General features: G+C 35.5%; 1 protein-coding gene across 1 annotated transcript; it reads left to right on the top strand.

The window, feature by feature from the left end:
* Nucleotides 1-2767: 2767 nt before the first annotated feature.
* On the top strand, nt 2768-44994 carry LOC132274807 (DNA repair protein RAD50). The gene is made up of 27 exons (XM_059776142.1): nt 2768-3159; nt 3247-3333; nt 3439-3606; nt 7967-8142; nt 10219-10333; nt 12023-12251; nt 12443-12621; nt 12718-12888; nt 22758-22862; nt 22950-23057; nt 23171-23382; nt 23528-23620; nt 24147-24274; nt 30408-30519; nt 30667-30796; nt 30912-31121; nt 34080-34288; nt 34505-34706; nt 37879-38048; nt 38163-38487; nt 42242-42367; nt 42454-42506; nt 43851-44001; nt 44088-44150; nt 44326-44459; nt 44541-44669; nt 44791-44994. The coding sequence occupies exons 1-27, from the start codon at nt 3037-3039 to the stop codon at nt 44828-44830; spliced, it is 3948 nt and encodes a 1315-aa protein (XP_059632125.1). The 5' UTR covers nt 2768-3036; the 3' UTR covers nt 44831-44994.
* The last annotated feature ends 11520 nt before the right edge of the window (nt 44995-56514 follow it).

Below are 56514 nucleotides of genomic sequence, written 5' to 3'. Positions count from 1 at the left end.
AAGCGTGAAGACGATATTTTTTAAGAAGAATTATGTGACTTAGGTTACGAAGCTCAAATTTCTCAATTCGAAAATCCGAAGTGAACTAATTTATAAAGTGTCAATAATTTAAGACTATCTAATATTTGTCGAGAAAGAATGACTATAACATTGGATTAATAAATGACCCATTGATTAAGTATGAAAATTATATATGTATGTGTAAAATATAAAATTTATATATATAAATAGGAGAGTATGAAACAAAATATAGTAGGTTGTAAAGCATCTGTGAGGTACCAAGTTGCACATGATTATGTAATGTCAAAAAATGGTATTTTCATATAGAAATACAAATAAAAATTAGAGAGTTTGTCATAAAGTATTGCCATGCAATTTAGGTGGTCCAGAATTCGTTTGATTTCTCTTTAATTGTTCGACCCCTCTCCACGTTGTTTTTTTGTTTTTGAAGACATGTACATGCATGCATATATATATAGAGAGAGAGAGAGATATACATGGGTGCGTATAATATACACGTGTATTGGTCCCGGATACAATCTCATTAATTAATATGTATTGAGTATTTCTTTTACCTATTAATTAGTCGGCTTTAAAAAATATTTTCCTATGTACATTTGTGTGTGAATGGATAGGCTAGGGTTCTTGGACAATGGTGGACGAGTCAAGTGAAGTGCATGCTAATTGCTAATGTGTCTTTTAAATTTTCAAAAATAGTGTAAAGCGGAAAGGAAAAAAAAATTGCCATATAAAAAATATGAAAAAAAAACAATTTTGCTATTTAATATGTGCATATAAATTCCTAACATTAAAAATGTGTACAAATTGCCCATTGATAATTAATTTTGACCAATTTTTTTAATTAAAAATCCAAAATACAGTTAATAATTAGTGTTTTATGAAATTAGTATTTTTTTTTTTATATTTTGTCTTAAAGGTATTTTAGGTAGTTTAGTCTTTAAATTTATAATATTCCTTATTTGTTCACATGAAGACCACACGGCCCAGACCTATGCTCAAATTGTCCACAAGAAGACCACACGGCCCGGACCTATGCTCAAATTGTCCACAGACCTATGCTCGAGAACGGGCCTTACTTCTGTTCTCAGATTTGGGTTAGCCCATCCGATTAAGAAGCCAGTCCAGTCCGATATACAGCCCCATTCCACTGGGACGTGTGGTCTTCGTGTGGACAATTGCCCTAGCCAAATTGTCCACATGAAAACCACATGGCCCAGACCTAAGTGGATTAAGATCATTGGGTCATTCCAGTGGAATGGGGGTGTATATCGGACTGGAGTGGCCTGTCTTAATGGATTGGCTAACCCAAATCTGAGAACAGAAGTCAGGCCCATTCTTGGGCCCGGTACCCCTAATATTAGGGCAGTAGGGCTTAACCAGAGTCGTGGTTCTGTCTGGAATTGCTATGAGCCATTTAAAATCGTTTTTATTTTATTTTATTTTTAACTATATTTTGGTAATAAAAATAAAATAAAGCTTTTTAATTGTAGAGATTTTAGTTCACTAAAGCTTTTGAAGAAACTAAAAGCTTTTTGAAAGTAGAACTGATTAGAGGTTCTGAATTTAGGAAATGTTTTTCTTTAGACGATTTTTTGTTTAGTGCACATGTTTGTTGGTTTATGAGCTGAAAGACGGATATTCAGTGCTCATTATCAGACAATCACTTATTCATAAACCTCGTATGGGGCTAATAGTTTTCATTTCCCGTCTCATGGAAACCCTTTTCACTCCGCTTAGCCTTATCCCCCTCTAGGGCTATTTTAGTGATAAGTTCTATAGGAACTGGACGATCCTATTTGGTCAAATCCCTAGCGACAATCTCTTATGTTCCTTTCATTACAGTATCTCTGAATAAGTTCCTGGATAACAAAGCTAAAGGTTTTCTTATTGATGATATCAATATTGAGGATAGTGACGATATTGATGTTGGTAACGATATTGATGATATTGATCATGACCTTGATACGGAGCTAGAGTCGCTAACTATGATGAATGTACTAACTATGGATATGAGGCCAGAAATAGACCGATTTTATGTCATCCTTCACTTCGAATTAGCAAAACACACTATTAAAGTGCAATATTGTAAAATTAGAAACAGAAAAGTCAATTATTGTTATTAAAAAATTTTAAAATTAATTTAGCCGTGGAGTGTGTACAGTATTTTATACAATTTATTACCAAGTTACCGCCTAATATATTTTCTACACAGTATATAATATATTAACTACTGTAAATCTATTTTTGCTTGATTTATTATTGATCATGACATGGAAGCATTACAGATAACAATTTTTAAGAAATGTACAAAAAAAAAAAAAAAGGGAAAAAAAAGAAAAGAAAAGAAAAGAAAAGAAATATAATTTAATTAGGATATTATATGGAAGCATGATTTATTCTTTTATTCTAAATGGAAAGTCATGCAAAATTATACTACTATTTATTACTTACTGTTGGCCAGTTTGATAACCGTTTTTGCTTTGACTTGAAGTAAAAATACTGTTTTTGCTTTAAATTACGTATAAATAGTATTATAAAACTTATTTGATAACACAAATTTGCTATAATATTTTTGAAAGCAAAAATTTGAAAGCAAGGTAAAAAAGTGTTGCAAGTTTGAAAAAATCCATATTCCAATCTCGCCTTGTTAGCGAAAAAAAAAAAAAAAAAAAGTATGCTATTTATAGATGTAAAAAAAAAAAATGCATATAAATTAATTAAGATATTATTATATGTATTTTAAAAAGAAAAGAAAAAAAGAGAGAAGAAATTAGTGAAAATAACCCAAAAACAATAACAAACCCACTTATACGCGCCTTTTTCCCCCTTACACCCTCCTCACTCATCTGAAAGTCCCGGCTCCTAAAACCCTTCCCTCTTCTTCCCTAGTTCCCTGGGTCCATACATTTCTCATGTAAACTGTATGAACTATGGAGCCTTCATAGTTCATATGCATGTATATATGCAATCCAATCAAAGAAACTATTGAATTTAATCTCCATAAAATCAGACAAGATGAGCACAGTCGATAAGATGCTGATAAAGGGCATCCGGAGTTTCGACCCGGAAAACAAGAACGTCATCACATTCTTCAAGCCCTTAACCCTAATCGTTGGCCCCAATGGCGCTGGCAAAACGGTATGCTCAATTTCTTCAATTCTCTCTCTCTAGTATGATTGTCGCAAAACCCTCCTCATAAACTGATACAATCGTTTTGATTTTCAGACCATAATCGAGTGCTTGAAGGTCGCCTGCACTGGGGAGTTACCTCCAAATGCTAGGTCAGGCCACAGTTTCGTTCATGATCCCAAGGTCCGTACATTCACTCTATCTCTCTCAATACATATATATATATGTATATGAATTTATTGCATGTATGTAATTTGTTGTAAAGGAGGTGGGTTTTTGTGGGTGTAGGTTGCAGGGGAAACGGAGACAAAAGGGCAGATAAAACTCCGATTCAAGACCGCGGCAAGTAAGGATGTGGTGTGTATCAGGTCATTTCAGCTGACCCAGAAAGCATCGAAGATGGAGTATAAGGCAATCGAGAGTGTTCTTCAGACAATTAATCCTCACACTGGAGAGGTATTATTGCTTTAGTGTGTGTCTTGTGTGTATTTCATTGGTTGTAATATGAGCATGTTACTATACTTTGTTGATCTTTTGTTTTCATTACATGCTTCATGTAGCTTATAGAATCAAGAATCATCTTGTGTACCAGGGGACTTGGTTGTGAAGCATTTAATTCATGGTAATTGTTTGGCCCACTTTCCCGTTTAGGGCAGTTGCAGATAAAACTGTGCAATTAGATGTAAATGGCAGATTTATTTATTATAACCTACATTTATAGGTATATATCTTGATTCTATATCCGTAATTTATACTGACCATCAACAAGTAATTGGTACAACGCAGTGAATTGGTGCGTTTGATTTTATTAGAAGTTTGATATCAAATTGGATGTTAATATTGTGCTTTTCATTGATTATTTCCGAATACATAGACTGATGTTTGCAGTGGTTGCTAGTAAGTAAATCTGTAAGTCCTGGGCTTGTATACAATTACCAAAGGAATTGGCAAAAGTTTGAAATGATTCCGACATACGTTGCTGTTCCAAAATAATCATTTCTGGCTGGTGAGATTGTAGAGCATGGTTGAGTTTCATGTGGATCAGGAGCTTCACTTAGTGGATTAACATATAGTCATTAACTTTTTTAGTGACAGAGTCTGAAACTTGTGTCTTTTCTAATATCGATTTATATATATACATTCAAGATTCTCTCGATTTTTCATGTTCCATAAGCCAGATTTAAGTGCGTTTTATAGAAAATTCACCTTTTTAAAAGCTCAGTAGTTCTGCTCTAGCAGCAGAAGTGAGTTCAGTGTATATGTTTCTTCATCACTTAGATTTTTATTTTTTGTTCACATGGTCACTAAGAATTATTGACCGTAAATTTCTCTTAACAAGACTTAGCAGTATTTCCCTGTACAACTTTCTTGATGAAATTCTTTGCAACATCAGTGATGCTTTCATATCTTCCAATAGTAGACTTTGTAAATAAAAAGTGAAGCCATGGCCTCCATCTGATTAGTCATCATAGATTCTTATCCACTTTAAATCTAAAGAGGTCCATAAAGTCTACCTTCAAGGCCGCATTCCTAAATTACACACTGTAATTGAATCCTCTATGTCTTGCGCCATTTCTTTTCACAAACCATTGCTCTCAGAAACTGTTCCCACTCGTTCCTAAGCCATCCTCCCATCTTGCCAACTGTCACCCTCCATAAGCTATCCCTTTACAATTCAAGTTCCCATAACTATTTGCTCAATAATGTTTTTTGTTAGGTCAATAGGACTTAGGTTGACAAATTTCATAGATCAAACTATGAGTTTGTACTTTTGTTTTTATCAAAAGATGAGTTTGTACTTTTGTTTTAGTTTCTAACTTAGTTTAGAAATTGTTCAAAAGTTAGTGTTAGTTACCTCTCAAGTAGATAACTAGGGGTTCGAGGGTTACTAAATTATTAACCTATGTTGTAAACCTTCTTTCTTGATAGTGGATTGGACTAGGTCCTGGGGTTTTTCTTTTTCTAGATAAATCTGGTGTCTACTATAGACTGCTTTATTGCTTTAAAATTCTGTTGGTTGCATGATTTAATTGTCTGCTAGTTAATTGTAATTTTTTTTTTTTATTTCCGTTTTAATTTAAAAATTAGTTAAAACAATTAATTTGTTCCACAAGACCTATTCATCCCCTCCAGGTCTAGAGCGCCTACACTGTGTGCGATTCTCTATCAGAGCTTCGGGTTTTGGTTGTCAGTACCATCATCCTTTATTAAACTAACCAAGCTCACACAAGCCCAAACCCTTTTCCCAGAGAGGAAGACATATGGAGTCTCAGTGAACTAAATAATACTTGATTTCATACTTTATACCCTCCAGAAAGGAAATCCCTTGCAACTTCCCCAAGTCTGTCTGCTAGTCCGTAGGATAGTAAAGGGAGGCAGAGAATATGTTGAGGCTGGAGAAGGTACTCTTGATGAGTGTTAGCCTTCCTCCTATGGAGAAGTACCTCTTCTTCCATTTTGTAACCTCCTCTTGAACCTCTTTAGAAAAAATCTCAAGTAGCCTTAATTTTAGTAAGTCTGAATATGAAGTGGTAGGCCCTGAACACCGCACCATAAGTTGGCTGCTAAACCTGCGACATCTCCTCCTCCCCTACTTGTCACTTTTGTTGTATTTACCTTCAAACCTGATTTAGCCTCAAAACATGAAAGTATCACGAAGGCATTGGATTGATCCTTCTTGGCATACAAAAATAAGATTGCTACAAATAATCAGTAAGACACATGTATTTAAGTCCACAAATGTGCCTACCTCATAACATTACAACATGCCATCATTCATCATACTAGTCATTAGTCTACTAAAAGCTTTCATCACAATGATAAGGATCAATGGGGTTAGGGTGCTCCTATCTAAGCCACCTAGAGCAACCAAAAAGTTCCGATGAATAAGTATTCAACAAGACAATAAATTTAATTAAGAATGCTGAGTCGGGTTCTTCTCCTACCCGTATCGAATAGAGCATGCTGAGCCAAATCTTCTTCATGTAAAACCTGCTTGATTCACAAATTCACCTAATTGAGCACCTCTAGCATATTTTTTCACAGTAGCAGACGCCCATATCCAATCTATCTATTATTAGCCAAAGTCCATTCAATTCTTCGCATACACTTGAAAGGTTTAATTCAAATGAATATGCCCTTCTTATTCTAGCACATAAATCTCTTTAGGGCTTGTGGTCCCTAATATTCTAGTTCTGACATTCTTTTGCAGTCAATATTGCATCCATTATATGCCAAATGGCATTTTGTGACTCACATACAACTGTACAACTCCATTCGAAACCCTTTTCGATCTTGTTGACAACAATTCAGCCATCAAATTGTCCACACTCCCAATAAGGCTGGTAGGTCTACAGTTTTTAATATCTATTGCTCCTGTTTTATATATCAACACGATGAAGCTGCACTAAGACCACTTGAATTTTTGGTCTCATGGAAGTGCAACATCACCCTTAGCACATCTTCCCAAACACACTCAATAGTGTTGGAAGAAAGCATTATCCCCTCTGACCATAGTCACTGTTGACAACCATCTTGACCATCCTACCATTGTGATTAGATTGATACAACACGTGTTTCAATTTTAATTGTTAGGGTGATGGTGAGGTTTGAATTCATGACCTTACCTGCTCTGATACCATTTTAAGAACCATATACTCTAAAAGCTTATGGTATTTGAGAGGATGTAACTTTAATATTTTAATCTTTCAATAGTCACCATATAGCCTCATAACCAACATGACTTTTCAGCTTCTATAAATCATCTTGATCACTATTTGTCTGCTTATTGAAAGCCTTGGACTCCAACTGTCCAGCCTTGGTCTCCTATCACAAGACTCCAAGGAATAAAACTGTAACACAGTCGAATATTACTATTCCTAGCCTCATCTTCTCTACCCAATTCATTTCCATGAATGACCATCCTACCATTGTGATTAGATTGATACACATTAGCTAGTGTGTGAAAAAATTAGTTTATTGTCTCTCTTATTCAATGAAGGCGCATTGAACTTTTGTCTTCGACTGGTTTCATCTGTCAAAGGTAGTTTGCCAAGCTCTCTCTTCTCTTCCTCTTTGGCTGCCAACTTTGCGTCAAACACCGTCTCCCTTGTTCACGTCCAACTCCCTTCTCTCCCCAAGAAGTCCAGCTTTCCTCAACTCAAGGTTGCCAAACACCTCCTTATACTGTCTCTTCAAACCTACCTTCAACAACTTAAGCTTCTTGGTGAATATAAACTCAGGGTTTGGGTATTTATGCATACCCAAACATCCGCAAATCCATCTCTACAGAATTGAATTGTAAAGGTTGGTGGAAAGGTGATGGTTGGTGGAGAGGTGATGGTTGATGGCTGAGCCAATACATATTCATCTTCCAGAACAAATCAAATACATATCTTTATATAGAGGCTTATAACTAAGAGACCAAGAAAACGTGGTGGCCAAGGAAGTCTTAAAGACTTGGACCTTTTCTAAAACCTAGTAGACTCACTGAACTTTTCCTGAAGTCTACAATGAAAAGCGCGCCATGGCTGCTCACTCTGCTGGCCAAAACTGAAACTTACAATAAACTCCTAACCCCAAAAAAGAAAAAAAGAAAAAAAAAACATAATGGAACTTAAATACAATCAATTTCTTAGGCAAGTTCTAAATTAAAATCCAACCAAATAACTCAATTTGCTCTTGAATTGTGTTTTTCCCTTTGTAATAATTTTGGAATTTTCTGGAATATCTTTGCATCATTGTGAGTATAGCATTTTCCTCTGCTGATATTTTATGTTGTGATCATGAAATTTTGTCAATTGTTTTGGAATTGCAGAAAGTTTGCCTCAGTTACCGATGTGCTGACATGGATCGGGAGATCCCTGCTCTTATGGGTGTCTCAAAGGCGGTCCTTGAAAATGTTATATTTGTACACCAAGATGAGGCTAACTGGCCTTTGCAAGATCCTTCTACATTGAAAAAAAAGTTTGATGATATCTTCTCTGCAACTAGGTATTCTTTAATCTCATTTGGAAACATGCACTTGTTCATTTGGTATATTCCTGAGAATTTTAGTATCGCATCCATTTATCATGTAGACTATTTGATGCGCTTAGTCACGCCTGTACTGCTCAAATATATATATATATATATATATATATATATATATATATATATAAACCCTAGGAAATTTCTACCAGGAAACCTAGAAAAACAATTTTCCACATTAAAAAAACTCCAGAAACAACATACTTTATCTAAATATCCGTTTTCTCTTTTCTCTAATCACTTTAAGTTTCCTCTGGAAATGCCTACTATATATATATATATATATATATTTTCCTAGTTGTACTATATATATTTATGGATTATACTTAGGTTACTCACCTAGCCTGTAATAGGTTTTTCATTTTTATTTTATGTTTTTAAAATCAGTTCCTTGATCTGGTATGCCTCATTTATTAGTTTATTTTCACAAAAATAAAGAGAGCGCAAAATAATGATTTTAATGGTGCTATAATGTTTGATATCTTTATGTGACACAAAAACTTCCACTATTGCTTTGAGAAAAAACATGCTAATACCTTTATGTTAGAGGTTGAACTCTTTTTTTCTAGAAATAGGTGATACAGTAGCTAAAGGTTTTGCCTCAATGTTTTACTAGGTGGCCATTTCTCTTGTTGGAAAAAAATGGAAGTAAATTATACATAGGATTTTGATTTGGTTGTCTTGGTTCTATCATTAGTAAACAGGAATATCTGGTAAAATTTGCGCACCAAAACCTCTTTAAGCACCTTGTACTAGATGTACATGGCTTGTGAATTACTCCCTCTGTCCCAAAAAGAATGTCCCTTTTTGGGATTCTAACTTTTTAAGAGGATGATTTAATTTTTTTTTGGGTATTGGTAGTGAATGAATTACCAAATTATCCATGGTGGGTCCACAAGGATGTGATAGTTTACTTTTTATAAGTTCAATGTAAGATGGCTAATTTGGTAATGTTACAAAAAGTAGTACTTGACTTTTCAATTGGGATAATGGAAAGGTGGACATATGTTTTTGGGACAGAGGGAGTAATAATTAGGGCTGCCAATAACTTCTACCTGGGTAGAAATTATTACGTGTGGTTGTTGCACCTCTTCACCATGTTGATGTGGTTTAGCCATCCAATAAAATCTCGATATTTGCATGCCTTGGTTGGTTGATCCCATAGCTGCAATGAAATGCATTTTGTTAGCTTGAGTGTTGTCTTGAAGCACATGTACTTATGTTGACACACGCACACTTTCTTGGGTTAGTAGTAGACAATTATACCATGTTAGCATAACGATGCAGTATAGCATGTTAAAAAAGAGGGGGTCAGTCCATGTGTTCCCTTCCCTTTGGCCACATTTCATAATTTTTGGTCTGTATTTGGCTCCATGTATTTTCTTTTGTTAGTGGCTGGTTATAGTTGTTTTAGTTGCCTATGTGTTACTAATAATCAAAGGGGCCACTGCTCTGTGTAATGGTAAAAAGCTCACCTGTCGAGCGTGAAATGCTTGTTTGAGTTCGAGGGTAGCCATTTTGCGCTACTCATGCCAAATGTTAGGTTTGTACCTCGTATACCTCAGCCAACACCCGACATGGTGGGATGATTACTAAGTAGTGGCCTTTTTTGGACCTGTAACTTGTTGTCACTCAGAGGCCCTAATAACTTAATTTCTCGAATTCTCCTTGGGGTGATCTCGCCATTCCGATCGGGTCAGTCCATGTGTTCCTTCCCTTTGGCCACATTTTGCTGAAACGGTTGGAGGTGGGGTTTGATAATTATTATCTTCAAGTAATTGTAAGCTTTGAAGGTAGTCGTAACAGCTTAATTACCTTAATATCTTGATGCCCAAGCAAAATGATTTATTGCATTTAGATCCTTTTGGAACCTTTTTATAATAATACTATTTGGTTAAACCAGGTAATTGCAATTCAGTTCTCACTGTACTTGCATTTTCTTGAATGTGATATTTATTATAAGTTGAGACTTCAAATACATTGTTTTGAACAATTCTATTTATTTCTTAATTTTTTATTTTTTATTTTTTTTTGAATTAGATACACAAAGGCCTTGGAGGTTATTAAAAAACTTCATAAGGATCAGGCTCAAGAGATAAAGACGTATAAGCTGAAGTTGGAGAATCTTCAAATCTTGAAAGATGCTGCATACAAGGTATATATATATATTTTAATTTTAAATATTTTATTTTATTTTATACATTTCTTTTAGTAGGTGTCAAAAAATATAAGATTGAAGAGAGAAATTAAGCATGAACGACACAAGAATATAATGTGTTTCGGCCACTACGGCCTACATCCACGGCACACAAAGCCCAAAGGGCTACATCCTTTTCATTATATTCTAGACTAAGTTCATATCAAACCTTCATATCCTCACGTCTTTTAGCCTTTACTATTTTTCAGACTGGTTTCATGAACTTGTTGATGGGTGGCTTGTGATATCAATGACCTGTACATTTATGTCCAATAAAAATTGAATTTTCTCAGAAGCAAAGAAAGCTTAAACTGAACCTGTGGTGAGCTTCTGTTGCTGACCGTGAGCACCACCAAATGTTCTGTTAAAACAAGTATAAATGTCACACCACCACCCCAAACCTAGTTTTGGTGCAAACATGTCTTAAATTGAACCCATGGCGTGCTTCAGTTCTGACCAGCTACACCAGTAAATGTTCCATCAAAACAAGTATAAAATGTCTTTTTTTTTGATAAGTCAAAACAAGTATAAAATGTCACCACTATGATGACAGCTGCCACCACCACAACCCTAGTTTTTATGCAAATATCCCTACTATTGATGCCTCTGTCATGATTCCCCCTCTGCTGATATTGGCGCTTCAGTTTATACAAAAGAATAATTCACTGCCACCATCTCCATTGTTTGATAACCCAATTCAGTACTTAATTCTAAACAAATTAAGTGCTTATCCAATAAAAATGTTTGACAATGCAATTTGAATATCACTTCAAAATTTAAGCGCCACTTAAAATGGGGTAAAAATTTACGTGTTCACTTATTTTTTTTTTTGATAAGTAGGTGTTCACTTATTACTGAATTTACTGAATGCAGAACACTTCAATTCAAAAAGATATTTAAAAAATCTCAAATTTTATTACCACTTAAAAATTGAATGAGCAACTAGGTGAAGTAGTAAGTCCTTTTATACTCTAGCTTTCCTAAAGTGATGCTTCCCTCCTGGCACGCAAAAAAAAAAGAAGAGAAAAAAGATAAAAAAGAAAAGGGGCAAAAGTAAAAGCAAAATGATTCTTCTGAAAGTTACTGCTTTTGTCTTATCTAGAGAAAAGTTATTGTTTTTGAAGACAATAATTTTACTTTTTTTATAGCTACCACTATCCCGCCATCACTAAGTCGCAACAACTATGTTAACTGCAACTGCCTCCATGCTCATATGTACTTTTCTTAACCACAAGTTATTTAAATTTTTTTCTTAGAGTTATCTCATTGTTCAGTTTCCTATGCTTCCGGCTACCTCCACAACCCAATCAGGGGGGGGGGGGGGGGAAGGAAAAAGTGAGAAAAAGATAAAGAAGAAGAAAAAAGAAAGTAAAAGAATTTGAAGTCTGAAGTCTCCTATGTTTCCTCTACACAGCTGTCTCGCCAATGTACTTATATCAGTTGCAATCCTTCTTACAATTTGTTCTTTCCTGCAACTGGCACGTAATAGTGAGATTTTTTATGCTAGGTTCCACTGAATAAAAATTTGGTTGTGATAGTGAGATTTTCTTTCATTATGGATGGAAATGCAAGAAATTTTTTTGCTTGTGACTTCAGGTGATTACATGTCAAGGACACATTCTTATTTATTTGAGTTTGTTCATACAGCTTCGGGAAAGCATCTCTCAAGATCAAGAGAAAACAGAGACATTAAAAAGTCAAATGCAGGAACTTGAAAAAAACATTCAAAATGTGGATTCTAGGATCCATCATACTGAAGCAACACTAAAAGATTTGCGGAAACTACAGGACCAGATATCTACCAAGTCTGCTGAAAGAAGCACTTTGTTCAAGGAGCAGCAGAAACAGTATGCAGCTCTTGCTGAGGAAAATGAAGGTATGTCATTGAATTACAGAAGCAAGATGGCCATTGTCTCAATTAATATGTTATATTCTCCGTACTTGTCTCTCTTTATTGTGCTGGTGCTCATTATCAAGTCTGCATTTTTATTTCTATAGGGCACCATGCAGATGCTGCATTGATGCAAGAACTTCTTGTGTTTATTTATTTGTTTTTGTATTGTGCAGACACTGATGAGGAATTGAAGGAATGGAAAACCAAATTTGAAGAAAGAATTGCACTTTCGGAATCTAAAATTAATAAGCTGCAGAGAGAAAAAAATGACACGGAGACAACCAGTTCCATCCTTAAGAATACAATTACTGATTATATCCGTGAGATCAGCAAGCTTCAAACGGAGGCTGAAGTAATATTTACAAATTTATGCACAAGTTGATATTCCACAATGCACCTGCTTGGTGTGGCATTTGTTACTAATTGATTTATTTATCTTTGGAATCAGGCTCATATGTCCCTGAAGAATGAAAGAGATTTAACAATTCAAAAGCTTTTTAAAAGGCACAATTTAGGGTCTGTTCCAAATACACCATTCGACAATGAAGTTGCTGTGAACCTAACAAATCGCATAAAATCAAGGTTAATGGATCTTGAGAACGACTTGCAAGATAAAAAGGTGATTTTAGTTGTCTTTTTAATTGTATATTTCTTTTACCAATATGTATACAAATCCTCATATTTTTTTCTCTGGAGTTGTAGTTAACCACTTTAAAACTACTTTTCAGTGTTAAGTGTTTTATTCTTTTTTCTTTACTGTTCTTGATATTTACAATACTTGTATCCAATGTGTTTTTTTTTTTGGTTAGATTTAGTTTAGACCTTATGTACAAGCTTTTTTTTCTGCTCTCTTGTTGTCCAGCTGAAAAAAATTCCTTAGGATCCTTCTCTGTGAGAAATTATTTGTCATTATCTCTTTTTAGTGAGGAGTTGTAGTACATGGGGTCAAGACCAATAAGAACAAAAGGTTAATTTGGGCGATTTCAATTGAAAATTGGCATCTGAGCTTAGTAGCTTGAATTCGGTTGAGTTCATGGATTTTCTTGTATTTGGTGGTTGCAAAGCGTACTTGGTGCTGGTTTCTCTTCTCTTTTTTGGTTTTATTATACCCAATTTTATTTCCCTACTTTGTTTAAACGGCCTTTGGCCATGATTTCCATCTGTAGTCTATGTCCAACTTATCCACCAAGTGTAATCTTATAAATCTCTCCCTTGATGCCTTGCAGTTATACTAGTGATATTATTCTTCTGAGTCATGAGAAATAGTGATGCCCCAAAATAACTATGAGTTAGTTATTCATCTTTGCTGCTTTTGATGTGGACCTCTCATTAGCTCTCTTAAATGTTGTTATACTCGTAACTATAGTGTCTAACACGTTCGACTATAATCCATCAGGAAATGCTGCAGTTAAGTTGTTCTGTTATCCTGACCGATTTCTGACAACAAATGGCCACTTTTAATTAAAAGTTTGGCTTCTAATGGAGATTGTGTCTGTTACCTGTAAGAATATGAGCACTTCCTTGACTTGTTTGGTCAAATGTCCTTTGTTTTTACATTTCTTTTCCGAGCTGTTGCAAAAAATTCATTTTATCTGTTGCTTCATGGTTAGTTATCTGCATCTTTAGTACTTATCAAAAAAAAAGTTATCTGCATCTTTAGTAATTACTAGTAAAGACGCATGTGAACAAAAATCATTGTTAATGTAATACAATATAAGTATATAATAATACTATCTAAGATATATATAACTCTATTATTAACATTTATTTTGACAATTTCAAAATATACAAAGACAAATTATAAAAAGAAGTTCAAGTAATTTATTTATTACAATAACAATAAAAATTATATAAATTCTACTTACATTTATATAAGAATATTGATATAATATACTATATATAGAATTATAGATATAGATATGTCCGAGAGAATTGAAAGAAATAGGAGTTTGTGGTCAACTGGTGAATCCTAAGAAAATGGTCAATTAACCTAACATTTGTCCCTTATCTATATCTTTTGAATTAAATTAAATAATATCATATGAAATAAATTTTAGTAGGAATTAAAAATACATTATAAAAATTTATAAATGATCAATAATTTCATGTAAATTAATTGTCACAGAACCTAACCTATTTTCAATCCCTATTTAACATGAATATATGTGTCAATTGAGGCATAAGTAACACTTATACATATAGAAAATGTATATATGTATAAAATTAATATTTCAATATAAAAAATAATGCTCCAGACTTTCATCCTCTATAGGAGTCTAAAAATCACAAATACTTATTTCTAGTTAAATCGTGTACAAGTAATTTTTTCCTTTTCTATTTGTACAAGTAATTAATATTTTTTAATTTTTTATAATTAATATATACTAATAAGGGACATGAGTCATTTTTTTTTTTTTTGATAAGTAAAAATATATTAGAAAAACCTTCAAAAGGGGAACGCGTCCCTAATAAAAGAAGAAAAAAGATCTAAGGACCAAAAGAATCCAAGAGATCAAAGAAATCATCAATTGAACAACATGCATTTCCTCTTACATAACAGAACAAAGAACGAAGAATATGAATTTTTAAATTAGCTAAAGACGATTCTTTTCCTTCAAAGGATCTGTTATTTCTCACACACTACAAACACTACCAGACACAATGTGGAACAATCCTCCAATAATCACGAGCTTGTTCTTTAACAAGATACCTTCTCCAAGCGTTAATCAATTGTGAGGAGTGCTCAGGCATTACCCAAAAAATGCCAAACATGCAAAAAATAAAGCTCCAACAATGCAAAAGAATATGATCCACGGATTCACTATCAGCTTTACATAAACAACACCAATTAACAATGATGTTGCCTCTCTTTCTCAAGTTCTCCAATGTCTAAATCTTTCCCAATGTGGCAGTCCAAAGGAAGAATGCGATTCGAAGAGGAGCTTTAGAACGCCAAACAGACTTCCAAGGAAACTCGTGACCAACGAAATTGGACAAACACAAGAACATGGATCGAACACCATACCTACCATGAGCTAAAGGAACCCACAAAATATCATCACCCCTTTTGCCAATATCCTTCTGCCTTTCCCAATCGTGAAAGGGGCGCCTAAACCGCACATCCCAAGTAACTCCATTGTTATCAAGTTGAACAATCAATCACGTAGACATGCTTATTAGCTGCAATACTGTAAAGTCTAGGAAAAGAGTAAGACAGCAACTGATCTCTGCACCAAAGGTCCTCCCAAAAACGGACATGTCTGCCATCACGAACTTTGAATCTAATGTGTGTGGAGAAAACTTCCTAGCCCTTCCGAATGAATTTCCACACACCAACGCCTCCCATAATATTGACTGGAAGAGATGACTAGGCCCCACTCTCCTCACCAAAACAACACGAGACAACTCTTCTCCACTGACGATGGTGTTCCTTTCCAAATCTCCATAACCGCTTTCCCAAGAGAGCACGATTAAAAGGAACGATTTTTCGAACGCCTAACCCGCCTAACCTCAACGGTTGGCAGACATGATCCCAATTAATAAGATGATACTTAAACTCCTCTCCCCTTCCACCACAAAGAAAATCCTTTTGAATTTTTTCAATCCTTTCAGCAACTGAGGATGGAATTTGAAACAAAGATAAAAAGTAGGTAGGAAGGGATGAGAGAGTACTCTTAATAAGTGTGACTCTCCCCTCCTTAGATAGATACTGCTTTTTCCATCCTGGATCCCAATTCCTAACTCGTGTAGAAGAAACTCCCAAAGGCAATCCTAAGTAAGGAAGAGGAAAAGCACCAACTCCACACCCTAGGTTAGCAGCTAAGGAGGAAATATCTGGAACATCCCCCACTGGGACAAGCACACTTTTTCCAACATTAATCTTTAACCCAGAAACCGCTTGGAAGCAAGCAAGAATGCACCTCCGATATCTGAGTTGAGAAACTTAAGCATCACAAAAAACCAAAGTATCATCCGCGAACAACAAATGGGAGATCTGCACTTGATGTTCAACATCTCTGCCAACACTGAACCCCCCGATGTAACCCAAATCTTCCGCTTTTCTCATTAATTTGCTCAGACCTTCCATGACAATAAGGAAAAGAAAAGACGATAATGGGTCTCCTTGTCGCAGACTATGCGAGCTAGCAAAAAAACCTGTAGGTGAACCATTCACGAGCACAGAAAACATAACTGACGAGATACAAGTTTCAATCCATTTTATCCACCTGTCACCAAACCCCATCCTCCTAAGCAGATACAGAACAAATTTCCAATTAACATGATCATAAGCTTTCTCGATATCAAGCTTACATAAAACGCTAGGAACCCCACTTTTTACTCTAGAGTCAACACATTCCCCTGCAATAAGAACAAAATCCAAAATCTGCCTCCCACCAACAAAAGTATTCTGTGATTCTGAAATAAGACCATCCAAAACATTACTCATCCTGGAGACAAGAACCTTGGCAATAAGCTTATACAAACATCCAATTGAGCTAATTGGTAGAAAGTCCTTAATATCAGAGGCACCACCCTTCTTGGGAATGAGAGCAATGAAAGATGCGTTCAGTGATTTCTCAAATGTGCCATGAGAATAAAAATCCTGAAAGGTGCCCATCACCTTAGCTTGCACCACCTCCCAACTCTCAAGAAACCGCACAATAAATGTCCCTAATAAGCTCAATCATAAGAATAAATAAACTAATTATTTTTGTTTTTACTAATTATCTATAGTGTGTTTAAATTATTATTGTACCGTGATCATGATTTAGCCTCTAAAAATATTTATATTATAGATAAATAATTCGTTCAAAAGAAAGTGAAAATCATAGATACTTTTATTTTATTTTATTTTTCTCTACTTTTGGATCTTTCTTATATGAATTAAAAAACTGAAGTTTATTATATGGTCCCACTAATATATTAATTAACATAAACTGATTACAATATTAAATAATGCTAACAATTTAAAAAATTCTTACAATAATAAATTATGCATTTAACTTTGGCTGGAACATCATATTGTGATCAATGAAAATAATGATTAGACAGAATCTCAACAGAAAAATAGATCTTATAAACAACATTGTGATTGAGAGATGTTTTTTTTTTTTTTGATAAGTAAAATTGTATTAGAAAGCGTTTAAAAGGGGAATGCATTCCAAGAGCTATATAAGAACCAAAAGCAAAAAAAGAAAGCCTAAGGATCCAAAGACCCAAAAAGTCCAAAAACTCCTCAACGGAAGAACAATCTCTCACCATACCCCAACTAAAAAGGGAAGAAAAAATAGAATATTTAATAGCCCCAATGGGTAGCTCCTCCCCAACAAAGGATCTTCTATTGCGTTCTTTCCAAAGACACTACCAAATGCAGAAGGGAGTCGCCCTCCAAAAGTCGCGAACTTGAGCCCCTACCCTTTGTCCCCTCCAAATATCAATAAGACTCCGTGAGGTCCGAGGCATAACCCACTGAACTCCAAAAAGACCCAACATAAGGCTCCAACAATCATGGGCCACTAGGCAGTACAAGAGAAGGTGGTCCATAGACTCTCCATCGGTCATACACAGACAACACCGATTAATAATGACATGTCTCCTTTTCCTCAAATTGTCCAGAGTCAGGATCTTGCCCCAAGTAGCAGTCCAAGCAAAAAAAGCCACCCTAAGAGGAGCCTTCGAACGCCAAACCTTTTTCCATGGATAAGAGGGGGCCTGAAAATTGGAAAGACAGAAGAAGAAAGACCGGACCTGAAAAGTCCCCTGCGAAGAAGGCACCCAAGTCAAAAGGTCCGCCCCAGTGCCATCCACCTCCTGTCGATACAAAAGGTCCAAAGACATCATCTAGCTCCCAATCCTAGAAAGCTCGTCGGAACTGAACATCCCAAGATAACCTACCGCTATCAAGGTGATAGCAGTCAGCAACCAAAGCATGGCAATCCATAGCAATCCTGAACAACCTTGGAAACTGTTGACGCAAAGGACGTTTCTCGCACCAAGGATCCTCCCAAAACCGGACACTCCGACCTTCTCGGACTCTGAATCTAATATGCTTAGAAAACTCATCCCAACCCTTCCCAATAGACTGCCATACACCCACGCCGATAGCAGATCTAGACTGTCTAGCAGACCAACCCCCTCTATCCTCCCCAAACCGTCAAGTAACGATCTTCCTCCAAAGTTTATGTCTTTCACTGCCAAACCTCCAAAGCCATTTGCCAAGAAGGGCCCTATTGAAGGGGACCAACCTCCGAATCCGAAGACATCCTGACTTAAGAGGCTTGCAGACCTCTTCCCACCGAACAAGATGATACTTAAACTCCTCCCCCCTACCACCCCAAAGGAAGTTACGTTGAATCATCTTAAGTCTCCTGACAACAGAAGAGGGAATCTGGAACAGAGAAAGAAAATATGTTGGGAGGATGGACAGGACACTCTTCACCAGCGTAACTTTTTCTCCCTTCGAAAGATATTGTTTTTTCTATCTAGCCAACCTTCTCTCGAAGCGCTCAACAACTAGGTCCCAGCAACCCACCCTTCTTGAGGAGACCCCCAAAGGCAAACCCAGATAAGAAATAGGGAAGGAACCCGTCTTACATCCAAGAACAGCTGCCAGGGAATTCACCTCCTGAACCTCCCCCACAGGAACAAGCACACTCTTGCCCACGTTGATTCTCAAACCAGAAACGGCCTGAAAACAAACCAGGACACATCTCAGGTATCTCAATTGGGACACCTCTACCTCTCAAAAAACCAACGTATCATCCGCGAACAGCAGGTGAGAAATCTCCAATTGATGAACTGCCTCAGGACCAATCTTGAAGCCCCGAAAAAGCCCCAAGGTAACAGCCCTCCTCGTTAGCCTGCTAAGAGCCTCCATAACAATAATGAATAAGAAAGGGGAGAGAGGGTCCCCTTGCCTCAAACCACGAGAATTGCTAAAAAACCCGGAAGGGGAACCATTAACCAGCACCGAGAATCTGACAGATGAAATGCAAGAAACAATCTATTTCCTCCATCTCTCACCGAAACCCATCTTCTCAAGCAAATAAAACAAGAAGTTCCAGCAAACATGATCATAGGCTTTCTCGATGTCCAACTTACACAAAACTCCGGGAACGGCGCAACGAAGCCTAAAATCCACACATTCACTGGCAATAAGAGTGGAATCCAGAATCTGTCTGCCCCAATAAACGCATTTTGAGACTCTGAAATGACTCCGTCTAAAACCCCCCTCAATCTTGAGGCCAGGACTTTGGCGATAAGCTTATACAAACACCCAATCAAACTGATAGGTCGATAGTCCTTAATATCAGAAGCTACCCCCTTCTTGGGAATCAAAGCAATAAAAGAAGCATTCAACGACTTTTCAAACTTCCCAGTGGAATGAAACTCATGAAATGTGCCCATAATCTCCTGAGAGATGTTTTGGACAATATCATTTCGAATTCTCAAAATGCTTTTGTAGGCGGTCTTTCCTAATTGCCGGTGAGTGTGTGGATTCCAGACTAAGTGGTGGGATGCCTTGTGGTGTTTGCAAATTGGAAATCGAAAAGGCTTATGATCATGTTAATTGGAGTTTCCTCGTATACCTCTTGGAAAGGAACGGGTTTGGAGAGAGATGGAGGAAATGGATTGAATGTTGCATCTCTAGTGTTCGGTTCTTTGTACTTGAATGGAGCCTCGACAGGATTCTTTGGTAGTTCGAGAGGGTATAGATAGGGGGATTCGTTGTCTCCTTTCCTTTTCCTTATTGTGATGGAGGCTTTCAGCACAATGATGATAAGGGCAGTTGACATGGGTTGCTTGAATGGCTTCAGGGTGGGTAGGGATGTTGCTAGTCAGCTGGAGATCTCTCATTTGATGTTTGTGGACGACACGTTGGTTTTTTGTGATGCGGATGTGTCTCAGATGAGATGCTTGATATGTGTTCTGATTTGGTTTCAAGTTTGTATCCGACTTGAAAGTCAATGTTGGAAAAAGTTTGCCGGTGCCGGTTGGGGAGGTTCCTGATATCTCTACTTTAGCTCTTGTTTTGGGATGCATAATTGGTTCTTTACCCATTTCGTATCTGGGTCCGCCTCTTGGGGATTCATCCAGGAGGGTGGGCAGTTGGGATCCAGTGGTGGAGAGATTTGAGAAGAGGTTGGCTGGTTGGAAGAAACAGTACCTCTCCAAAGGGGGGAGGGTCACTCTCTTGAAGAACACTTTGCCGAGTCTTCCTACGTACTTCCTTTCTATCTTTCAGATTCCATCTTCAATGGCTGAAATTATTGAGAGGTTGTAGAGAAATTTTCTGTGGGGTGGTAAAGGGGAGGAGTTCAAGTGTCACTTGGTGCTGTGGGAGAGGGTTTGCACCCCAATTCGGATAGGAGGCTTGGGTATTAGAAGATTAGTGCCTTTTAAGAAGGTCTTATTAAGTAAATGGCTTTGGAGGTTTGGAGTTGAGAGGCACAGACTATGGAGGAGGGTGATTGTGAGCAGACATGGAGAAGCGAGGGGAGGTTGGTACTCCCATGAGGTGAGAATCCCATTTGGGGTTGGGGTTTGGAAACATATTCGGAAGGGGTGGGACGATTTTTCCAAGCACAATAGATTTCGTGTCAGAAATGGTAGGAGGATACATTTTTGGGATGATACTTGGTGTGGGGATTGCTCACTTGCTATCACTTTTCCTAAACTTTTTCGGATTGCTACTGATATAGATGCCATGGTGGTCGACTACTATCGTCTTAATAGCGGAAGAACAGTATGGGATGTACGTTTCTTGAGACAGTTTCAGGATTGGGAGATGGAAGATATTTTTGGCTTTTTAGAGTTGTTGTATCGTCAGGAGATAGCAGAGGAGATTTCTGACTTTTGCGTTTGAACACCTTCTTCTTATGGCGGTTTGATGTTCGGTCGTTCTACTGCTGTCTTGTGGATGCTGCTGGACCGTCCTTTCCATGGAGGGCCGTTTGGCGAACAAAGGCGCCTCTTAAAGTAGCGTTCTTTGCTTGGACATCCATTTTGGGAAAGATTTAAACTCAGGACAATCTTGAGATAGGAAGACAGATTGTGGTCAACTGGTGTTTTATGTGCAATAATGATGAGAAGGCGGTTGGCCATCTTCTCTTACATTGCCCATTGGCTCGAGATTGTTGGTTTTTGTTTAGGATTCACTGGGTTATGCTACGGTCTACCGGAGGCTTGGAGAGGGTGTATAATGGCAGCCCAAGCTTGGGACTCTTGGAGGGTTACTTTTTTATGCGTTTGGTGGTGTTTGTGGCTTGAAAGGAATTGGAGATCATTTGAAAGAAAGGAAAATCATATTGGGTCGTTGAAGTTCTCTATTCTTAGCACTTTTTTTGTTAGGTTCTAGGGAGAAATTGTAAATCCTTGGATGAGCTTTGTAGAGTTTTTGGATTTGTTGAGGGTTTAGAGGCTATGTTACATGGACTCTTCAAAAGTAGTGAAGTACCCATTTCGGACACATAGTGATTGGACATGGGTATGGGATATGTGTCCGACACTTTTGGGTACACATGTAGGTAAAAACCATATGCAATCATTCAATTATATTATATTATTAATTTAAAATGAGTTAAATGCCTACATTGACCACTATGTTAAGAAAAAACATTACTTTACTCTAGAAAATAAAATTAATATTTAGTGGTGTCCTTCTATTTAGAGATCTGACACGTCCGACGCATGGATACATATTCATGTCCGACACACATACCTAAGTCCAGCTAACATAGTTTAGAGGCCCTATTTGGCCTTCTGTTGTTTATGAGGGATGCGTTCCTCTTTTGAGCGCTTTTTATGAATTCTTACTAATAAAAAAAAAAAAAAATCTGCTCATCCTTGCGGGGAAGCTTGCTTTAAGAAATCCCGATGTTTCCGTATAATTATTATTATAGAGATTAAGAATTGAGAAAGAGTTTGAAATTATATATAATTAAAAGAAAAGTAAATTGCTATTTAGGGAAGAAGTAAATTGCCGTGGTAAATTATTATAATTATTTATTTATAATGCATGTTGAATAATAAACATTTACTCTTTTTAACATATAAAAATTTACTCTTTCTAACCTATTCCTTAATTTTATTGTATTCTAACTCTTCCCTAAATAGCAAATTTACTTTTTCTTTAAATTATATTCTATTTCAAACTCTTTAATAATAGTATGGATAAATAAACACTCACTCTTTTGAAAAGGTAAATTATTGAGAAAGAGTTAAATTAAGAAAAGGTAATATGTGATAGAAACTCTTTATTGAGAGAAAGGTAAATTACGAAAAGGTAATATATGATAGGAACTCTTTTAAATGAATAAATAAATAACTATATGATAGAAACTTAAAATATGATATAAACTCAAAATATGATGGAAAGTCTTTGTACTTTTAATAATAGTATAGATGGGAAAATCTGCCTTTATTTGTTAGGGGAGACATAAACAAATTGTCATCTGCAGTAATGGACATTGACTGTTACTATTTCAGAAATCAAACAAGACAGAACTTGAGGTGGCATGGGATTGTTACATGCATGCAAATGACCGTTGGAAAGATGTTGAGGCTCAAACACAGGCTAAAGTGGAGATCAAGGTTTGTGTATAAGGAGCATTCTGTATATCTTTTCTAGTGCCGAGTCCTTAATTTTACATGTCGGATATAATTTGTAATTCCTTGCAGGGTCGTATTTTGACACGTATAGAAGAGAAGAAAAACGAGCGTGATTCATTTGAACTCCAGATTTCTAATGTTAATCTGGCTCGCATGGATGAGAGAGAAAAGAACATGGTAAATGATGGCACCATTCAATTTTCTTGCCTTGGGATTTCATGAACTTTGTTTTGAGTCTTTTGCCTGACCGCATTAAATTATGTAACTCGTGCTTCTGTCTATCTTTGCAGCATATTGAGGTTGAGAGGAAGACAAATCAACTTGCTGAAAGAGAATTTGAATCAAATATACGCCAAAAGCAGAGTGAAATATTTTCCATAGAACAACAAATTAAATCTCTTAACCGCGAAAGAGACAACATGGCTGGTGATTCGGACGACAGAGTGAAACTGTCTCTTACGAAAGCAGAGTTGGAAAACCACAGGAAGAAACACAAAAAGATGCAAGTCCAATCTTTCTTTCTTTTCTTTTCCTTTCCAACAACCCCCCCCCCCCCAAGTTCTGTCGTGTTTTCCATTTCTTCTGTATGTTTCTGTTCTATCTATTTTCATTTTTCTTTGAAGCTCATATATTTTCCTACTTTCCAGAATGGATGAATACAAGGATAGAATTAGAGGAGTGCTAAAAGGAAGGCTTCCTCCTGACAAGGATTTAAAGAAAGAAATTACCCAAGCCCTAAGGTTGTTTGCTTTTGGTTGTTTCACTCTACGATGATCTCTCTGAAAGCAGTTCTTTTTCATTTTACTGATATTTTGTGAATCAGTGAATTGGTGGCAAATCAATTATCATGATGCGAATGCTTTCTCTAGTTTTTAGTTTTTGGAATTTAATATGTGAGCATGCTGTGTTAGGTTTCATTTTTCATTTCCTTATCTGTTGTTGTAGCTGTGTAGAGTATAAATATGCATTGGTTGTCTTCATTAGACTTGCATTATAGTAAGTGTATAGGTATTAAACACTTATCAAATTCTTCAGAGTGTCAACTGGACTGAGTGTTCGAACCCTTTGTTTTGCTTGACTTGCCAAGATAGTAAGTTTGTAGTTAATGCATGTTATAGTTCTGGTTGATGGTATTATATGATGCAGTTTTAATTTGAATTCTTTCCTTTTTATGATGGGATGTTTAGGGGGTGATTGGCTTCTAAATCATGGATCTTGATAAGCTTCACTGGTGTTCTTTAAATTTTTTCATGTATACTTTCTCAGGCCTCTTGGGATGGAGTTTGATGACTTGAACTCAAAATCTCGTGAAGCTGAGAAGGAGGTGAATGTGTTGCAGTTGAAAATACAAGAAGTTAATAATAACCTGTCCAAACTTCACAAGGATATGGACTGTAAGCCTCATACATAGCTTGAGTAAAGTAATTTATCAATACTGTATCATCTCTTGGCTCATTAAATTTTTAATTTTTTTTTTATGTAACATCAGTCTTGTTATATTGAAGAATCTGACAAGGAACAGTACTTGTCGGTAACAGATCTATGTCTGCCTGTGCATGCATTTATTTTGTGGTTAAGTTGGTAACATTTTACAATTCCATTGCCCTTGTCAAGGGATATTTTTCATTTTTATTTCATCAGAGGATGCTCAATTATTAGTTCTGCTTTCCTATGCTATATGTAATGGCAAATGAGTGGAGATTTTTAACAAAATCAAGATGAGCTTTGAAGGAGTAGGGAAGGGTACTCTCAGAATTCAGATTATGGCAGGGTCAAAAGAGATGGCAAATTGTTCCCAAAAGTTATTGGATATCGCATTATATGAGATTTGTTAACGTGATTAATTTGGGTGTACCTTGCATCTATTAGCATAATTAGCGGAGTTGATTAGAGCTGACTTTGTAAACTTAATACTTACCTTATATGTATAATATGTGTGTATATATACCTCCTTGTGAGAAGAATAAAAGTATCGTAAGATTTTTCTCCCTATTTTTCTCTAGTTTTGACATGGTGTCAGAGCATACACGATTGGGGTTTTTCTGATTTACCTTAGCAGTCACAAATTTGTCTAAACTCTACCCATACCCATACTTACCATCACTCTAAGTACATATAATCATACCTGCTGCTGGCTTTACTCTGCTTACCAGTGGCTTATCTTTCTCTTCGACCGATCGGTTCTTGTTGTCGGCCTTATCTTTGCTTCCAATCGGCTTGGTTTGTTGATTTCTTGCCAATTAACTACTGATTTCCGATGCGGCTTATCTGCAAATCATCGATTTGACTTACTCAGACCCTCTCGGCTTGATCTGAAGGTAGTGGACAATCTGTTTTCAGGTTGACTCGTCGCTGACTTCGTTCTTCTCCTTTTGTGCTGTGAGTTTTTTGGGTTTTCTCTACTGCAACTATTCTTCTTATTGAATTTGCAATCTGTATTGCTATAATTTTTGGGATTTACAATCTGAGTTGCTGTGTTCTTTAGTCAATATATTTGTTTTTTTAAGTGCTACAAGCAATGGGTGACTCGAGAGATAAAAGAGATTCAACTTTTGTCTCTCCAGTGTCTGCCTTGGTTACTGATCATCAGGACCACTTGTCCTTACAAATTACTTGGGTGGAGGAGAATGCCAAGGTTAAGCCTAATGAAAAAGATATTGTTGCTTATGCTACTTGGGTGGAGGAGAATGCCATGGTTAAGTCATGGTTACTCAATTCGATGGCTACCGGGATTAGGGCTGTATTTCTCCGCTTGCCCACTACCTATGATGTTTGGGATTCAGTTGCTCAAACATTTTCTATTGGCAAAGATGTTTCACAGATGTATGAACTCCGTTGCCGAGCACATGAACCTGTTAGAATGGTAAGACTTTAACTGAGTATTACGCTGCACTTCAAATTATTTGGCAAGAATTGGATTATCTTCATCCTTGTTCCATGGAATGTGCAAAAGATGCAGTTACAATGAAAAAACAGATTGAGGAGGATCGTTTATATGATTTTTTGGCTGGTTTAGATCCCAGTCTAGACCAAATTAGAAGCCAAGTATTGGCTCAGGATCCGCTTCCAAGTATTCAGAGTGCTTATGCTTTTGTGCGCCGTGAGGAATTTCGTTAACTAACTATGATGGCGGGAAAATTCAGTGATGGCTCAGCTATAAAAGTGGGATCTTCTCCTAAGATTGTATCGGTGAATCCTTCTACTGGTACCACTATTCCTCTAGGCAGGTCCTCTTCCGGTTCATCTGATTCCAAATCCTCTGATACTAGGAGATGTACCTATTGTAATGGTACTAAACATGTTCGAGAAACATGCTTTAAGCTACATGGCTATCCAGACTGGTATGTTCAGAAGAAGAATGCCCAGATAATGGGAGACAACTCTGGGTCTCAGGCTCATCATACTTTTGGTGACACTCAAATAGCACCACAACTTTCTTTGCCTTCCTCGGTAACCTAACCTTCTGAGCAGGTTTCCCAGGTTGATGCTTCTACCTCTTTGGCCAATACAGGTAATTTGGGATATGCCTTGAGTATTTCTTCGGTTCCTTGTGCTCAATCTTGGATCATTGATTTAGGGGCTTCTGATCATATGACTAATAACCCAACTCGGTTTGTTTAAAAATTAATCCTTCTAGGAATAGTGTTAAAGTTGCTAATGGTTTGTCCACACCAATTTTAGGAGGTAGTTATGTTCCTTTGTCTTCTTCTATGTCTCTTTCTTCTGTTTTACACTTTCCTTCCCTTTCTAATAATTTACTCTCCATAAGTCAAATTACTAAGAATCTAAATTGTTGTGTAACATTTTTCCCTACCTATTGTATTTTTTAGGATATTCTTACAAAGGAAACGATTGGTCTTGGTAGGGAGAGAGGGGGCCTGTACTACTTGGATTTGAGTGCTTCACCTGGTTCCAATTTTGCCCAAGTGTACCAAGTTGGAGTAGAGGAATTCAAGGCTAGAGAAGAGATTTGGTTATGGCATCGAAGACTGGGACATCCATCTTTTCCTTATTTGTAACGTTTATTTCCTTCGTTATTCTCTGAAGTTTCTCTTTTAGATTTTCCGTGTGAACATTGCGTTTTAGCAAAACACCATCGTGTATCATTTCCTTTAAATTTTAATAAAAGTGATGTTCCTGTTGCACTCATTTATACTAATGTTTGGGGTCCTTTCTCGGTTCCTTCTCACAGTGGTGCACAATGGTTTATTTCTTTTATTGATGATTGCACACGAGTGTCTTGGGTTTATTTGATGAAGAATAAAAAGTGATGTGGCTTCTATTTTTCCAAATTTCCACCAAATGCTTTGTACACAATTTAATGCTTCCATACAGGTGATCGGATTTGATAATGGACGAGAGTATCTCAAACATACTTTTGGTGCCTACTTCCAGCAACATGGCCTTGTTCATCAGACCTCATATGTCTCTACCCCTCAACAGAATGGTATAGCTGAGCGTAAAAATCGCCATCTCCTAGAGGTCGCTCAATCTTTATGCTTTGCTATGTGTGTTCCCAAAATTTTTTGGGGTGACGCAGTACTTACGGCTGCATTTCTTATAAATCGCATGCCATCTAGCATTCTCCAGTTTTAAACACCTCTCCAAGCCTTGTCCCGGTATCATTCTCTTCCTTCCCGTCTTAGCGTTCCTCTTAAGGTCTTTAGATGTGTTAGTTTTGTCCATGTTCACCCGCATCAACGAGGTAAGATGGATCCCTGTGCCTTGAAGTGTATCTTTGTGGGTTATTCTGCCACCTAGAAAGGATATCGTTGTTTCATCCTCCTACCTGTAAACTCTTTGTTTCTATGGATGTCACCTTCTGTGAGAAAGAAGCCTATTTTTAAGGGGGAGTTATTGATACTTCTCTTCAGGGGGAGATTAGGAGTCAGGTGGAAGAGAAGTATTTTTTGGATGAAACACTAATTGTGCAAAGGACAAAGATAGTACCTGAAAAGAAGGAGAAAGAGTTAAGGGTGTATGTGAAAAGGAAAAAGGTACATATGGATAATCAAAAAGATAATCAGGAAGGCACTCAAACAAGTTCGGCAAAGTCCCCTCTTGAACTATTGGACCAAACGGCTCCTTATGAGGATATTCTTGAAGATCATCTGGAGGTAATTCATACTCTTCCATCTTCTCTCGAGCCTAACATTTCCTTTGAGTCTAACCTTGATATCCCAACAATCTCAGCAGGTTATTATGAGATACAGAATGAATCTTAAGGTCCTCGTTATCCTGTTTGTCCTAATCGGAGTAAACCTCCTCAACGGTTTACTTTTTTATCTGGTAATGTTGTCCAATACCCTATATTCAATTATGTATCATCTCACCGTTTGTCTAATTCATAGAATGCTTTTACAAATCAATTGTCCTCTGTGTCCATTCCTAATAGTGTACAGGAAGCTCTTGGCAATCCTAAATGGAGAAGTGCTATGATTGAGGAGATGAAAGCTCTTCAGAAAAACTCTACTTGGGATATGGTTTAACTACCGGAGGGTAAGAAAACTGTAGGTTGCAAATGGGTGTTCATCGTGAAACATAAGGCAGATGGCTCCATTGACATATATAAGGCCCGACTAGTGGCTAAAGGTTATACACAAATGATGGGATTGATTACCAAAAACCTTTGCACCAGTGGCCAAAATGAACACCATCCGGGTCCTCTTGTCCTTGGTTGCAAATCTAGTTGGCCTTTACGTCAGTTTGATGTGAAAAATGCTTTCCAACATGGAGAGTTGGATGAGGAAGTCTACATGGACCCTCCTCCAGGGTTTACTACTTCTTGTGATGTGGATAAGGTTTGCAAGTTGCGAAAGTCCTTGTATGGACTTAAACAATCTCCAAGGGCATGGTTTGATAGGTTCACATAATCAATGAAAAACTATGGATTCAAACAGACCCAAGCTAATCATACTCTATTCCTCAAGAGAAATAAGGACAAGATTACTGCCTTAATAGTTTGTGGATGATATGGCGGTTACCGGTAATGATGACGAAGAGGTTAAAAAACTCCAGAATTATTTAGCCAAGAAATTTGAGATGAAGGATCTGGGTACTCTGAATTATTTTTTGGGTATTGAGGTGGCCAGATCAAAGCATGGTATTTTCTTGTCCTAAAGGAAGTATGTCTTGGATTTGTTGACTGAAACTAGGATGCTAGCTTGCAAACCAGCAGATACTCCAATTGAGCAAAACCACGAGTTGGGGGAATATCTAGACCAAGTTCCTACAAATAAGGAAAGGTACCAACCAAAGGCTAGTTGGGAAACTAATATACTTATCTCATACACGCTCTGACATCGCCTATGCGGTTAGTGTGGTGAGTCAGTTTATGCATGGACCTAGTGAAGCTCACATGGATGTTGTATATCGGATTCTCAGGTATCTAAAATATGCTCCTGGTAAAGGTCTAATGTTTTCTAAACATAGACATCTAGAGGTTGAGGGTTACGTCGATGCTGATTGGGCTGGATCAATAACTGATAGAAGATCAACTTCTGGATACATTACTTTCGTAGGTGGAAACCTAGTAACTTGGCGGAGTAAGAAGCAACATGTGGTGGCTAGATCAAGTGCAGAAGCAAAATTCAGAGCTATGGCCCATGGGGTTCAAGAACTGTTATGGATGAAGATCTTGATGGGTGAATTGGGTTTCTGTCCCTTGAAACCTATGAGTCTTTATTGTGATAACAAGGCTTCCATTAGCATCGCACATAACTCAGTTCAACATGATCATACCAAGCATGTTGAGGTAGATATACACTATATCAAAGAGAAACTAACAGTTGGAATAATTAGCTTGCCATTTGTAAAGACCAAGGACCAGCTAGCAAATATTTTGACAAAGGCAGTATCAAGTAGAAGTTTCAATACTTAAATCGACAAGTTGGGCATGCGAGACATCTATGCACCAACTTGACGGGGAGTGTTAAAGTGATCGATTAGGGTTTACCTTGCATCTATTAGCATAATTAGCGTAGTTGATTAGAGCTGACTTTGTAAACTTAATACTTACCTTATATGTAAATATGTGTATAGTATATATACCTCATTGTGAGAAGAATAAAAGTATCGTAAGATTTTTCTCCCTAATTTTCTCTAGTTTTGACATGATTATATGCCATTAACTATTATCTATGCTTTACTTCTTCTTGGTGCAGTTGGGATATCTGCACAGATAAAATCCTAGGTCACCCAATGCTAGAAACTACTAATATGAGAAATTTTCTTCCAACTGATACAAACAAAATATAAAGGCAAAAAGTAAAGTATTAACCTTTAGAATCAGCACTGTGAAAAAATACTGCACGAGTATTCAACCCATATATGATGTCAATCTATTATAACAAGAAGATGTTGCGTAGCAGCTTGAGAAATGAACAAATTATTGGCAGAAATATTTTATGTAGCTGTTCTCTCTCTCTCTCTCTCTCTCTTAATACTCTTCTGCAGACAATTGCAATGGATAAAATTGGCCTGCTGAGATTTACTATTCTTTTTTTTTTGTCTTATGATTGAATGCAGCAAGGAAGAGATTTATTGAATCAAAACTCCAGTCATTGGATCAGCAGTCTCTTATTGACTCATATCTTAAAGTCTTGGATGTGGCTAAAGATAAAAGAGACGTCCAGAAAAGGTTCTTGGTTGAATCCATTTTAAATGCAGCATAGACTCACAAACACAAACTTATGTGTGTACACATATATTCATGCATCATCTATTAATATTTAAGTTAGTAATTTGTTTCTTTGATTTTTTTCATTTTTTGATATGCTTCATGCAGCAAATACAACATCGCTGATGGTATGAGGCAAATGTTTGATCCATTTGAAAGGGTAGCTCGTGCTCATCATGTTTGCCCTTGCTGTGAACGTCCTTTCTCTGCTGAAGAGGAAGATGAATTTGTTAAAAAGGTTGTTATATTAGTTTTATTTCTCGGATGTTGTGCACTATCTTGAAACACACTCGGCCTTTCTTCGCTTCCGCTGGTTCTCACTAAATTGGTTTATATTGTCTTGTACATTACAGCAAAGAGTGAAGGCCGCAAGTTCTGCGGAGCGCCTGAAAGTTTTGGCTGTGGATTCTTCAAACGCCGATTCCCACTTTCAGCAGTTAGACAAGCTTCGTATGGTATACGAAGAATATGCTAAAATTGGCAAAGAAACAATTCCTCTTGCGGAGAAAAATTTGAACGAGCTAAACGAAGACTTGGATAGAAAATCACAGGCTCTTGATGATGTAAATATCAAGTCTGCTATATTTTGTTTAAGGGATTCTGGTGCAGTAAGCTTGTTTTGTTGCGGCGCTATCTGTTCTTTGTCTTTTGATTATGTTAAGATCTATTAGTTATTTGCTACTTTTCTGTTTATTGTAATCCTCACTTCCTCTCTGTTCTTGAAATGCCCGTGGCCTGGGCTTTCAAGAAAATTGTTGGATGTTAAAGCTGTGCTAAAAACTGCTTACAGTAAGTGACTTTAGTCCATGGAAATCGAGGTCCCAGGTTATTTGATTTCTCATTTCAACATAATGCTAGGATATATATATTTGTCAGTTGGCATATTCTGTTTGAAGTTTAATACTAAGGTTGTGTGACCAAATTATAATTGTAAGTTCTGTTATTTCTAGTCCTTGATGGTCATTTTGTCAATTAGAGTCTCAGCAATATACTTCATGATGTTCAATCACACTTTAAAAGCTAGTTGAGATCTTAGAGAACTTAAGAATTAGGTTGAGAAAGGTTTAAATAGTTTTGACCACTTTTGACCTATGTTTTGGATTTGGTTTAATTGGATAAAATTCACTTGAATGATCTTAGAAGACTTGGAAACTTGTAAACAGGTATCGGATAATGCTCACATAAGAGACTTTATTACCCACCTCTCTTCCTATGGCTTTTTTGTAGAGGGATGACCCTGGGAAGGGACTCCAGTCTCCTCAAGATATAGAGGAATATAAGTTTGGGATGGATGGCAAGTGAGATGTAGGCGACTTCTTTGTTTTCAGAATTGCACACGTGTTTTGGAAACCTTAGGACATGCTTTTAGTGGGCTTAGAGTCAATACTAGCATGTGGTATTGCGTTCAGTGACTTCAGTCAAAATCTTATCTTTTTGTCTTCTTGGAGTCAATTGATTCTATACTTTGAATTTCGTTATGATCTTTAGCTCTTTACATGTTGAGAAAGTAGACTTGATAAGCCTTTAAGCGTATCTAATTTGCACAATATCCAATCTTTGTGGCACCCCTATTGTTGTTTTGTAGTTTGATCTAATACTTCCAATTCCTGTATCTTCAACTTTCTTAAGAATCACATTGGTAATATACTAAAAAGCTAGTATTCCATATTTTCTATTCAATGTTCCCATATTTAGTTTGGACAAGAGATGGTGGGGTTTAAGTAGTAGTGGTTCCTTCACTTCACAAATTTTCTCTAGCTTTTATTTGAGAGAAGGTAATCCCTCTATATTCCAATTGGTGAGATTGATGTGGAACCCTAATATTACTTGTAGGTAAGGCTTTGCCTTGGAAAGAACCTCATTAATTATAATTGGGTCAATATTAGAGCCTGATGAGATTCTCCCCTGATGGATGCCCCTTTTAAAGGTCTTAGCCTGAACATATGTTCTCCTTAATAAATCCATCTCTTTGTATATTGCCTACCTGTATGCATTGTAGCCTAGAATTTTTAGTGGAAAATTCTTGGTCTTGCCTCTTCAAGGTCGCTCTAAATTTCCTTGTGAAGCTTTCACATGGTTGTCAGTCATGATTTTGAAACTGTACCTTCCTGAGTATGATTTGGTTTTTATAGATTGAGAAAAATAATAGAATTTAGAGAAGTATTCTTGATTACACCAATGATTAGAAATTGGGTTCAATTCTCCCTTTGTTGTTTATTTGATATGAACAACCGACTACTTAGTATTTACTGTCCCTTCTGTGATGTGTGCGTTCCACATTTCTTGTCTATGAAAACATATATAGTCATTGTTAGACTATAATTTTTATAGTAATTTAAATTTGTATTGTAAATAATGTGAAGGATATTCTGGTCTTTGTACTGAAGCTCAATATTGTAAGTACGAGTCTTCATCGGAATTTATTGTAAGAGAATTCTTTTCTCCTCTTCTTCAACTTCTACTTTTTTCCCCTTACTTTCCACATCTTACAAGACATGCAAATATGGTCCAAAGTGACCTTATTTATTAATTAGTGTCTCATAGGGAACTGAGATGACTTGATCATGGGGTATCAGATAGATATTGGGCAATACCCGGTGATGCAGCACACTGAAGGCTAACAATTTCTACCAGAAGAAAAAGGAACATGAAATTTTGGAAATAATTAGAAGACTCTGGATTTGTAAATTTGAAAAAAAAAAGTGCTTCAAGCAGCACACGCTGCTGTAGAGAAGCCGGAATTAATTGGAAGAAGAGGAAGTCTTCGGTCATGGCCCCTTTCTGCTTGATGTGGTGTGTTGGGAGGGGAATTAAGATTTTCAGATCATAAGATAAAGGAGTAGTTTTTTGGGTTTCTGATTCATCTGGGTGATTGGGGAGTTGAATCCTATCCTTATTCTATTTTGGAAATAGCTGAGAATATGAATTATTTTTATCTTATTATCAGGTTGTATAATTTATGCTTTCTATAAGCTGTTTGTATATAGTTTGTGTCCCCATTTTGGCGCCTCATAGTGATATCTTTTACTTGTAGAACAAGAAGTTCCTAAACATTCAATCTTATCAACACACTTTGGACCTCTGATTTTTTTATGCCCAGATCCTAATAGGAAAGTGGAAATGTTCCTGTGGTCTTTATTAGATAAGACGTAGAGTGCTTTGGGGGCCATGTAGTAGATCTGCCGTCTATCAAGTATGGTTCGTACTGTCACTGAACTTCTCGAAGTCATACTGTAATAAATGGCTGTTTTGGCCTAGTTGAGCAGGACAACTTGGGAGAATGTTTGTGTGTGTGTGTATTGTGCCTTTGTTGTAATATATCGTAGTATAGGGTTGGCCCCCTTTGACCTGAGTTTGCTTGGCCGATTCTTTGAACCCTGCTTGCAAATGCCATAGCAAATTAGGTTATTATGTACCTCATTTGTTAATATTTGCTTTAGATTTCTATTTTTTTATTTTTATTTATATATTGGAATTGTTGCTTCTTAAATTTAACAATTGAAAGAATCTGTTTGCTACAGGTGTTGGGTGTTTTAGCTCAAATAAAGGCTGACAAGGACTCGATTGAGGCATTAGTGCAGCCTGTGGAAAATGCTGATAGGCTCTCTCAAGAAATACAGAATTTGCAAAAACAAATTGATGATTTGGAGTATAAGCTTGATTTTCGAGGGCAAGGTGCCAAATCTTTGGAGGAAATTCAGTTGGAGCTGAACACCTTGCAGAGCACAAAGTATTTAACATACTTCATCTGCTGGTTACTTATCCTCAGACTAAATTAAATTTTTTTTTTTTTTTTCTTCCTGCGTTGATTGTCTAGAGATGAGTGAGCGCATTTGTTTTGCAAACTCTGATCAGGAATTTTTATTTTTAATGTAATTGATATATTCTTTTGTTATAATAATTTGTCTAGTAGTTTTTTTTATTCTACTTTGCTATTTGCAACTAGGGACAATTTGCATAATGATTTGGAGAAGCTAAGAGATGAACAAAGGTATATGGAAAATGATTTGTCAAGTATTCAGATAAGGTGGCATGCTCAACGGGAAGAAAAGATGAAAGCAGCAAATACATTGCGTGATGTCAAAAAGGCAGAGGAAGAGTTAGATCGTTTGGCAGAGGAGAAAAGTCAAGTTGATCTTGATGAGAAGGTGATTCATTCAGGATGAATGTGTTTTTTTACCTCAACTGTCATGACTGGATTTATCAATATGACTTTTTTTATTTAAATACTCAACTGTTATGATTTGATTTAAACTTGTGTATTTTTTATGCCACAGATAACTGTAAAATCAAAAAGACAATTTGTTGGTGGAATTGGTATATGTTAGTTTGCTTAAGGGTCTCCTGTTTGATCAGTTATTCACCCAAGCTAACATATATTGGATGTGTGAAGCTTAAAACATCTGTGTTGTTAACCCCAAGGGGTTGGCTCAAGTGGATAAGAACTTGGCCCTGGTGCCTCATGTACCAACTAGGAAAAAAAACATGTGTTGTTAGTGATGGAAATTTAGGTAAGTAGCAAATATTTTTATGGAAATTATGGTAATTCACTTTTACAACCAATTCTATATGCCATCTTATAAATCTGTAGTAAATTCTTGACCAACTAATAACCATTGGAGATGCAAGAGAGTGATAATAAACTTTCTCTTTCACTTCATGTCTATCCTTCCCTGGTGTGTTTTGGAAGAAATGATCTTGCTTCTGGGATGGTCATTCAATGTCACAATTTGCTGTTAGGTCTCGTCTTGGAACAAGAAGGTACAGCTTAGTGCATGAAAATAGGTTGCTGCTGGGATTTGTCTTGGAACAAGAAGGTTCATCTTAGTGCGCAAAATTAGGTTTCAAACTGGTGAGTATTGAAAGGAGACATGCCCCAGTATTAAGAAATAAAAATAGACTAACATATGTTTTGTTTCATGGTACAACCAGACTATAGTTTAGTCAAAAGGATGAGTTGTATATATATTTTAGCATATTTCTAGATAGATCTCCACTCCTAAGGGATAAAAACTCATGATAAAAACAGATATAAAAACTCATTATCTCTGTTTCAAATCCCGTGCTCTGTTGTTGAACGGATTGAAAAAATTCAGAGAGACTTTCTTTGGGGTGGAAGAGGAGAAGAGTTTAAGTATCATCTTGTTAATTGGGAATAAGTTTGCAAACCGTTGAAATTAGGCGGTTTAGACATTCGGAAGCTGGTTCCTATAAACAGAGCTTTATTGGGGAAGTGGCTATGGAGGTTCGGTAAAGAGTGCCATCAACAGTGGAGAAGAGTTGTCGCGTGTCGTTTTGGGGAGGAGAGTGAGGGTTGGTCCTCTCGTCCTGTTTCTGTCACGGGAGGTGTTGGTGTTTGGAAATTCATTTGGAAGGGTTGGGACGTGTTTTCCACTCATATTAGATTCAAGGTTCGTAATGGTAGGTATGCTCGATTTTGGGAAGACTTATGGTGTGGTGATCAGTTGTTGTCTCTTTCCTTTCCTTGTCTCTTTAGTATTGCCGAAAATAAGCATGCTTACGTAGTTGACTGTTATCAACTTGATAACAGTGGAGTTACGTGGGAGGTGCGTTTTAGGCGTTCTTTTCAGGATTGGGAGATGGCAGAAACATGTGTTTTTATGGACTTGTTGTATAGATAGAAGGATGTCGGCAGAGGTTGTGATGACATTTTGTGGATCCCCTCCACTCATGGTAGATATGGAGTACAATCCATGTTTTTGTGTTTGTCTAATTTCGCTAGCCAAGATTTCCCATGGAAGTCTATTTGGCGCTCTAAAGCTCCTCTTAGAGTCGCTTTCTTTCTTTGGACTGCTACCTAGGGAAAGATTTTGACATTGGATAATTTGCAAAAGAGAGGCAATACCATTGTTAACTGGTGTTGCCTATGTAAAACAGACGGTGAGTCCGTAGATCACATTCTTATGCATTGTCCTGTGGCGTACGATTGTTGAAATCTCATATTCAGTATTTTTGGCGTTCAGTGGGTAATGCCTAAGCACTCTACTCAATTAATTAACGCATGGAGAAGATGCCCTGTTAAAGGTCATGCTCGTGATTTTTGGAGGATCGTCCCACACTGTGTTTGGTGGTGTATTTGGAGAGAGAGAAATAATAGAAATTTTGAAGGAAAGGAATCGTCTCTAACAAACTTAAAATCTCATATTCTTCGTTCTCTTTTATGTTATGTAAGAGGCAGCGCTTGTTCCTCGATTGATGATTTATTTAATCTACTGGACTATATTGGTCTTTAGGTTTTTCATTTTTGTGTATTAGGGACGCGTTCCCCTTTTGAACACTTTTCTAATATATTTTACTTATCAAAAAAAAAAAAAAAAAACTCATGATGTCACACATTAAATATATATATATATATATATATATATATATATATATAAACTAAAAAATAAAATCTCATGATGTCACTTTGAGTTGGAGAAGATTAAACTTGTAGTACTGCTTCCTGCCTTGGTTTACCGCACAACTACTATTTAGGTAAAAGGGGGACTTGTGATAAATAACTTTGAATCTTCCTGCGTAAACTCAAGTTCACAAATTGTGTCACATTAAGCGCAGTATTGTAAAAAAGTGGCATCTCTTTGCATAGATTGAAGCTGACCTTGAATGTAGATGTGAGGTGATGGAGAGAGACAAGAGGGAGATGTTTATCATGTATTATTAGTTATCAGATGGTAGCAGTTAGCTTCATGAATATATTTGTATTCATATACACAATTTTTACCTCGTTACAAATGTTCTGTTTTTGCACAAGCAAGAAAACTGCTACTAATGTTTTATTGGCACGCTTGGACTATTTGGTCAGATTTGAAGTTAGATAAATTGTTTGTTCATTTTTAAATATTTTGGAGAGGGAGATAATAATCACTTTTCCTGTTTTTTGGATTCTAATGAATTTATAATTCCTATTTCCTAGTGAAGGATAAAAGAAGAAAACCATTCGACATAATTTCTTTATTGGTTTCTATTTGTGGGGAGTTGCGAGGTCATGAAATGAATATCTGCCATGCTAATAGACATACATGAATATAAAGCAGGCAATGTGTTCTATAGTTTTGTTAGTTCCAAATACGCTCTTAGTTGTTCTAATTTTTATTCTTTAATTCCCATCTGAGTAAATGTTCTGTTATGCTGTTTCTGTTGTCTAAATTTTTACATAAGAGACATTTAGTTCGTAATTCCTTTTTCTTTTTGCGGTGCTCAACCATATTGTTGAACCTTTTTTCTATTTACCTTTGTATTAAATTCTTTGTTATACTTATTGTGTACTGCATCATATATTTACACTCTTGGAAATTTCAGCATTTGGCGGAGGCTCTTGGCCCTTTATCCAAGGAGAAAGAGAAATTTTTAAGTGACTATAACGACTTGGCAGCAAAACTTAATCGTGAATATGAGGAGCAGGCTGAACTTAAAAGAAATTATCAGCAGGAAGTTGAGACACTTGGTAAAGTGGCTTCTAAAATAAAAGAGTAAGTTACATGGACCTGAGAGTGATATACGTGGCTATCCCTCATTATTGATCTCATTGGTAAATTTTTTTCCCTTCCCTGGAAAGGAACATGATGGTAGTCTTGTCCTACCAGGTACTATGATTTCAAGAAAGGAGAGAGGTTAAAGGAACTGCAAGAAAAGCAAACTCTATCGGAATCACAACTAAAAAGTTGTGATATCAGGAATCAGGAAATTTCGGCTGAACTAACCAAAAGTAAAGATTTGATGAGGAACCAAGACCACTTAAGACGCAATATTGAGGACAATTTGAATTACAGAAAGACAAAGGCTGACGTAGATGAGCTCACCCGTGAGATTGAAGCACTGGAAGACCAAATACTGAAGATTGGTGGGGTTTCCAGCTTTGAAGCTGATCTTGTAAAGCTCTCGCAGGAAAGAGAACAACTTCTTTCAGAGGTATGTATGAGTCATGTGGGCATCTTTGCTTTACTGTTCTTGGTATTTACAATACTTCTTGTACTCAGTGTGGCCTTTTTTTTTATATATTTAGTTTAGACCTTGTGCACAAGCTTTTTTGCTGCTCTCTTGTATACAGTGTGGTTTTTTTTTTTTTTTTTTTAATTTTGCACTTATCTATGGGTAACACCTGTACAATTTTTATAATTTCTCTGTGACATCTATTTTTTTCTTCTCATCTTCCCCCACAATCACTCTCTCATGCCGCCTTTTCATTATCTTCACAAACTTTTTTGCATCTTGTGTCAGAAAGGAGGCTAGAAAATGCCCATATTGAGTATAAATGCAATGCTGTAGAAATGTACGATTCTGTATTTAGAACAGAAGTTACGTAAATTGGCTAGACTCAAAAACATTGAAGCTCCAAGTATTGACATAGGTAACTCATGGAGCAACACTCGAGCACGTCTTAGAATTCATGCCCTAACAGTAACCTTCCATGAATTTTTTTCCATGTGCGCGCGTGGTGGCGGTCATCTGGGGGATGAAAATTTGCCCCTTAATGGTGCGTCTGTAGTGCAATAAACTAAAAAGTTAGTTTGAGCAGTACCCTTGAAATTCTTGAAGGTGGTTTAAAAGTTCGTGCTTCAAGTATGGGAACTTGGATTTTCGTTTGGGGGCAGCCATTTTGTGCAAAAAATGCCATTAGAGTATGTCTATACTCAGTCAACTTCTCTTAGCACCCTTAAAATAATGGGGGTTAATACTACGCAATGGCCATTTTCTAGTTATTATAACCTAAGTTGCCCATATTGTGTACTCAATTAGAGTATTATGTTCCCTCTTTCCTTCTCCCAATGCCTCCCTCCTCACATACATGTATATGTCAGTTATGTGCTGTGCAAGTAAAAGAGTGGGATCAGTCATAATTCCTTGCACCTCAGACGTATTCATAACAAAAGTTTGTCAATATCTTATAATTTGGTGCATCTGATGATGTGAATGCATACATTAATTTACATCATTGTTGACAATAGGATCTGATCAGGATTCACCTTGCTGTGGGGTATACAGTGCAGTTGTCTATTTCAGAAGTCCCTCTTCTTAGCTGGATAATATGACATTATCAAATTTAAATGTTCTATTATTAATTTTGAGGCAGAGCAAAGAGTTAGTGTACTGAAATCATATAGGTTCAACTTTTAGTGATCATTGTAAACTTCTTTCTGAATTTTCTCAACCTATCTATGTCTTGGGAGAAGCCTGTCATCTTTGGGTCTAGTACCCAGCCTAATATTAAGACTTAAGCGGCACTACGTAGATGCTGATGTTTCCAGATATTATTATGGTACTTATAGAAAATGACAATTTAGACAACAAAACATCTTATGTGTGCACATTCCTAGAGAGAGAAGCAGGGGGGTTGGAAAATTGAAAAGATGATAGAAATCACGTTAATTTAGAACTTGATGAGGAAATGTTGGGAATGGTATTAAATTTTTGTTTTGGTGATTTATGAAGATGATCAGATTCAAAACTACGATCATAATTCATTCTCAGTTCCTGACTTTTCAACCTAAAGCTGTTAAGTGTTTCCAATTATTTTTGTCTGCACAATTAGATGTTTAAACTCCTATTTAGGGTAACCAAAATGTAGAACTGGAAGGGGAAAAGCTTGGGAAACAGAATGGGAAACAAAGCCCAAAAAATATTTCGGAAATGCAAGAAGCAGATGGTAGAAACTTGCTGAGAGAAGTTAGGAAAAACGAAAACACAGAAAAATCATATTTGAAGCTAAGATGTAATTATAAGGAGTGACTAAATAAAGTTCATGAATCATTAAGGAAGATAGGCATGACAAACATACAATGGGTAGGTTTGTTATACAAGAGTTACAAATTTTTTCCAGCTTTTCTGTGTTTCCAGAATTCTTATTGAGTGTCTTAAGATGTTACAGGAATGTCTACTAACATGTCTAAAATATACTTGCCCAACAAGGAGTGTCTAAATATTTCAATAAAAGTATTTCCAAGTTTTCATTTGACTTCCTAAGAAGCTTTATATAAGAAAAATGTTTCGGCCTAATTTTTCTGACTGCAACTCATAACTTCCCATTTGTAGTTCAAATCCCTGCAAACTAAAACTAATAGAGACCTGTTGCTCATACAAGCTAGGAAAAATTCTACCTTTGAGAGAGAGGGAGAGGAAGAGAATGAACAGTTGAAGCACACCACTGTAAATAAGGGTGTTTTTGTTTAGACCTTGACTTTTCAGAAGTTGGACAATTCACAATGACTAACTGTAGTTTGTTATTCATTTATATCGGCACAATAAGTTATGTGGTTCACCAAGGGTTATAGCTCATTGGTATCTCCTCTCAACTTTCTGAAGTGGGCATGTTGTTTGTTGAGACAAAAAAAGAAGGAAGAGTTGTGGTTCAATCTGTGACTCATTATTTTTGAAAGGTTGAGATTTATGGTTGCCTTACTACACAAGCTTGAAAAAATACTACACAAGCTTGAAAAAAAAAAAAAAAAAAATTACCATACTACACAAGCAAGGCACTAATTTTAAGACAATTCTTAAATAAAGGAGATTAAATTGTGTTTCTGGTTCAAAAGAAAATATTTTTTATCTAACTTGAAGGTTAGTAGCGTGGGTGTTTGTGAGTTGTTTACCTACCCAAAAAAAAAAACTTGAAGGTTATAATATTTCACCCCATCAGTATTATCATCGTTTAATTCTCTATTTTCAATTAACAATCAATAATTCAACTAATGCAATTGGCTAAATGATTACAAATTCTCCAAACTCGTGTATCATGACGCACATCATCAGACCATTTTGTTCACTTTTTTTTTTTTTTTTTTTTGCTGAATCATTTTGTTCACATTAAAGAAAAAGAAATAGAAAGAATCCAACGTCAACATGCATGTTATATGGAAAATTACTGTCTTGGTAGTCAGTAGTGTATCTGGAAGAAAGGAAATAAGTCCTGGAAAGGTTGATTGAGAGTTAGATATAGTATTTTTTAACAAAAAAATTATTGTAGGGTTCTTGTCTGGATGATATCTTTAAAGATTTTTACTGAGCTTGCGTTGCTGGCTCTATTTATAAGTTCTTTTGAATATGCTTTTTAATTACTTTTCTAATACAGAATTTATTATTATTTATCATAAGAAAAACAAATTCTGTTGAGTGGCATTTAAAATAAGATAAGGTCATGAGCTGGAAAAACATGTGGAAGAATTAAACAGGTGAGAAAAAAATCATGAAAGGTAGTGGATGGAATCTATTAAGGATGGTCTCTTAAAGCATTTGGAACTACTAGACATGCTTGTAAAAGTAATGCTAAGGTTTTGTTGTTGTGAACTCTTATAGTGCAATGATAACTAATAGCTGAATGGGATTAAATGGTGTAAAGTGGCTTATGATTGACATCTTCAATAATTTAGGTTGTTTGTTTTAGGGTTAGCTTCTCTTTTTTTCAGTTGTCCATTTACATTGTTGAATGAGTTTTCTCTTTCGTTTCCCTTAAAACATTCAACTTCCCAAATTTAGGTTGTGTGTTGTAGGGTTAGCTTCTACCTAGTTTTCAAATTTCCATTTACATAGTTGAATGACTTCCTGTTTTGTTTCACTTAGAACATTCAACTTCCCAAATTGTCTTTTGTTGTGTCGAATCTCTGTTATAGTGCCAACCTTATTGCTTATATGCGGTGTGGAAATTGAGAGGTATTTATTTATTATTCAGTTAAACAGGTTCCATGGAACAATGTCTGTATATCAGAGCAATATTTCAAAGAACAAAATTGATCTTAAACAGACACAATACAAGGATATTGACAAACGGTATTTTGATCAGCTAATTCAGCTCAAGGTGAGACATAGTTCTAAATTTCTAATTGATCGATTATTTACTTCACTGGTCTTTTGATTATATTAACTTGAAACTTTATGTGACAGACAACTGAGATGGCAAACAAGGACCTGGACAGATATTACAATGCACTTGACAAGTGAGCTCTTCAAAATGTTCTTTTTTTAATATTTCCTATTTTTAATTTATTTAAGGTCTACATTAGTGTAAACTCTGTTTCTGGTTTGCTGGACATTGGACTCGGTATATTACACTATAATATTGGATGTTTTTCAAAAGACAGCTTTTTTGCAAGTCTTGTTCTATTGGCAAAATAACATGATATCTGATGTTAATAACATCAGATTATGCACCTTGTCTTTAAATTTTTTTTGCCAGTTTTACTTTATTTTCTACCTAAAGGCGAATTAGATCCAATAATGAATGTGTTGCTGTGCACACCTCGAAATCATCATCATACTTGCCTTCCATATGGATGGGGTTGGCCAAATGAAATCTCCTTTTCCATTATTTCCTATTATGTCTCCTCTATTATTTAGCTTTTTAAAATCAATTTTAATTACTTCATCCCAAGTTTGGTCAGCCTCTTTGTCACTTGCCTTCTAGGCAAACAACCCTATCCAGTGCATCTTCATATCTATGTTGTTTATGAACATACCACTTAAGTCTACTTTCTCTAATTTTATCACTAATAGGCTTTATTTCAAGTTTTTCCCTAACTCATTCATTACTAATCTTATATTTTCTAGTTACTCCTATCATCCATCGTAGGATATTTTCACTACATGAATGTGGTGTTCTTGTTTCTTTTTTAACACCCAACACTCTGCTCCTACAATATAGCGGGCCTAATAATTGTCCTATGAAAATTTCCTTTTAATTTATTTGATATCCGTTTGTCACATATAATACAACTAGCTGCCTCCACGATGTCCACCCTGCTCCAATCCTCTACTTACTACATCATCACATATCTCCCCATATTTTTTTATAATAATGACCCTAAATAGCGAAAATAGTTATTTTGAGTAACTCTTTGGTCTTGAAGTGTAGTAATTATATTTTTTTCTTCTTCTTCTTCTTCATCAACAAACAACACATCCCCATGAAATGTCTTCTTGGATATCTTCAGTTATTTCATCCAACTCTATCCTAAACAGGTTTGGGTTTAACTCTGATCCTCAGTGTCTTACTTTTATGGAGAAATCATTGGTTTCTCCACATGTAGTACCAACTCTAGTCAACTTCATGTAGAGAAACTAGTGATTTCTCCATATGATAGCAGAAACCATGAGGTCCTTTTTTCTGCTTCCTCTCAGCTTATTATGTCAAAATAGGTTTAGAGCCACTTCCCTCCTACTGTGTTTTGTAAATTCCTTCTGTATTATATGCTTAATTAACATAAACACTTCATTTTAGGTGCTCTGTTGATTGATCCAGCCGCTTATCTTGATATTCTTCTCTTTGATCTGTTTTATTGTAGAGCACTCATGCGCTTCCACACAATGAAAATGGAAGAAATAAATAAGATCATAAGGGAATTGTGGCAGCAAACGTACAGGGGACAGGATATAGATTACATAAGCATCCATTCAGATTCTGAAGGTGCTGGGACTCGATCTTACAGCTACAGGGTAATTAGAAAGATTTGTTTAGTTTGACCTTGCAATCTTTTTTCTCTCCCCCTAAAGTATATGTTTTTTTTTCTGAGACTTTACAGGTTCTAATGCAAACTGGTGATGCAGAACTAGAAATGCGAGGAAGATGTAGTGCAGGTCAAAAGGTGTAGTGTGCTGGTCTTGTGCGTTTGAGTTGCTATAATCTGAAAACATTGATTTTATCTAGTGCCCTTTAATCTGATCAATTTGATGTCCGATATCAGGTTTTGTTTTGTTTTTTTTTTTTTTTTTTTTTCCTTTTTCCTTTCCATTTTTAAACATCCGTTGGTCTGGTTTCAGGTCCTTGCTTCCCTTATCATACGGTTGGCGTTGGCTGAAACATTTTGCCTCAACTGTGGAATACTAGCACTAGATGAACCAACCACCAACTTAGATGGCCCAAATGCCGAGAGTCTTGCTGCAGCTCTCCTGAGGTAAGGACTGTTCATATATTTCACTTGAGAGTCCTTTACAAGGTAAATTAAGCCCTCTTCTTCTTTCCTCGCCTTCACCAGAATAATGGAGGACAGAAAAGGGCAGGAGAATTTTCAACTGATAGTAATTACTCATGATGAGCGGTTCGCTCAACTTATTGGTCAACGCCAGCATGCAGAACGATATTATCGGGTCGCAAAGGATGACCAGTAAGCCTAATTATGTGATTTTTGCTTTCTTAATATTCAGTCCCCTTTTCTATTCGATTTCTGCTATTGATATAACCCCCTTTTTTTTTATTTTTTTTATTTTTTATCTCCTCCCTTTCAGTCAGCATAGTATAATCGAATCCCAGGAGATATTTGATTGAAGCTCATGCATATGATGAGGAATTCTTCATTTTGAATTTTGGGAGCAGATATTAGAATGTTATTTTCTTTTTAAGTGAAGGATTTATCTATGTCAAACAGACGCGCCCAGTTGCCCATTTACAAAAATTGAAGCTTTACTTCAAACAAGACTGCAATTCAACAATGAATCGTCACAATTTCTCCATTAAAAAAATAAAAATAAAAATAAAAATAAAAAAAAATGAGAAGGGAAAAAGAAATACAAACACATATAACGATGAATTAAATTAGTGTCTTACTCTTTACATATATAACACTACATCAAACCTCCACGTATATAGAACTTAACTGAGTTCCAACTCATCTCAATCCCATAACATCTGGAAACAACAACAATGGCCTCGCCGATAAAAGTTAGGTAACAATACAGGTTTACCAAATAGGCAAAAGAATCAAAGTCTAACATATAACATCGAGTTAAAACAACAAGAGCTCACAATGACAATAACACAGAGGCAAATCTATAAATGAACTCCTTCACACGTCAGACCATCCAACATATCAATACTGTTTCGGAGTTCAGAAAATTAGAGAAGAAGAAGAAGTACTGTGTTATCTATAACAATGGTGTTGATTAATCTTACTTGGAAGTTGATGTTATCTAAGTAGTTTGGCTTTTTATCTTGGTACTGTATTCCCGCTTGGACCATCTGTCTTAGAACATAAGATGCTGGAATTGTTTTCTCGGATTGTGGCAACTGGAGTCAATAAAATTGCAAGGCAAACTGATAGCTCTATATCTTCTTTTATAATCCTTAATGATGTTATGATATGTATACTTTTGACTCTACCATCTGTAACACGCCCTCCCCAGAAAAATAAAAAGGCACATTTATACTCTCTTTTAACGAAGTAGATATTGACATGAAAATATCAAAATAACAATAAAAGGTAATTATCAAAATAAAAATAGAAACCTTTGAAAAAAAAATAATACCAATATTTTTTAGTTAAAAAATTGTTTTTATTTAGATGTTTCTTTGAAAGAAAAACAATACTAGTATCTTTCAATTTTGCGACAATAGTATGATATTATAGCCTTTTCTTAAAAAAATCTTATTGTTCTCAATATAAGTAAATTATTATATTTCTTTAGTATAAGTAAATTTACCAACAAATATACTGTAATATTGCATTTTGGAATATCGAATTGATTTATTGGACTTGAAATTGAAGAAAATTTCATTTAAAGTTTGAACAAAAAATCTTTCTATTTCAATTTGAAGTTGGGCATTTGGTGAAATTTATTATTGAATCTGTGAATTTGTGAGTTTGATTATTGGATGATGATGACGTGGACTGTAGAATCCACCTCAGAAACAACAAGGTAACCCCAAAAAAATGAGTGAAGCTCTTTTCACAACCTTATCTATGGAGAGTAATCATTTGTCCACACTTTTGTCTATGGATTCAAATTCAACGCACAAAGAAATGGAGAGAGAGTTGATAATTATATCTTACTGTACTAAGTGGTAATGATAAAATTAAATATAGAAACTAAAAATACGGTGAGAGTGGTTTTGTGTTAAAAGGAAATGTCAAATGTGGGTTTGAAAAATGACCGTTTGATTTTTTTGTTCTATGGGAAACAAGAGTTCAGGACTCATTGTGTGTGTGTGTGTGTGAGAGAGAGAGAGAGAGAGAGAGAGAGAGATGAATTGACTAGTATTATTTATTATTGAACACTAGGTCTGGTCTACAATGGGGGATTTGAAAGGAAGATGGGATGAAGGACGGACTTTCACTTGCCTTTCGGGTCTTTCACGCTGTATTCAAAATGCATGACATTTGGGTGGTCATCTACAGGTCCAGATATATTTCTCGCTTTTCGCATCTCATAAATAAATAAATACTAACACATTATTTACCGAGAAAAATAAATAAAATATGAACCCGGCCATAAATATTTATTTAAAATTAAAATTTAATAATAAAATAAAATAGTTGTAACAGTTTTTTTAATGCAATTTCTAATGTATATTTTTAAGAACACATTCATAAAATAGGGAGAAGAAGAATTGACAATTAAAAATCGAGTTGTTTAACTATCCAGCATAAATTCATTACAAATAATATATATAAACATACACACATATGAATAGAGCAGTAAAGATTACAACTACCATATTCATTCTCCAGCATATGAGAATTTAAAAACAAAAAATATATAAATTTGAAAATTAATATAAATTAAAAATATTATTTTTTCTACATATAAAATAAATAAGTGATTTTATGATGTCAAAAGGTCTTCCTGATGTTATATTGTAATTATAAAATTAATGAGAGGGTAAAGTAAAGTTTTTGATTGTTTACAAAAAGATAAAAAGGTTGGACATGTTCAATACTAAGTCTCGTGATTATGTTTCACGTGTGCAGCCTTGCTACGGGGAAAACAAAAGAAATGAGATGAAGAATATGGCTCTTATTAAATATATATTCAGATTCAGAATACATTGTTGCCTCTACTCTATATATTTGTGTTTTTTTCTACTCATTTCCTAATATGGCTCTTATTAAATATATATTCAGATTCAGAATACATTGTTGCCTCTACTCTATATATTTGTGTTTTTTTCTACTCATTTCCTGACCCGGAAATTTTTCTTCCTTTCTTTTTTATCTTGAAATTTTATGAATGAATTTTTTTCGTTTAATTTCTTTTTCTGAGTTCAGTTTCTCGTCGCTTAATGTCATCTCGAGTGCTTATGAATGGTTTCTGAGACACTTTTCCATGGATTGACAACTTCCTTTGAGGACCAAGTCATTTTCACATTTTCACTTTTCGGACACTATTCATTTTTGTCCTTTTTCTTGTTTCGTCTTTTTCTCTATTCTGTCTTTTTCCCATTTGTCAGTTTTTGGCATAACCTCACTTTTCGTACTCGGAGTTAGTTTTTGACTTCACGTACCTTCGTATCGAGACAAACATATATTATAAGCAAAAATTGATAGTTCTCAAATTTCAAACACATGCTCAAATAGAAAGTGATACAGTCACCAAATTTAAACTCACATCCTGGTGAAACTTGCGATGCAATGAGCCCCACACACAGAAGGTACTAAATCTGGTATTACCTCTTAAAAAGTGTTAATATATATTATATATACACAAACACACACACACACACACACACACACATTTCCTCCCCCCCGCCCCCCCCCCCCCCCCCATCAGTCCAATTGACAAGGTATCCTAGTAAATGTCATCTATTCTAGCATGTTATGTCAATGACCACACTCTCTCTTGCAAGCATTTGGTGTAGCATGTGTTTGGAAATTTTATACAATAAAGAAGTAAAACAAGATAGAGAATAACAAGCATTTGGTGTACACAATAAAGATTGGAAATTGTACACAATAAAGGAGTAGTGAGTATAAGAAGATAAGAGTAGAGAATAAAGGTACAAAAATGGTGTGTGAACATGAATAATTGTGGTAAAGCACCAGAAAAAAGAGTAAAATGTTTTACATTGATTAGTGTAAATGAAACAACATGTTAGGATACGGGTCACCACTACTAATAAAGATGGAAATTTTTGTTGCCCTAAAAACAGAAAAGAATGATAAGGAGCAAAAATTCTCAGACAAAAACACTTCTAATTCGAGTGCAAACTAGGTCTTAATATAAGTACAGTATCTGCACACATTGTTTTTACCTTTACGTGCTATTCCGGAAGTTTTGCTTCATTTCAATACCAACATGGTAGTAAATACCAAATCACCAGTTCAAGCTTTGACTCCTATCGCCTCTCTTTTCCCTTTGAACGCTTTTCTAGATATAGCCGTCAAAAATAATATGTTAGGGTTACTGAGATGGATTGGAAAATGGAACCCTGCAGAGAGAGAACCTTCAACAAAGTTGATTTGTTTGATGCTGCCAGTCCCTCCATTTCCTTGTGTGATCTCAATTGGGGAAAGTTTGAGTGCTCTAAGTTCATTCACTTCCTTCAGTAACCTCTTGTTCTCTTCCATCAGATTCTCACTACACTTCTTTAAGTACTCGCAGTCTACCTCTGTTTGCTTCAACTTGGTCCTGCATCATCAATTCAATGTGCATGTGACTTTCAAGGTATGCAATATTTTTTATTTTTATAATTAAACACCATATATGTATATAAGGAGTATATAGTTTCACGACCCACTTTTTTTTTTTCCTCCCCCTAGTCACAAAGTGCATGGTAAAGAGTAATTTCCCATTCCAATTCATGATTTAGTAGTTTTTCCTATCTTTTAATGGGGTCTTCTTTTGCATTTGCGCGCTATATTACCCAATCTAAAGGGATAGCACAATAATGGTATAAGGAAGTTAAGGAAACAACATCTTCTGTCATATGCGATATGTCTAATGTAACAATTTTATAAATATGTTGTAACTGTGTAATGTTGCATAATTCATAAAATCCAGAATGAGAGCTGACATATATAAACACATATATGTGCATCAATGCATGTATGGAAATTATATCTCACCTTGCCCTTCTGTTCTGAAACCACACTTCCACTTGTCGAGGGCGCAGATTCAACTGCTTTACCAAACTCACCTTTTGCTTCTGAAAACACCAAAAACAAAACCATAAGTACAGGCACAGGCACAGGCACGTACCCCAGAAAAACGTCCTCATTTCAATGGAATAATATATAATGATCAAGCTGAAAATCTTACTAATGTTAGAAAATCATATATAATGATCAAGCTGAAATCTTACTAATGTTATACATAATAGAACGTGTATTTCATGGGTGTGTTTCATGCAGGGAGCGCTTTGAATTATTTGAAGTTCCGAATTGATGAGCTCAACGAAGAGACGTTCACTTACAACTATACTCTAATTGAAGCTGATCCCTTCATGGAGAAGCAGATTGAATATATTGTTTATGAGGTTAAGCTTGAGCCGTCTCATAATGGTCGAACTATCTCTAAGATGACAAGCAAATATTAGACCAAGGGTGATGGTGAGCTCTCAGAAGAGGTCATTAAGGCTGGCAAGGAAAGGGCCCTGGGAATGTACAAGGCTGGTGAAACATACCTCCTGCAAAACCCCGATGCCTATGCTTAATGTTCTTATTTTGTAAACCAGTCTCAATTGGTCCCCAAGTCTATGGTGTGCTGTTGCAACCATTTTTTTTTTTTTTTTTTTTTTTTTTGCTTTTGGTACAATAAGTGGATAATGATTTTTCTTTGTCATGAGAAAATCTCTACCTTTGTTATAGGAGAAAGAAAACAAATGAAGTTCGGCTTTTGAGTTTAAACAAGTTCATTAACAGTTTGAAGTACTAGAGGAAAGGCATGGGAATGAACCTTCACATAAGCAGTAGCATTTCAAGGATCTGAGTTGACTCTATACCATGAACAAACTTTACTTCATTTTTGATAAGTGCATTTCATCGCTTAAATACAAGTCAAGCAGCAATATTTCGCGTGAAGAATCTGAACAGAGATGATATACAAGGGAATATTATTTTCTTGCTCTTTGAATTGTGTTTGGAATAAACATGTTGTTCATCTTAATTCTTTGACATGGTGATATATAGAAACTCAAAGTACAGAAGTGATTCCAAATTGTATGTGTGTTAAAATAAGTAGTATCAACTTCAACACTTCTTCTAGCTGCCCAGGAAATTTAACTGCAATAGTGGAACAAAGCTTGTAAAGGGCTTTTGTAACTTGGTTTTGCTTTGTTAATGGACTGTTTCAACATGTTGTGGCCCAGGCTCCAATAAGTTTTCACTTACAGAACTGCATGTGGTGTTGTGAAATAGGGCTATTCAGTGTGCTGATTTAGTGTTAGAAACGCACACACAGTGAAAATTGTTCATGTCAAGTTATATTTCTTCACAATATATATATAATTTTTTTTGGTTCAGGAACAAGAAAATAACAAAAAAAAAAAAAAAAAAAAGTTACTGACATATAAAGCTAAAAATCCTTTATCAGAGGCTCATCTTCAAAAGATGTATCAGCAGAACAGAAGACATAATTATGGTCCCACCAAAAAAAAAAAAAAAAAATGGAGAAAAAGAAGAAGAAGAAGAAGATGATGATGAATTACATTAAAGAATGGACTCAATCTGCTCTAGTTGAAGTCTGAAATCTAGTCGGCTGAGTTCAGGCAGTTGCCAGCTACTTGGCATACTCCTCTGTAAACCAAGTCATTCATCTTTGTGTGGATTTCATCAAATGTGTGTAAAATGTTCATTGGGTTAGAGAGGTGGAGAATGAGAGATTCGAATGTAACTAATTCCTTTAATAAATGAACAACAAATGTCAATTGAAAGACACATACTTTAGCATGATATAAAATCATATATAATGATCAAAGTGAAAACTGGTTCATGTTTTACATAATGTTACATCATAACATGTATATATGTAATTTGTCATGGGTGTTTCTTCTAATGCACAGGTAGCACTTTGAATCATTTGAAGTACCGAATTGATGAGCTCAACGAAGAGACATTCACTTACAATCATACTTTGATTGAAGGTGATGTGTTGATGGACAAGCACATTGAATATATTTCTTATGAGGTTAAGCTTGAGCCGTGACCGAATGAAGGGGTGAATTGTGCAAACGATCAATGTGGCATATGAAAAAATATGTATAATTTTAAAAACATAAAATAGAAAAAGAGGGTTAACAAGAAGTAGTAGTATTTTAGATGCACATATTTTGATATGTAACTTCTCCCATTTAGTAAAGTTACTTTCACCATAGTAGGGTAGTAACATCAACACCCTTTGAAGTAGCTCATTGTCTTATTAGTTATGTTCTTTCAACCAAATTTTTAACTAGCACCAACTTATTTTGGTAAGAAATTCTCCCTCTTTTCTGTAAGCCCCAAGGTTTCAAGCCAGGTGTGACTTGGTAATTTTTATGATTACAACCTATTAATGTGAGAATTTAATAAATGCGTGGTGTTTCTCACTTGGAACATTTATTTTTAAGTTACAAACTATGGTCCAAATGAAATAACTCAAAGGGAGATAAGAAAGTATTCTGTACGTGAGCTGATTGTAGCATGAATGCTTAATTGAGCCAATTTGTGCAGTTTTGAAAGAAGAGAACTTTTGGAAGATCCTGCAATCGCAACCTTTTAGTTTTCAAAACTTCATCAACCATCAGTAATCAGTTTGAAAAAAAAAATTTAACCATAGATTATTTAAACCTTGTAAGCACCAACGGTGTTGTTTAGATGAAATTTTGTGCAATGTATCCAAATTTTTCTTTTCCTACTCTCAAGTAATGCAACTTCTTTACTGTGTTTCTCAAATTCAGTATAGGACCCAGGTTAATTTGCAGTTTTAAAGGTTAAAGACTGTACCCGTGTATATATATATAAATGGATTAAAGACTGTGCATACTGCTAGGGTGCCATTTATCCACTCTTGAATGTTGGTCAAATATAAGTTGAAAATTGTTTTTTAAAGAAGAGGTTTTTGGTTGAAAACATCTTCAAATTATCACAAAAGTGTTGGTAAGTGTCATTGTACTTGTTTACTGTGTTCCTTGGTGGTTTTGAAATTGAATTCAAGCCTCAACAGGTTCAAGAGGTCAGTTGTTATTTTGAATTACATAGGCTAACAGACTTCTACAAACAAGAATTTTGATTTGGTCGCTTGGCGTGGGGGTGGATTATTGTCAGTGGGTGCATCAATGGACTATATTATACACAATAGCATTTCATGTAATGGGGACCACTGGACTTGTTGAACAGAAAAGGGCTATAAAGTCTTTTGGGGCCTATTTTTACATGGCCCAATTCTCACATTTTGTTACTTTAATAGTCTTTGTTGAGTCCATTTATGTTCTAACTATTTTGCTTACTTTTGGTGGTTAGTCTACAAGGACAAGACTACTATATCTAAACTGATTTTTTTTTTAATGTGAATACTACATCTAAACTGTTCTCAATATCAGAAGCTCTCTTTTCTCTATATTTCCTTTATTATTATTTATTTATTTATTTTTATTATCTTGATAAAAAAACACAAACTCACACACTCACTTGTTCCCATTGGGACTTGAATCCTCAATCTTTTATTTTGGAAGGAAACAAAGTGAGCTAGACTAGACTAGGGATGACAATAGGGCGGTTTGGAAAGGGGATCACATTACCCATCTCCATCCCTGTTTAATTTTTCACCCCCATAACTACCCCAAAACCCGCTAGGTTTTTCAAAGTAATCCCCCATCCTTGTCCTTATTTATATAATTGGTTTCCCAAAATCGCCCCAAAACAGAGTGGGGCGAGGCGTGGATTTTTGCCATCCCTAACTACAATAGTTGGTGGTCTATATTTCCTTTTATTCTTTTGTATATTTTACCCATCTTTGAGGCAATATAGGAGCTACTGAGAATTGATTTTGGTTGTATTTTGGAGTTGACCATCCACACCTTCAAGCGGGGAGTGCTATGAACTTTAAGATTAAGTGTTTATTACGTGTCTCTCTACGTGAAGTCAGATTTTTTACTACTTTATTTTAGTAATTATCTTATTTTATTTTTTGATTTTTTTTAATTAAATGTAACAATTATATGTATGTGTGTGCTTATATATTTGCATTCAACTAAATATGTAAAAATAATAATAATAATAATAATAAAATATTTCCTTTGATTAATTATTGTGCTTGGTGTAATTTTTGTTGGAGAATAAATTAGTTCGTTGAAAGTAATAATCTGTAACAGAACTTGGGCTACAAGTTGGGAGTGTTCGGCCCAAAACCCAATTGTTCAAGTCTAATATTTGGCAGCCCCATTCGGATGGTTCAACAAGTACTGAGCCTGCATGTTTATAACCGAAACATGATTTCGATATAAAAACCCATCTCTGGAGAGCCTTCATGGTGGACTCTCCTTTGTAATCATTGGATTAAAGTGATTCTCAATCCAGTGTTGCAAGAGGAAGCCCATTGGGCCATTGTGACAGGCTGACATGTTATTTGAGCTAAAATGTAATCATGGTGTATAATTGAATCATGGTGAAACGTCTCTTTTTCTCTCTAATCTCTATTGCCTTTTTTTGGATGTGGGGATAGTCTATGTGTCATTATTGGTACAATATATTTTTTTGTATGTAAGGTGGAAGGAGATTAAGGCTTCGTTTGGATTCAGGGATTTGGAGGGGCAATGAGAAAAAATATATAATAATAATAATAATAATAATAATAATTGATAGTGTAGATTGTGTTTAAGTTGCTTAAAAGGAGAGAAAAGAAGGGTGTCATATCATATCCTCTCAAAAGTGAGAATAGTAAGAGAAAAATGATAGTGGGTTAAGTAGTATTTTGTAATTTCAAAATTGTCCTTAACAATTAGAAGGTGAAAAATATTATTCAATTCATGTCCCATCTAATTAAAAGGGTATGATAGTAATTTGGTTGTAATCATTTTTCTTTCTTTTTCTCTTCTATCTTATCCAAACAAAAATATTATCATTTATTATTATTATTTCTCATAGTTAAACTGCATATTCTGTGGTGCATAGGATTTTAACAGACAATGTACAATTTTATCTGTTAAACATTGCATTACCTCCATATCAATTACTCAAACAAGGTTTTTTTTTTTTTTTTAGATAAGAAATGTATAATATATTTAAAGAAGTTGCCAGAACAGCAGTACTTAAATAGTAAGTGTGCAATTTATTAAGTGGCAACCGTGAGTGAAACTATGGTTAACCTAACTAGGCCCTGTCCACCTAAACAATTATTGTGGATATATATATATATATATATATATATATATATTTGTCACATATTTATGCTGAAATTTTCATTTGGCAGCCAAGCAAGGTACAATCTTTCTTATCTCCCTTGGTTTAGATTTTTATTTTCTAAGCTATGTTTCGGTCTAGAAGTCTTGAGGTCTTCTTTGTATTTTGATGGCTGCGTATTAAGGGTTTTTGTTCATGAACTAGAATAAACACAAAGAGCCCTTAAAGCAGCCTTTGACAATATCGTTTTTGTTTCAAGTTTAGTTTGTTGAACGTTTCACTGTAGCTTCTTTTACATTTTGTAAACACCAACACCCACTGTGTTTGCAAAGAAACTGTTACAATATTTTTTATTATTATTATTTATTTTTTTTGCAAAAAAAATCTTCTAAAAAGAAATAATAATGTACTCATATCAGACCATTCCACCTCTGTCATTCCTAAAACTTGTCTCATCTTAAATTTCATTTATATATTTATGCCAACTCAATTATTCATATCATATTTAAAATTATCATATTCAAATACATGAAATCAAATTCAAATATGCGCACGGAAATCTTTTCAAATCTGCAGAGGATTCTTCCCCTTTCTAATCAATCATAATAATCCCTTCCCACACAAAAAAACAAAAATCCTATTAAGACCTAATTTTTTTCTTGGGTCCCGAGTAGTCTGCAACAAAAATAAAGCAACAGAGCTAGTGCCATTGATAACATAGCTACTTTCTCTGACCATATAATTGCAAAAGAAAAAAAGAAAATTCAAATTTGTTTGGCCACATCAATCATGACCAATACCAATACAAATTTTAATTGCAGATGGGTTAAGAGAGAGAGAAGGAAAAATGAGGGAATCAAAGGGGTATTTTTTTTTTTTGTAAAGCACGGAAGTTGGGTTGTCCAGCAGTCAGTCTTCACGTGATGGAGAGAGAGAAGATGAGAGAGGAAAAAAAAAAATTCAAATTTCAAGAAAAATGTTTCTTAATTTTAAATTTTTTTGTGAATTGGTGCTCCAATAATGATATTTTGTTTTGAGATAGAGAGAGAGGAAAAAAATAATGAAACAGATTTCTGAATAGTGAACAGATGGGAGGGTAGATGTAAAACTGTAGAGAGAGAAAAAGTCTTAAGATTTTCAGAGAAATGGCTAAGATTTTTTTACATAAGAGAGAGAAAGCACATGCCTCCTACACTTCCATTTCTCTTTTACGCATAGAGAGAAAAAGCTACTCGGATCCCTTACAATCCGTACCGCACATTAATGATATATTTTGATTATTTAACCATTTCTAATTTAATTCAACGGTGTCCACGGATTCCCCCCCCACCCCACAAGAAAACCAAAAAAATTAAAAGATAAAAGAAAAATTACATTGGTAAAATTATATATTTATAATATAAAATATGTATTTTATCACCTCGCACGTGCCTTATGGTAGTCTTTGTTGAGTCCATTTATGTTCTGACCATTTTTACATAGCCCAATTCTCGCATTTTGTTACTTACTCTAATAGTCTTCGTTGAGTCCATTTATGTTCTGACCATTTTGCTTACTTTTGGTGGTTAGTCTATAAGGACAATAGTGCTACATCTAAACTGAATTTTTTTTTTTCACTGCAGTGGCTACTGTTCTTGCTAATTTTAGATGATTGGTTTAGGGGGTGTTTGAAAACTGCTTTTATTTAGTGTTTTTTTGTTCATCAATTAGGATAAACGATCACAGATATGGACATAATACGACACGAATACATTGATACACGAATACATTAATACGTCAAATTTAAAAAAGTAGAACACGAGTACGGCGTAAACATGATTACATAATAATATAAATTTTTTATTATTATGCATCTATTCAGTAATAGTATTATAAAACTTTAATCCATTTTTTATTTTTATAATAAGAGTTGTTTTAAAATAAA

Source organism: Cornus florida, unplaced genomic scaffold, assembly GCF_030987335.1.
Source record: "Cornus florida cultivar Cherokee Brave unplaced genomic scaffold, ASM3098733v1 CherokeeBrave_3.0.0_Hap2_Chr09, whole genome shotgun sequence".
Taxonomy (NCBI): domain Eukaryota; kingdom Viridiplantae; phylum Streptophyta; class Magnoliopsida; order Cornales; family Cornaceae; genus Cornus; species Cornus florida.
Note: the sequence above shows the minus strand (reverse complement) of the source record. Positions and strands in the feature narration are given on the sequence as shown.

Bases quoted from the DNA above. Each gene is read 5' to 3' on its own strand.
- LOC132274807 (XM_059776142.1), top strand. From the start codon at position 3,037: ATGAGCACAGTCGATAAGATGCTGATAAAGGGCATCCGGAGTTTCGAC. The intron at 10,334-12,022 runs GTATATATATAT...TTGTTCATACAG, and splicing joins TGAAAGATGCTGCATACAAG to CTTCGGGAAAGCATCTCTCA. The intron at 38,049-38,162 runs GTAAGTTACATG...TTGTCCTACCAG, and splicing joins GTGGCTTCTAAAATAAAAGA to GTACTATGATTTCAAGAAAG.